Source organism: Argiope bruennichi, chromosome 6, assembly GCF_947563725.1.
Source record: "Argiope bruennichi chromosome 6, qqArgBrue1.1, whole genome shotgun sequence".
Classification (NCBI taxonomy): domain Eukaryota; kingdom Metazoa; phylum Arthropoda; class Arachnida; order Araneae; family Araneidae; genus Argiope; species Argiope bruennichi.
Window position 1 is genome coordinate 129,905,711 of NC_079156.1, and position 72,089 is coordinate 129,977,799.

The 72,089-nt window shown below is 31.0% G+C and overlaps 4 protein-coding genes across 4 annotated transcripts in view; 1 reads left to right on the plus strand and 3 right to left on the minus strand.

The window, feature by feature from the left end:
• Positions 1-14,405: 14,405 nt before the first annotated feature.
• Positions 14,406-24,431, minus strand: LOC129972895 (uncharacterized). Its single transcript, XM_056087202.1, has 4 exons — positions 24,362-24,431; positions 17,888-18,535; positions 16,124-16,280; positions 14,406-14,495 (listed from the first exon to the last, which is right to left on the minus strand). Exons 1-3 carry the CDS (start codon positions 24,371-24,373, stop codon positions 16,254-16,256), a joined length of 687 nt encoding a protein of 228 aa, XP_055943177.1. The 5' UTR covers positions 24,374-24,431; the 3' UTR covers positions 14,406-14,495; positions 16,124-16,253.
• Positions 24,432-27,916: 3,485 nt separating this feature from the next.
• Positions 27,917-38,764, plus strand: LOC129972960 (uncharacterized). Its single transcript, XM_056087287.1, has 4 exons — positions 27,917-28,002; positions 34,687-35,262; positions 36,905-37,061; positions 38,682-38,764. Exons 1-3 carry the CDS (start codon positions 27,991-27,993, stop codon positions 36,929-36,931), a joined length of 615 nt encoding a protein of 204 aa, XP_055943262.1. The 5' UTR covers positions 27,917-27,990; the 3' UTR covers positions 36,932-37,061; positions 38,682-38,764.
• An 8,926-nt stretch (positions 38,765-47,690) lies between these two features.
• On the minus strand, positions 47,691-56,030 carry LOC129972963 (uncharacterized). Its single transcript, XM_056087291.1, has 4 exons — positions 56,002-56,030; positions 51,252-51,596; positions 49,547-49,703; positions 47,691-47,788 (listed from the first exon to the last, which is right to left on the minus strand). Exons 1-3 carry the CDS (start codon positions 56,011-56,013, stop codon positions 49,677-49,679), a joined length of 384 nt encoding a protein of 127 aa, XP_055943266.1. The 5' UTR covers positions 56,014-56,030; the 3' UTR covers positions 47,691-47,788; positions 49,547-49,676.
• Positions 56,031-69,687: 13,657 nt separating this feature from the next.
• LOC129973099 (WW domain-binding protein 2-like) overlaps positions 69,688-72,089 on the minus strand; it is an 11,556-nt gene continuing 9,154 nt past the window's right edge. The window contains exon 4 of the mRNA XM_056087482.1: positions 69,688-69,793. The gene's annotated coding sequence lies outside the window, so the exon portion shown is untranslated. The remainder of the gene's footprint in view (positions 69,794-72,089) is intronic.

Genomic DNA, 72,089 nt, shown 5'->3' on the forward strand with positions numbered 1-72,089 from the left:
GTTAAGTTTACATTTAATAAGATCTAGAATAATACATTTAGTGTACGAATTTTTAAACTCTAATTCCCCGAATTTATTATTTAAAAACCATTTCATTTTATTATTTCTAAGACCAAAAATGTATTTCCTAATTCTGTGAATGTTTTCACTATTGTGTTCCAGATTACAGTAATTTTGAAATTCCTCAAATATAATTTGAAAATTGCCTCCTTTCCCTTTACCTCTTTTAAATCTTTTAGAAAAGTTATCTTTATTTAGAAAATTTTTAAAAATGTTAAATTTGTTATAAATGCAATTATTGTTTAAATCTGCATAACCTTCCCCATTTAATTTACTATTGAGACCATAAGGAAATAAAGTTTTCAGGTTGCAAATATAAATGTTTTCCAGATCTAATCTTTTGTTTAATTCGTTAATATTGTCTTCTAGAATGTAGATATTAATATTGTTAAAGTTATGGTTTTGAAAATGCTCCAGTTCGAAGTCAGTGGTCCTATTTTTTATGAAGTTTTTTAATAATAAAAATAATGTTTACAAAGAATACTGTGTGATTAAATTCTTGGATATTTACTTCGAATATCTAAAATTACCCAAAATTATACATAATAATAATATATTTTTTCCTCTTGCAGATAAAACTAATGTATCAATAGCGTTTAGTTACACTTCAACTTTAAAGAAAAAAATTTGTAATTATAATTACTATAGCAAAAATTTAGATAAAATAAATAAAACAGATTGTTACTGTAACAAGGAAAAATATAAAGATTTTATAGATATTGATAAAGGTCATATTATTACAGGTAATTTAAAAATTATTGAATCCAACTCTTTAAGAGATTTGATGGGAAGAGGAACAAAATTTAGATTAAGAGAAAAAATAAACCATAACAAAATTTTGATTTCTATTGGTAATGATTTGGATGTTTTTATTGCCAAATTAGCTAGAAAATACCACTGGCCTGCGGAAGGTTTCGGGGAATGGAAAGTGAGAATTTTAAAGGAAATTAAAATAAAATTGAATACTGATTTTGACAGATCTAAAGAACGTGGGATTTATTTTAGTAAAACATTAAAAAATGAAATAAAAAATTTAAAAGAAAAATTTGTTATTACAGTAATAGATAAATCAGCAAATAATTTCTGTTTAATTTGTAAATATTATTATAAAGAACTTTTAATTAATGAATATAACTCTAATGCAACTTATATGTTAAAGAACACCGGAAAAAAGGAATTAGATAAAAGAATGCTAGCTTTTGCAAAAAAAACCAAAACTAAGACTTGCTCTCTTAACTATCCTTATTTATTCCCAACAGTTAAATTTCATAAAAATCCATTAAAATTCAGATTCGTAACCTGTAGCACTGGTAGTTATAATTACTATACGGGTAAACATTTCTTTAAATACTTAAAAATTATCCTGGACAAAATAAAAAATGAAGACAACTTTATTATTTCTAGTAACAAAGAAGTATTGGATTTTCTTAAAGATAACAACATTAATAAACTTAATACTTTTGATTTCGAAAATTTATACACTAATCTACCTCATGAAAAATTAATAAAGGTCTGCACTTTTATATATGACGAATATTTAAATGAAAATATCATTCCTAAAAATAACTGGCTTGAGTTATGTAATTTTAATATTACTGAAAATTACGTGTTTAATGGTATTAATTTTTATAAACAAGTCAAGGGCATTCCAATGGGGACAGCTTTCTCAAGTGCTTTAGCTAATATTTTCCTGCATTACTATGAGAAAAAAATAATTAAATATAATTTAATAAACGGGTGGAGATATATTGATGACCTACTTTTGATTAACTTCGACAATACTAATATTATTACTAATTGCTATCCAAAAGATTTAATTCTAAAAGATACAAATATAAATCAACTTGAGGCTACCTTTCTGGATTTAAAAATCGAAATTGCTAATGATAAAACAATAGTTGGTATATACGATAAAAGGGATGATTTCAACTTTAAAATAACAAAACTATGTAACTACCATTCCAATCTAAACTCTAAAATTTTCAAAAATCTAATTTTCTCACAAGTTAACAGGATCAAAAGGGTTTGCAATAATAAAAATTCTTATATTGAAGCATCAAATATCCTCCTTAAAAATTTAATTAAAAATGATTTTCCTAGAAATTACTGTAATGTCAATTTTTTAATTAAACAAGGTATGGTTTGGGATTAATCTTTTGGCTTAAATAAAAATAGAAATTTACTTGCATATTGGATCACTCAATAGATGGCGCTGGGTGCCTACCTCTGTTTACATAATTTAACCGTTAACTTTCAAAAACAGGAAATCACAATCGATTGTTTAAAGTTTCATTCACTGTTGGAAGGTATGTTCTGGCCTTTTTGTTTTTAATTTTAATTTTAATTTTAATGCTGTTTTTGTTTTTATTGTTATTGTTTTCATTGTATTTTTACTTTGTGGTTTTTTTCTAATTTGTTATTTTGTATTTCCTTTCTGTTAAAATGGTATATCTCTTGAGCATAATTTCGGGGGATTTTCGGGTCACGAGGAATCATTATTAGACTTAATGTCTGTATGTCCTCACAGAAAAAATCCCTTTATTTGAATCCCTGCCTGAGGGTGACCCTTGAAAAAGTCTTCAGGCCGGATTCTTTTTTAATATTTTTTAATAATTTTTTTGGTTTAATTTTTATTTGATTTTGTTTTTCCTATTAACTTGATTCTAATACTTTTGTATAAATTCATCTGTGTTTTAGAAGTAGCTGCAATTGCGCTCTCTAAATACTATGAAGTTCCTTTTTGGTTTTAGTTTAAATAGATAATAAATTTTAGTTGCGATTTCGAAACTGTTTTGTTTCGTTTTCATTTTAGTTTCGTTTTCAAACTTTTTCTTACTTTAGATTGGTTACTTATATATATATATATATATATATATATATATATATATATATATATATATATATATATATATATATATATATATATATATATATATATATATGAAGCAAAATGCAGGTTCGAAGACGTTGAAGAGACATGCTATATTTTTAAATTAATTTTAACATCCATTTCGTGAAAGCACAATTTTTTACAAGCAGAGACGCGGACAAGGCACGTCCGCCACAGCGGGGCACAAAATTAGAAGTAAGAAAAAGTGCGAAACAAATGATCACTAGTCTTATATAACAGGATTTCCGGCCACGTGCCGATGGAATACATGTGTTGACCTTTGACAAGGGCAACGGATGTATCACTTTCATTTAATGCGTAGTACTGATGGCGCATTATTTTTGCGAAGGAATGAATTATACCGAAAGTGGAATTAGATCAGGAAATAAGAGAATATTTTACTATGGGCTAAATTAAGATAAAGTTTAAAAAATTAATTTGGATAAATTAAGAGTTTAAATATGATTACTATCTCCCCCCCCCCGCAAAACATGGAAGTGCGTCGAGGCCCTCGACACTCAGCCATACCTTTCAGTGGTGTTCAAGTAAGAAAAATTAAAATTTATAGGTATATTAAAATTGATACCCAAGTTTCCATTGCCTTTACATTAATATAAAAATAATTTTAAACGAGATGATGTAAAGCACAAAAAAGTTAAAAATATATCTGTGAAAATATTCGATAAACTTAAATATCCAAAATAATAATATTAAAATGTATAATATAAAAAATGGTTTTCTGCAGAAATTCAGTTTATTGTCTCTTACTCTGTAAAAGTGTCAGTTTTTCGTGAGAAATTTCTCTAAAAAATGCTTGCATTCAGCGTCCTTTTTAATAGTAGAAGGCTCACCAAAATCATCAAATGGGATATAAAATAAAGGAATAATAAATTGAACTTATATAATAATAATAAAATATCAACATAGTTCTGATATGTAACACTTAAATCTGAAAATAATACATACGAAATTCAAATACTCATTAAAACATTAATACTCAAAACAAATAAAAATGTGTCATTTTAAAAGAAAAACTTTAACCCACTTGTTAAACTTAACCAATTAGTGGTGCCTAGTTAAACCTTGTCCACTAAGTTCTAGTCGTGGGTGAAACTTAATGACCTAAAACTAAGACATCAAGAAGGGGCGAACATAATTCTTATTCCCTTTCTACTCTCATCTAGGAATATTTATTTCCAAAGTGGAGAACAACATATCCGGGATAAAAATAGAAAGAGAGAAATTAATTGTGAGGTTGTCCCTTTACTCGCATCTCAATAAGACTGCTGTATTTGAATTTATGTTGTGATCACATCATCATCATGAAGAAAAGAAAAACTAACTCTTACGAGTGGAGACAACGGGCCAACCTATTTTGGGGTTTATGCAGAAGATACATGGAAAATACTTTTATTTAAATCTAAATTATTATTCATGACTTAATTTTAATTTTTCTGTGGGTAAATGTTTTTAATTTTGATACATGTACAATATCAGTAGCTTTGTTTGTTAATGCATTTGGTTTAGCTATTTCATAATTTACATCTGAAATTTTAGTTACTATTTCATATGGACCTGAAAATACTGGAGATAATTTTCTACGATTTGGGTAATTAAATTCCTCATACATTACAATGTCACCAGGTTTGAATGGAGAATCTATAAATCTAGCATCATATCTTATTTTATTTTTATCATGATATTTTATTGTATTATCTTTAGCTAATTTTCTGGATTCTTCTACTGGAGGATACAAATGTTTATGAGTAAAGGGAAGAGAATAAGGTGAAGTGACAAATAACAAATATGCAGGAGGAAATTTTGAAATTGAATGGTGTTAAATTATATTCATTGATTACTTGTTCTAAAAATTTAGTCCAAGGAATTTTGGTAGGAGAAGAATTGACCTTACACTTTAATTTAGTTACTATTGTCTGGTTAACTCTTTCATATTTCCCATTAGTTTGAGGATGATGTGAAGATGTTAACAGATGCTTGACACTATAATTTCTGAGGGAATGTTTGAATTTAGATGAGGTGAAAGCACCGTTTCTATCAGTTAATAATTTGGAAGAGACTCGAATTTGAAAAAGTTGTTTTAATATATTAATATAAGTTTCAGAATTTACATTTTTGGAAGGAAAAGCCAAAACATATCTAGTTGCATGATCAATTGCCATATGAAGAAATGTTTTTGTTGAATTGTAGTAATTAAATCCACCAACAGTATCGACAGAAAGAGATTCAAGAGGACGAACTATGGGAGGCACAGCTTGTAACAGGCCAAATCTTTTTATCTTCTTTTTATTTAATTGACAAACATCACAATGCTTAACAAAAAGTGCAATATCTTGAGTGATATGGGGCCAATAATATTGAGGAGTAATTAAATTTATCATTTTTTGAGTGCCTGGATGCCTAAATTGTTCGTTTTGCAAAACCTTTCTCCTAAGAGAAAACGGTACAACTGTTTTAAACAGATTTTTCTTTTTAACTACAAGTACATCATTAAAATTTTTATATTTAGTATTATCTAAATTATCTAAATTTTGATAGTGTTTTATCTCATCAAATTCCAATAAATGCACAGAATGTTGGACATGCTGAGTAGTAGGATGCCTTGATAACATATCAGCTTCAACATTAGCTGTTCCTTTTAAATATTTAACTTCATTATCAAACATGCTTAGTTTTAAAGACCAACGAAATAATCTTCCCCTTAAATTTTTTACATTTTTAAGCCAAACAAGAGCAGCATTATCAGTATGAATTACGAATTTTTCCCATGTAAATAGTAATAAAATTTATCAAGAGCATCTACTATTGCTAAACATTCCAACTCAGTTACACAATTATTTTTTTCATAAGAACGTAAAGTTCTTGATAAGATACAGGATGTAATTTACCAGAACAGTCAGGCTGTTTTAGAACAGCTCCAATGGCTACCTGAGATGCATCACAAAAACATGAAGAGGTAAATTAGGTTTATATAGTTGTAACACTGATTTAGTTATCAATTTATTCTTTAATATTTAAAAAGCGTTTTGACAGTCTTTTGTCCATTGCCATGGTGTATCTTTTTTAAGAAGATTATTTAAGGCTTCTCTAATTTTAGCATAAGAATCTATAAACGTATTATAAACATTTACAGAGCCAAGAAAACCTTGAAGTTTTTTAACATTTTTTTGGAGGTTGTAATTTTTTAATACTTTCAATATTATGATTATCAGGAGAAATGCATCCTTCTTTGACTTCATATCCCAAGAAATTAATTTTATCTAGAACAAACACACATTCAGAAAATTTTAATTTAATGTTTCCTTTTTCACACATTTGAAAAATCTGTTTTAAATTATCATAGTGTTCCTCTAATGAGTTGAAGAAAACTACTATGTCATCAAAATAGTGACATGCAAAATTCGAAAATTTATGTTTATTTAAAATTCTACGAATAGTTCTATTGAACATTGCAGGTGCATTTTTAAAGCCAAAAGTTAAGACTTGAAATTCATATAAACCTTCAGTAGTTACAAATGCTAATTTATGTTTATTTTGTTCATGCAAGGGTATGGGCCAATATCCAGATGCAAGATCAAAAGTTGAAAAAACTTCAGCAGTACTTAATTTATCTAGTAAAGTATCTATTCTAAGTAGAGGCTCTGTCTCAGATATACAAAGGGAATGAATTTTACTATAACCAATACAAAGACGACTTTTTCTATTTTCATCTCTTTTATATGCTAATGTTACAGGGGAGAAATAATTACTAGTAGATTCTTTTATTAAACCTGCATCTGAAATTTTTTTAATTTACTTATTTATTTCAATTTCATAAGTAGCAGAGGTTCTATAAGCCCTCTGTGAAACTGGTAAATCAGATGTTAAATTTATTGTAGGAGGTTCCATTCTTATTCTGCCACCATCATATTTATTTTTTTCAAACACATGAGAATATTCTGACACCAGAGATAACACAGGTTCAGATAGTTTGTTTACAGTCAGAGGTGGAAACATTTCCTCTGAGGTATTCACTAACTTGACCTTATTATCACCAGTGTTATTATTTTCAACAATATGTAAAGACATAGAATTATTATTGGTATGCAAGTTGGAGATAATTTTGTCATTTTCAAATATTTTATTTTTATCACAATCTATAATTAATTTATATAAACTAAATTAATATATATACAATAATATTATATGTAATTAATATATAATTAATATATATGTAATGATATTTAAAAATCTTAATTTAACCAAATTAATTTCCAAAACTTTATCATTTTTTAGCCCATAGTAAAATATTCTATTATTTCCTGATTTCATTTCACGTATGAAGCTGTGTAAAATTTACTGCGCAATTAGTCTACGTATCAATAGAAAATGGTACTTTCGGTGCCCTTGTCAAAGGTCAACACATGTTTTCAATTTCCACGTGACTAGAAATCTCATGTTATATAAGACTAGTGATCATTTGTTTCGTCCCTTCTTTACTTCTGCTTTTGTGCCGAGCTGCGCCTTCTTGTATATATATATATATATATATATATATATATATATATATATATAAAGCTGTCTGTTTCTATAATACAATTGAAAGTCATTTGAAGGGAAAATTTTGTAATTTCGATTAATTTAATAAAAAATTGAATTACATTTTAAAAAAAAGTTCTTTCTTAATTAGCCTCTACTCACCCAGTTTCTATTCTTGATTTGAAAAGTTTTGCATCTCGTCAATCAGATATACCCTTGATCTATCAAAGTTTATTTTGCATGATTTATAATAATGTGTTTTAATGAAGCGAAATATAACTGTTAATGGAAAATTCAACATATTTTTGAAATGATTAACAGAAGTAAATAGTGGCATGTATGCCAATATGAAAAAAAAAAAAAAGAGAGATAATTTTGTTGGAGGAGAGGGAATTTCCTGAAAAATTTTAGCATATTCTTTGTAAAGTCTTGGTCCCCCTTTCTTATAAGAAACCGTCATCCTCGTACAAAGCAATGAAGCCGTCATCACTTCAGGTTTCCATTTTCTGAAATCTAAAAATAAACTTCTTATGCACTCAGCATAGTGGGTTTCTTGTACGCCTTTGTTTCTAACGAATAGAACTAAAACAGCACAAAACTGCAATTTCAGTTTCGGCATAGCATTTCATTGATATAACGAATTTGAGTACGGATCGATAGACAGACAATTCTTTTAGGCAAGGGTCGGAAACCTATTGAAACGAAAGAGCCAAAAGCAACAATTTACAAAATTTTCCAGTTTTTAAAGAGCCAGATAAAATTTTCGACTTAAAGTTATAGTATTTGCTTATATATATTTGATTTTTAATTTAAAATAAATGGTTTTAAATACAGAATATTCCTTATTCATATAAAAATGCAAATATAGATAGTTATATCAATGGGAGCATTAGCTTTGCATGCCTTTTGAAAGTTTGATTAAATCTGACTTATACTTTGTTGTTTTAAATTTCAAGCCCGATTATATATTTTTATTTGTTAATTGACTTCTAAATTTACTTTTTTATTATATTCATGCAAGAGAACGCTTCCTCACACGAATGTGTCGATTCGAAGATCGTCAGTACTCCATCCGCCAACTTCTTCACCTCACTGTTGCATTCTGGAAGACTATTCCATGCGTCGAATATGAGGGCCTCAACTCGCGGCATTTCTTTTAGAGCTCTCCAGTTGTGTTGATGGGTTTTGGTTTTAATTGCATTTGAAGTGATCAGCATCCATTCTAAATGGTTCAATGTTGATCTCATTTGTATTTGTGTTGAGAGGATTTACTATGAGCGTGAGAATGCTTCGAATGCTCGAATCTTTCAGCGAATCGATCCTTCATGTTTTTTAAAGTTATGCTGAAGTAATTCGTGTCAATAGCTGCCGAAATCAATTGGTCTCATCGCGAAATTGCTTCAGATTTTTAAAATGAAGTAATTCATCGCTCTCCGTGTATTCAACAAAGAGAAGTAATTTTTTTTTCGAAACAAACTACTTCTTCAAGCAAGGCGTAGGCTGGGTTGCCCTTTTCTTTCAGTTTTAGATTTAGTTAATTTAGTTTCATTATGGTATCATCCATGAAGTTGAATTTTTGCAGTCATATGTCTTGTTCCATTTCGGGATGTTGAATGTTTTTTTCATTGAGGAATGTTTTTATTTCATTCAAGCACAAAGCAAAACGTTGCAATACGTTACCTCTGGAAAGCCGTCGCACTTTATTGTGCAGAAATAGATCAGAAAACTGGCTATCTATTTCTTCAAGGAAATCTTTAAACTGGCGATGGTATAGCACTTTTGCCAAGATGCTGTTAATAATTTTAATTACCAAGTTCATGACCTCAACTATTTCGGAAAAAAATGGACATGGAGATGTTTGGGCACAAAGCGTTTCCTGAGGAATTATGCAGTGTAACGTTAGAATTTCGTAGTTTATTTTTTTTCTGAAGAATTGATATCACCCCATTGATATTCCCATCATACTTCTGGCTCCAGCAGTTGCTATAGAAATTATTTTATTTATATCGATTCCATTGTATTGTATCCCAGGCATTTTTGCACAGTATTTGCTATATCTTCTCTACGAGTTTGCCCTAAGAGTGGTAGCAATATTAGCAATTCCTCTTTTGGATCTTCAGACGACATATACCTGACGAAACGGGTGACTTGTGCAGTGTCTTTTATGTCTCAAAACTCATTTATAGCAAGTGATAAGGCAGAAGTCAGTTGAATGCCTTCCACTTGCATATGGGTTAAATTTGAAGACATTTTAGTAGTTCTATCTTGTACTGCTTTAGCAGATAATGGCAAATCTTTGTTTTTTTTCCCTAATTTCTACTTTTTAAGTCACGATACAGTTCTTCAGATGCACGTATAAAACAATCTTTGACGAACTCACCATGGTTTTCCTTTTTTTGCAATTTCTAATAATACTAAAAAGCTTGCCAGATTTACATTATTGGAAGATTGCGCTCAGTTACTTAGCATGGAACTTGACTGTTTTTTTTTATTTTTTATTTTTTTGAGCTCTTCAACAGCTTTGTTTTATGCTTCACCGGTTGAATATTTACCAGCAAACTGGATATGTTTTGTGGTGAAGAGTCTCTCCAATTTTGGCTTTTTATTGTGTACATGGCAAATAAGACAAATCGAAAGGCCATCTGTGTTGCATATGAATGCAAAAGACTCCATCCAGTCCTGACTGAAGTCTTGGTCTTCTTCTTCAGTTCTTCCCTTTTTTTACCAGATTCCATGCTGGGAATGAGTTGCAAAAGTGATTTTTAAAAAATTATACTTTTCTATCTAAAACGGCAAACAATTTACAGTACACTCCCGATTATCCGCGGAATCGGGTAGCGCGGCCGCCGCGGATAACAAAAATCGCGGATAAACCGAAAAAAGCTAAAAACGGGTATAGCAAAAGAGAAAACAGTCATTCCAACTTTGAAAAACGTTTTATGTGCAATAAAACGTAAAATAAGCAGCAGGAAATGTTTAACTAACGCTTAATATTTTAGTATATCTCTATAAACTAACCTAAAATGCATTTTGTAAATGAAAACAGAAAAGTGCTTTGTACTTACGAGAGGCGTCAAGGATACACAGAAAAATTAATACATATGTACTGTTTTAATACTGTATTGTATTATGTAATTACAAAAGCATAACTGTAAAACTACACCTTTTTGAAGAAATCAGTCATTTGTGTTTGCTTCTTGCTTTGGAAGCATTTTCTCTTTGCTTGGAAGCAAAAAAAAAAAAAAAAAAAAAAAAAAAAGAACTTAGTGCGGCAGGCGCGGATAATCGGGAGTCTACTGTATTTAACATTATTACTTCGTTAACACGATCCTCAGATATGTAAACCAATTCTGTTCCTGATTTTATTATGTTATACGCGTACATACCTTTGAGAAGATAATTCGCTTCTAAATCGTATTGTTCTTGAAACAACAAGCGAATAGACACGCAAAAGCCACAAACGATTAAATTAATATACATAAAATGTAAGGTTGATCGTGTTTTCCGAGGATAACTGACTGAGAACACGTCTAGAGTATAGACATATTGCCCATACTCTAGACGGTAACTGTTTGGATGAAACAGAAATGAAATGCTATTGGCTGAAAGATAAACATGGTCACGGAGTTTCATTTCTAAGAACAATACAATAGTTCAAATTTATCTCATTAAGGTCATATTAAGCATAGCGATTTGTAATTAACGATTATGTAAATAGAAGCTGTTGAGAGATTAGGTACTTAAAAATATTTTCTCTTATTTTTTAAGGATTTCGATAACAAATTATTAATTTTTCGTATTGAACTGGAGAGCCGCAACTTACATCAAAAGAGACGCAGGTTGCCGACTCTTGCATTAGGTTGATACGATCCTACAAGAGTTACCCAGTTAAAGTAATCATTTCTTTACTTAATCTACGAATTTCTCTATTTTATAAAAAACTGCTTTTTCAAACTAGTACCACGGAATTTTTCTCGCAATGAATTTAATACGGAAGATTTGTTAAAACATGTCACATATATTATGCTATCAAAGTAGCGAAATAGTATTCTTGCGGAGAAACGTTCAGAAATATTTACGGAAGTATTCCCATTCCAGCGTTTTCTGCACAGAAACGTACAAAAAAAACCATGAAAGATTAACCATTATATTCATTTTCCCAATTGTCTAATGGTTTTGGAGTGCATATCGTTGTAAACTGTATTGCTGTTCAAATATCATGTTTTTCTAATGGCATGGCGTTTACGTAAGGATATAGATTATTATATGTTATTTTCTTTTTCAAGGGTTCAGAATAAATTCATATATACCAAAATATCGATTGATTCAAGAATTATATCGTGTGGCAGCAGAAAAGATTACGGATAATCCGCAAAATGATTGAAAAGGCACTTGTATAAACAGGAAAGCAATTTTGTGTCATTTCTATTCAAAGTTAGATTAATTACGCATTGGGCCTGCAATTTCTTTATGGAAAATTTATTTTTTAATTAAAAAAAGACAAGAATTCGCTAAAAGGTAGAATGAAGAAAAAAATATTTAAATGTAGTTTTTAGCTATCAAAATTTTATTAAAATGCGATATCATCTCCTGCTACCAAATTGCCATCAGAAAGAACATATTTTGAGAAAACATTTTTTTGTTGACACGTTGTAAACAGGATACAAAGCATCAAATATATATTTCTGTGAAACCAAACAAAATTGTATGAATATTGTACATATTTAATCTTGAAAGGAGAAAGTTTACAAAACAGTTAGCTTCCTTATAAATTTTTAAATTACTCACATATTTTTTGTATTTCTGAATTTCAGCATGGCTAATCTAGATTAATCTTTATTTTTTCTTTTATGAATACTTCGTTCTCATATATGTTGCACAATGTACCAGAAGATTGCGTCATTTTTTAGAGAAATCCCTCAACAGCAGGTGTGCACAAGCAAATGTAGTTTAGCAAGTGTTACTTTTTAGAGAAGTCATTCAACAGCTTGTATGCGCATAGCAAATGCTGTCGGGAACTTCTCATTTTGGGTGAGTCCTTTCAATGAAAATACTGTAAGGATGCTTCAAATTTTACAATATGCATTTCAACAAGGAATGCATGTTCCTGATTGCTGTGGGCATTCAAAATTTTATGACCAACTGGAGCTCGGTTGCTCAGTGCTTAATGTTGTTGTAACCATTGTTATCAATAAATTTCTGGCTCCAGAGATATAACTATTTTTTTAATCATGGGAGTTTATATTTGCGTTTATTTCCTATTATCTACCAACCGAGGTGAGTCCACATTTCACTTCCGTTGGTAAGTTGGCAACATTCCATTTCTGTTTTATATATGTAAAAATCAAATATTAGTCCCAAACTCCCAAAAGATTTTCGACGCATTGACCAAACTTTGAAATAAAAATGTCTTTATTTTAATTTATTTTCTCTTAGATTGATTTTTGAAGATATAAAAGAGGATTCTTATTTCTATTTATAATTGTAATTAAAAATCATATAATGCTTATCCGAAAAACAATTTTTTTAATATATTGTGATTATTATTTATTTATCTGATGATTTGATTTATTTGCACTGAGATTTCGATATTTAACTTTTTTTTCTATATTCCTAGAGAAAGTTATAGAATTGGAATTTCGATTAGCGGTCACTTTATCTTGATTTTTAGAAGAGTCAAAAAGATTTACTTCCAAATAATCTGGAAATATATTTACCGATTTAATTGAACTTTAAGTAAGTATTCCAAATTTATTTTTGGGAAGTTTATGCGCAAACAAATATATTTTTATTGTTAAAATAAAATATTTATTGATATTCATTAAATAATTTTTACTGATTTGGATTTTTACTCAATTGGTCTTCAACATTAAAGGCCAATCTAATCTTATAAGGAATAAGTTTCAGGTATTAGGAAGCAAGGAAGTTGTTGCTTACTAATGGGTGCCACGTCATTTTGACCACGTCAATTCTTCTGGACTTGGATAATTATTCAAGGAATTTCCACAGTGCAGGATAATATGAAACTTTTGTAATAAATAAGAGTCTAATTTGCTTAGAAGAATGCTGAAATTGGCTCATTTGTGTCATAAAACAGAAATTCTGAATAATATTTCTAGGAGGAGCTACGAGGACGATATTATAAATGCTCTTGAAGCCAAAATGCAGATTTCTATCTTATTGCAGATGTTGAAAGAAAACTTGTTCCATCTATTCGATTAAAAGTGAACTCGATCCCATAAAACGTACAGTATTCGGATAGTAAAAAGGGGTTCATGGCTTTAGTGTGTGTGTGTGCGCGCGTATGAATAAATAAAAAAAATGAGAAAATTAGATAAATGAAATTTTTCACATGAGCTTACGAAAAAGTGACAGTCAAATTTCGTTTAATAAGTGCAATGAAGAACGGTCAGAAGACGATGACGTCAATTGAACAGGTAACCCCTATCGAAACTTTCGCACAAGAGTGGCAGGAGGATTCATGGATTGGTCGGAATTAACGCGCACCAAATCCCATTTATCCAAGGAAGCCCTTCGGGGCCGAAGCCGAGACCTTACCGCAAGGTAGCTGTGGCCATTCATTAAGGAACTAAATTCATATTGAGGGGGAGGGGTGCACCTCCTAGATCGCGCGATTAAATATCTTCTGTAGGGTGTCGCTCTGAAAAAGTTTTAACAAAAATTATTTCATTTTCTTTGGAATAAATAAAAGGGTTTCCTTTCCGATGTGCGATAATTGAAAACTGCTTCTCAAATGACTAAAAATAGTGTAGCAGGTCATTTAAAACTAGCCATGAGTTGCCATTAAGAGATAGGAAAAATGTTCGCTTGAAGTTTGCAGTATACAACATGGAGACATGTATTTGATACATACACAGCCACAAATACAACACAAATAAAAGAAAACAGATTAGTTTTTGCTGTTTATTAGACCAACACTATTTTATGCAGAGAGAAAACTAAATTATTTATTTTCATGCACATAATTTTTCTCTCTTCTTTTGATTGCCTGAAATGGAAAAGAAGTGTTAGAATGTTACTTTCATTGAAATTTTTTAAAAAAAAGGACAAAAAAAAAAACTAAATTTTTGAAAAATAAAATTTGTTTTAAATCTGATAAGTGATTTTTAAATCATACGTTAACCATATTTTTATGTTTATGAACTTATAATATATAACAGAAAAAAATTCGTTTTATAAGCCTGCTGTAATTTTTGTATAAAAAAACAATGGTTTCATTCAAAAATCTATTTTCCTGCCAGCAGTTCTCTAAAATTGGAAGAAGTGCAAAAACAAAAATAATAAATAAACTGTTGCTTATATAATGAAACCAAACTAAGTTGATTCAGGATTGCACCCGATGTCAGAAAACAAAGGGAGTTGATCACAGTTTTTTAATGATGTGGGTTGGCTACTTCTGTTGAAGAAAAGACAGAACATGTCCAACTTACGAAGACGAAGTTCAACGTAAAATGTCCCAATGTAGATGCACATAAAAACGCATTCATTGCATCATGCCTAAAGCTTTTAATATTTTAATCTTTTCCCACGAAATTTATGGAGACTAAAGATAAATTGTTTTCAATTCTGTTCAATTCCAGATATAACCACATGCGCGAATAAATCATTAAACTGAGAGCCTAAATTTTTAACTGATATTTAAAATTTAAAAGTTGGGAAAAGTTTTAAAAAAAAATTAAGTTCCAAACATAAAACTATAGCTATAGGATCATTTTTCTCTAATATTTTACAATCAAGCACTAAACGCATAGAGATTAGTCATTTTAGTCCACAAAGCAAATATTCTATTCTGAAATTCTAAATTAATTTATTTTCACTCAAATGTAAACCCGAATAGCAATTGAAAACTCCGAAATACCAAGAAAAAAGTTAAGAATCTATTTCGGTCTTTGCAAACACGAAAAATATTCAGGATATGGAAATAATTTTTTCTTCTGCTGGGAAGCATCTCAGAATGAGACTGTTTTACCTTTCCCTCCTTTTCGGATGCCTTTTTCTGAATGACAGAAAAGAAAATGCTATCTCGAATACTGTACTTGACATTCCTTCAGGGTTGAAACGCTTTCAAGTATTTACCCAGTAGACGTTGTTATGAATGGCCTTACAATAAATGCAACAATTATATTCTATTAAAATTCAGAATCAAATTTGAAACAAGATGGTTGCGACTTTGACTTGAAAATTAACTCTCTAAGACTTTACAAAGGTATTTTAATATTTACAATTACTGCCCAAAACTTTATTCATACGCAAAAACAATTTAATACTTTTTCGCTATAAATATGCTCTTACAACTCCTCATATTTCGATAAATTGTTTGTTTAAATTCTATTTAATATTCGGAAAACTTTATTTTACGTGTCTTTTAAATTTCTTTTCTTAAGTGTCATTGTCCAAGAGATAATTACATTGCTTTCATTTAAATATTGAGGTTTTAACTGTTTTGAACAAATTTTACATGATAAATTTATATCAGATTGGCAATTTTGTAACATATAAAAATATCATTTTTTGGATAATATTCAACCCTTAAATGCTTTCATACTCAATGCATTATGAAGTAAAAACATTAAAATTTAAGAAGCAAAATGAAATCATCGAAATAATGGAACTTACTTTAACGGTTTCCACAATTGCCCTTATAACGACGGCGTGCGAATTTCTTGAAACGGAAAGGGATTCGAAGCCGAATAGCAGGATAATTTTGGTTTCCACAGATTCAAACAACGCCGCCGCTACCACAACGTTAGTCATAAGTGCAAACACATCTCCTCTAAAGATGAACAATGAAATAATAAAAATCAAATATATAATTTTTGAAATTTCGTAGCTGTTTATTAGAGACATTGCAATTGTCGCCAAGCTGAAACGATTGTTCTCTACCCAAAATTTCATTTTGGCGACAACTCATTTTATGTCTGGTTATAAATGTTAAATCCTAACGGGAGAGCTGCGGATTAGATGTTATAATTGATATCGTATTTCTTTCGAGTTCTGTTAGAAAATAATGTTTTTGTTTTCAAACCTGCAGTTTTAAGAAATTAAAATTTACTGAAAGCTATATGTTTGAAGGCGATATATATCCAAATGTACAGTTTATTCTACTATCGTAGGATCCAACGGAATTTACCCCCAAAAGACACCTTGATAGATGAAAATATTGACCGTTTGCGGAATACATTATTTTTTCATCATAGAGATATAGATTGTTTAATTTATGAAATAGTTTATTATCAAGTCATCGACGCAAGCAAGGGGCTTAAAGTAGATCCTTTTATATGGGTATGTTGTTATGTCCGTGATAGTGACGATCGTATGAAATCAATAAACATTAGGCAAACGTAACCGTCATGTACCGGATGGCCGTATATTCATGTAGACATGTCTGGTTCCTTGTCTATGAAGAGACAAAAACATTTGGAGCAAATCACCAAATACGCTAATATGAGAAGCTAAAGGTATGATTCATTTTGGGTTCTGATTTAAAGGTTTTATGACGGAGGATAACGAAAATTTACAAAAAAGCTTTAAGGAACCAAAGCATTTACAAAGCTAGATGACGAATCACTTTTTAAACGAGCTTTATGTTCTTCTTGAATAGCATACGGAACTCATAATCAGAAAGAAGCATTATTCTTAAAAGTGGAACCGTTTTCAGAAATTTCCAGCAACAAATGAATTATTGATTTTTTTTTCTTTATCTATCTATTTTTTTTTATATATATTGTATCATTTAGAAAAAAAGCATAATTTTTTTAAATTTTTTTTTTTAACTTTCTGTGAATTTTGGAAAAGGTGACTAAAAAATTAGGTTTTGAAAAAAATAACCGCAATTTTTCATTAATGTATTCTTAGTTATATATAAAAATACTTAATTCTAAGAAATAAATATAAGAAAACAAATGATTTCAAAGAAACATATTAAAAATTAACAATTTGGAAGACCTATGAAGTGGAATACAATATAAAGTCATAAATAAAATATTAATATTCGAATATATTTACATTTCAACTTTAATTATGATTAATCTGATTGGAAATTATTCTTTCTTTTTTTTTCAGAGTAAACAAGCAGTGTGTTCCAAATATTTGAAAATTCCATGTAATTTGTGTTTTCCTCCTTTTTTGTAATATGGCAATTAGACCAGCACCATTTCTTCAAATGCCTGCCCGCGGCTCTCTCTAATTATTCAGAATTCCGCTTCACGAAAACCCGATGCAGATCTTTATTTATCACTCATGATCCCACGCAATGTTTTTCATAATGGCTGGCTCATTTCATTTTATTCTTGGATGCATTTCTTTTTCTATTACCACTTTCTGTAGATCGCTAAAAAAACAGTTTATCATGAAATGTATCTAAAATGAATATTTAATTACCCGACTGGGTGGAGGTGGAAGCGGATGCGGTTGTGGAACATTCGGATGTGGAATCGGATACACACTTTGTGGATGGGGATACCAATGAGGTGGTACAATGTAACCAGGGGGTGGAACCGGAATATGTCCTGGAGGAATAGGGTGACCAGGTGGAGGTGGAAGTGGATGCGGTTGTGGAACATTCGGATGTGGAATCGGATACACACTTTGTGGATGGGGATACCAATGAGGTGGTACAATGTAACCAGGGGGTGGAACTGGAATAGGGTGACCAGGAGGAATAGGGTGACCAGGAGGAATAGGGTGACCAGGAGGAATAGGGTGACCAGGTGGATGTGGTATCCATCCAGGAGGACATGGGACTGGTTGACTTGGGCCCGGTGGCATCTGACCTGGTGGTTTGGGGGATCGTTTTCCATTGCCAGGTCCGGGAATTGGAATAATCACTATGCCTTTAATACAACCACTTGGGCGCTTGCCGTTTCCCATCCGGTCTCCTGGATAGTCTGCATAATCATCATCTGGATAACCGTATCCGTCGTCGTCATCAGACCCTCTGCAGTTACATCGATACGTCAAAGACGAGCTGCCATCGTCTTTCACAGGAGCGGCTCTTGTCCACTGCGTCAAAACCAAGAGTAAAAATACCTGAAAAATAAACATAAAAAAGATACACTTTCAAATCTGAAATCAGTAAATTTACTAAAAGCAGTTCCGAAACCTTTATGACTACAGATTATGGATAAGTGTTGTATTTAAATAATACATTGCATTTCAAATTTGAGAATTTTTGCGAAATTTGAATTTTCTGTTATGAATTAGAAAACAAAACTATTAACGCAAAGAATAAAATTGTATCCGCTGTTTCCCATTGTAATTATAATATAAAAAATAAAGGATCGGAAGTTCGAGTAAACACTCAGTGTTCCGCAATATTGTAAACATTTACTGCTTGTATTCGCTCTCCATTTGACGATAATAGACATAAAACTATTCGCATTTTGTTAGACAATGGTAGCATGAGAAGTTTCTTTTCACGAGAAATTTCTCAACAACTAAAACTTCCTGTTATTAGAATGAAAACTCAATCGACGTATGGTTTCGGTGCTAAAGAAAGAACTGAACGAACATATAATGTTGTTAAGACTAAATTAGAGAAACGCAACGGACCGACTTTAAATATTGGAATTGAAGCATTAGAAACTGAAAAAATAACTGCAACTAATTTACCTGCTCCTAATGAAAATATTCCGAAGTTAAACAAACATCTAAAAGGATTACAGCTTGCTGATTGATATGAATTTAGAAATAACAAAATTGTGCTTTTAGTGGGTGCTGATTACTATTATGATATATTTACTAGTAGAATAAAAAGGTGAAATGATAAGCTTGTAGCCACTGAAACTTTATTTGGTCGTTGCCTCCAAGGAAAAATCGATATCACAAATCAAATATTGGAAATGAAAATTATAGTAGAAGAAAAAATGATATCGGATTAATTAAAAAAATTTGGGGTATTAGAAATCTTAAGCTTTGAGACTGATACCGATGAAAATATTTTTGACGTTGCAATTATGCAGGAATTTGAATCAGGAATTACTTTCTCTAAGGACAGATACAACGTAAAACTCCCGTGGAAACCTGGTTTGAAGGAACAGTTACACGATAATCGTGAAGTTGCTCAAAAAATGCTTTTAGGTTTAAAAACAAAATTTCTGAATGGCCCCTTGCTTTTCATTGAATACAAAACTGTTCTGGATGAGTATCTAAAGGAGAACCTTATTGAACGCGTGGGTGGAATAAAAAGACGAAGAACCAACATTTTATTTGCCTCATAGAGCAGTGATTCGTAAGGATAAGACGACAAGTAGATTACGTATCGTTACTGTTGCCTCTTCCCACGGTAAAGGAGAACTATCCTTAAACGATTGCTTAAATATTGCATTAAACTTAAACCCTGATATTTTTCTTCTTTTGATTAGATTTAGTGAAACCCCTATAGCCTTTACAGCTGACAAAGCAGGCATTCCTCCAAATAGAAATTAATGAAGAGGATCGTGATGCGACCAGATTTTTTTAACAGAAGGAACCACATGGCTCTGAAGAAGGATATAATTTGATGATACATAGAATGACCCATTTGTTTTTCGGGGTAAGTTCAAGTTCCTCCTCGCTGCAACAATCAAGCATCACTTGAAAAAGTATGTTGATAATTTTACTGAAACTTTTGCAATTTTAAAGAATTCTTTATATGTCGCTGATTAAATTAGTGGTCGACAAAATATAGAAGCATTAAAAACAAGTTTAGAAAATGTTAAGATTTTTAAGGACGCAAGTATTAAGAAAGTGGCAGACTTATTTATTTGAGTTGCGTGGTCGATGGATGGATATCGGAATGGACATTTGTCAATCCATTCAGCCTAAAGCGAGACTTGAATGCCTTCTGAGGCACTAGGAGTTGTATGTAATTCCGATCATGATTATTTCATTTTGATGATAAAAGTTTAATACAATTTCTCTCAAAACGAATGAACACTAAACGAAATATCTTGCAAGCTGCAGGGAGTATTTTTGACCCTGTAGATTGTATAGGACCATTTATATTTACATTAAAGATCTTAATAAAAGAACTGTGGTGTTTGGGTTTGGACATTTCCCAATGGAATTAGACACTGATTGCAATGAATGGTGTGAGGAAGTTCTAGAACTGAATACTTTCAATATACCCCGTTACTATTTTGGAGATTCTCATTCCACTGAAATGGATAACATTCAAACGCACTGTTTTTCTTATGCCTCTAAGAGAGCGTATGGAGCTGTTGTGTATTTTCGAGTAGCATTAAAGGGCGGAAAGGGTTTTACTAGTCTTTTAGCATCAAAGTGCAGAGTGTTTCCATTAAAAACTATTTCGAATCCTCGTTAAGACTTGAGTAAAATAGACTTGAGTTAATGAGTGCTGTCTTGGTAAAAAGATTGTGTAATAAAATCCCTAAAATATCCAATAACTCATTACTTCTGGAACGATTCGTCTATAACTTATTTTTGGATCACGGGCGCTCCTAGCAGATTTAAACCATTTGTGAAAAATAGAATTCAAGAGATCCAAAGATTTTCTCAACGCTTTGCAGTCTCGAGCTAATGGAAACTAACCTCAACTGAACATCAAACCTCGATAGTTGGTACTCCTAAATGATAATAGTAAGACCCCATGGAATGGAACTTGGCCCGAATTGAAAGGTTATATCCTGGAGCAGATGGACTAGTCTGTTTCGCAGACATCAGAATCCCTAAAAGAATTTTTCGGTGAAGTATCAACAGACTCTGTTCACTCCCTTTTGAAGAAGGTGTTGGACAACTCTTCAACGAAGGCCGGAATGTTCCATCTTAGAGATGCCTTCCCCCTATTCGAGCTGTAGTCATCAGGAAACCGGCGCATGCGCAGTTTCTGTAGAACTTTTATATGTTTAATTTTTTATACTTAGCGATTCAGAATTTGTAATGTCTAATTAGAGATGTAACATAGAACGATGTATCTTTGTGTTCGTGTTGGTTATTTCGTGTTCGTCAATAAATGGTATTCTGTGCTTTACGATATCTCCGACTCATTGAAAGCTAGAAATTGATTTCAGATGTTAGATCCTAGAAAATTAAAACCATATAATAGAATTAAAATGGCACGATTACATTTAGATTTATTTGATTGAAAGCATTGGCGCCATATACATCAACCACAGACGAAGGCACTGGCCCACCTGGGCTGTATAACCAAATATTATGATGATGATGAGTATATGCAAAACTGCAATAATGAATGTGTTTTCGTGACGAATGAGTTTTCATTCTGTCTAAACATCTTTTGTGAAGGTGCATGGATTCAGCAAGGATGCTACTGGAGTTTTATGACTTAGTAAGTTCCCTACTAAAGCTGAAATTCAAATTGCTATGCGATTAGTAAAAATGTTAAAGAGTCATAAAAAAACCTTAAAAGCAACTGCTTAAGGTCACAGAAATAGTATTTGTTACATGATAACTAAAATTTGAAAATGCGTTTTCGAAAATTCATCGAGATTAAGCAATTACAAACAACTCATTTGAAATATTACTACTCTATGTTTATTTTTACTCATAACAAAGACGGACCTGTAAGTATGTTGGCGTTCTACAGACCGGACTACTTGAAGTGCAGTTAATGAATTTCGTGCATTTTCTAATTATGGGAATGTAACTACAGATTTTTTTGCAAATATAAATTAAAATTTTTTATAAAAATATCAAAGCTGAAATGCGGCGATATTTCGCTATAACTTCCGATAATATTATGGTACAAAAATTCATTTACATTGATTTAACTTTTTAAAAATGAATTAAATAACGGTACAAATTTAATAGTTAACTACTAAATACTGAGTTTTAAATATTTAAATAATTTTTGCCTAAATATTCCAACAAAGGAAATTATATTTTGGTTCTCATTTCAATCATTTTCATTGCTTCTTTAATTGTACGTTTTGCGTGAATTCTTCCATTCACGAAGGTTAAAGAGGTTCGATCCTATGAAAGTGAAGTGCAACTTTCATGAAGCAACAGAAAGAGTGAAATTGCCTTAAAGCGCATGCAACGGGACAAACTATACTCTCATTTTCATTTTTACTAGGGTTATGACGTCTTGTTACTTGATCACTTTGGAATTAATTCTATACACAAAGGATGCAGAAAGCGTAAAGATGTTATTAATGATAAAGATAAAATATTGCTTTGACATATTTCAAATTTTGGACCTTATTCCAGATATAAATTTCCCCTTCCGTCTTCGTGTGCACAAATAGGAGAAGCGGTTTTTGTCAGAAAACAGGGAAATCTCGCGGAACACACTATAAGAAATATGAATCTAAACCTAAAAGATCATGCTCTGTTTCCTTCAAGTGATTGCAGCGTCTAAGTTGAAATTTTTGGATGGCATTCTTATTACAACTATACTTCTAAGAGGAACAATTTACAAGAAAAATGCGAGAAAAGATATTTCGACAATGTCCATCATAGCTGCCATGTTATGTGTATCGTTGCAATCTTCAGTGAAAATGGCAGGTCATGGGATCACGCAACTAAGCCTCTTGAATATAAAGAAAAATAGGACAGAAAGAGAAATAGATTGTGATTGACATACATTTCATAGTGAAGAAAACTTTTTACAAACAAAATTATTGAATATTGTCCAATTTCTGCTCAAGACTTTCTTTGATAATACTTCACAATTCTAATATGTTAATTTTTGCCTTCTGATGAAGGTAAATTTTGCGCTGCACGTTTAACAATGTCTTTCATATTTTGTGTCGTAAAAAAATATATATATTTTCGTTATTTTTCTGAAATTCTTAGAGAATTCATAATAGATTTTATTTTTATTTTTCCTTGGATCATGGTTATAAGAATTTCCAGTCAAACAAACATAAATCTAGAAAAGTCGTTTCATTGCACTTACATGTATTTTTAGTGAATTCAGTGGTCGTTTAGTTTTAGAATGAACTGTATTAGAAATTCAAGGTAAGAATGAAAGCGATTAAATTTAATTATTTTTTTTTCTTCATTAGTTATACTCTTTAAAATTATTACTGCTGCCGATAAATACCAAATAATTGTTGCTGAAGTGGCACGTATTCCTCGTTCTGCTGGTTCAAAACGCTAAAAAGACAACGCAAATGACTGCAGCAACTTTTCCCGCACATGACTATTAAAGTTTTATATCTTGGTTGAAATAGGATAGAAATGCATTTATAAATTAATGTCAATGAAATGTAATTATTTGAGTAATGTTCAATGAAACGAATTTCAAATCTGATAATAGAATAAAAATTACAAGAGTGAAATGAAATGTGCGTTATACTGTGAAGAATAATTATTTGAATAGTGAAGTCAACAATTCCGCAGAGTTATCCTAAAATGAAATAGTTTTCCGATTATCTGGCTTGAAAAAAAATTTATAAGGATGTGTATTTGCCTATTTCAATGTCAGTGTATGAATAGACTATAAAAAATAGTCACGCCTCTACGTCATTTAAAAGTACAAGTAACAGGCGTACAAAAAGGTATGCCATACAAAGTAGTATTATTGTATAAATAACATTTGTTCGAAGAAAGTTGCATATAAATACATCTCAGATGAATATCGTTATATTTGAAGGATTCACTACATAAATTTCACATGCGATTAACCCAATATTGAACTTAAGCCATTGGAATTTAAAAGTGAACCCGAACTCAAAAAGGCTGAATGATGCATAACATTATTATAAACAAAAAAGATGCATAAAATTTCTCTAAATGAAGTATTAAAAAAACTTTCCAGTAAAAATTTAAAGCAAATTATGAATATTTACGCAATTTTCGTGGATACGATTTTTAAGGAATATCGCTATTTAAACTAAAAAAATAATCAATATAATAAAAAGATCGATATTTTCAAAAAGAGCCACTTACCAGAGTCTTCATCCTCTCCTAGGTTTCAGAAGAGTACTGAAGAAACACTCTGTAAGCATGCCTTTTATACTGAGCAACATCCTCTTAAAATCATTGTAAAACTGTTTTCGCAAACCTGCAAGAGATGCGTCTTCTTTTTCTTGGCCTTCAAATAAATCTTTAATTGCCGAAAACTATTGTTAGAAAAAATCCTTATTTGTTTCTGAAAAATTAGCGCCATTGTGAATGCGAAAGAGTCACGATTAGGCTGGAAATTATTAATTGAGAATTTCTAAACAATCAAAAGTGAGCGAAATGTGGAAAACACTTTCCTCATTAATTGCTTTTCAGCGTTTTGAAAATGTATGGAATCGTTTGTTTTAAGAAGAATTGCTTATTAGACCCGACTAAAACATAAATTAAAAAATTCAGAAACGTTTTCTTCTGTTGTAAATCGCAGATAATTATTGGTGCATTTCGATATTGCGCCAATGTAATAATTAATGGAAATTCCAACCTCTGGTCGGGAACACCGTGAGTTATAATGAAGCATTATTCGTCTGTTTTTACATTTTTCTTAATTATAATAACAGTATTCTTAATAAAAAAATAATTAAAGGTCCTCTTAATAATAAATAAATAAAAACATTAATATTAATTGTATTTTTAATAAAAATATTTTATTTATTTGTATCGAATTAAAATACATGCAGAGTAATTAAATAAGTGAAAAGTAATACGAAAAATATACTTAAATTATTTTGGAAACTTCATTAAAGTAGAAAAAAAATTTATGTAGTGAAAAATTTTAATCATAAATACGTTGATATTTTTTTTAAATTTTCAAGTATGAAAAAGCTGTGGTTTCCTATAATACAGTTGAAAGTTAATTGAAGAGAAAATTTTGTAATTTAGATCAATTTTTAAAAAATTCTTTCTTCACTAGCATCTATTTACCCGGTTTCTAATCTTTACTTGATAAGTTTTGTACCTCTGATCTCCTGGATATTGATCTATATAAGGTGTTGCCGAATTCGATCGACAAATTCAGAGGCGTGATAGTAAGCATCAGGAGGATAAAAAATCAGCATACAACATGGGGTCCCAAACGACGGTTAATTGATGAAAATCGCAAAAATATATTATTTAGGGGGGTTGTAATCTACTGGAAACAGAAAAGTAGTTTAAACCACATATTTACAAAAATACTAAAACTTGAATGAAAATGCAAGCTCGAAAATATAACTAATTTTATATTCTATAATTAGATATATAAGTGCGTAGTGTGAGAACTGGGGAGTTTTAAAGATATTCAAGAAAAACTAAAATGGGAGCCAGAAAACATCGCTGTAACATCAGTACGGATGTTTTCGCAGAGAGCGGTTGTCAAATTCGAAAGACAATTCAGAGCAAGAATAATAGGCATTAAGTAGATGAAAATTTACCAGAAAACATAGGGTCGTAGGTAACATTTTTCAATGAAAATCACAAATCGGGTGGAGTTCGCAAGCTGGATGCTTGATGCCACATAGGAAGATGCACGCCTTTCTGCAAGAGTTTTATTCTCAGATGAAGCTTGCTTTTCGAGATAAGGTGTCTTCAACACGTACAGTGCGAATATTGGGTCAATCGAAAATCCCCACATCACTATCTCGTCGAACTTGCACCACAAGTTTGATATTAACATCTGGGCAGAGTTTTCTATTTGGACCGTATCTTCTGCCCGAACGCCTCAACGGCAAAAAATATCTTGTTTTTTTCCAGCACTTTCATCCGGATTTATTGCTGAGAACGCCGGCAATTTGATTAATGCATGATGGAGCACCAGCACATTTTAGTTCAATTCGTGAAATCTGACTTATTCTTTGCGAATGAAGTATAACAACGTCAATTCTACAATGCTTATTGATGAATACTTCCTAGCTGCTTTTATTTTTTTCAAACGTGTGAAAAATTTACACACTGGAAGGCTTCTTCTGGATTACCTTATTCCTAATCCTCGTATTCCTAGGGCCATTCTCTTCGCCAGACTCATTGTCTTTTCGACGTCTGATTTTGTGATTTTCACTCAATAAACGTTACCTGAGAACCAATATTTTCTGGTAAATTTTCATCTACTTAATGCCTATTATTCTTTCTCTGAATTTGTCTTTCGATTTTGACAACGATATCGGCGAACATCGACACTGGTGTTGCAGCGATGATTTCTGGTTCCCACTTTAATTTTTCTTCAATATCTTTAAAACTCCCCAGTTCCCACGCTACACACTTATATCAAATTATAGAATATAAAATTAATTATATTTTCGAGCTTTTACTTTTCTTCAAGTTTTAGTATTTTTGCAAATATGGGTTTCAAACTACTTTTTCGTTTTCAGCAATTTACAACCCCCTAGATCCTCAAATCCACATGTTACCAGCATGAAAATTACTTTTAAGAATGTGCTTTTACTTAAAAAAATTCATAGTTTAAATACCGTTTGCTATTTTTTTTTATTAATTTTTTACACTTTTCAACAGCTCACCGACTCTCTATATTTTTACGATTTTCACCAATTAAACGTAGTTTGGGACCCCATGTTTTATGATGATACTTTGTCCTCCTGATGATTACTATCACCCACCTGAATTTTTCGGTCAAATTTGGCAACACCCTGTATAGATAAATATCCAGGAGCTCAGGTACCAAACTTATCAAATAAAGAATAGAAACAGGGTAAATAGATGCTAGTTAAGAAAGAATTTTTTAAAAATTGAATTAAATTTTGTATAAAATTAATCGAAAATACAAAACTTTCTCTTCAAATAACTTTCAACTGTATTATAGGAAACTACAGCTTTTTCATACTTGAAAATTAAAAAAAAAATCAACGTATTTATGATTCCAATTTTCCACTACATAATTTTTTTTTCTACTTTAATGAAGTTTCCAAAATATTTTAAGCATATTATTCATATTACTTTTCACTTATATAATTACGTTGCATGTATTTTAACTCGATGCAAAGAAATAAAATATTTCTTATTGAAAATACAATTAATATTAATGTTTTTATTTATTTCATAAGCTTACCCATTAAGAGAACCTTTAATTATTTTTTCATTAAGAATACTGTTATTATAATTCAGAAAAATGTAAAGACAAACGAATAATGCATCATTATAACTCACGATGTTCCCGACCAGAGGTTGGAATTTCCATTAATTATTACATTGGAGCAATATTGAAATGCACCAATAATTATCTGCGATTTACAACAGAAGAAAACGTTTCTGAATTTTTTTAATGTACGTTTTCAGTCGGGTCTAATAAGCAATTCTCCTGAAAACAGATGATTAAAATGCATTTTCAAAACGCTGAAAGGCAATTAATGAGGAAATGGTTTTCCACACTCCGTTCACTTTTGATTGTTTAGAAATCTGCAGTTAATCATTTCAAGCTTAGTCGCGCCTCTTTCGAAAACTGATAAGGATTTTTGATAACAATAATCTTCGGCATTTAAAGATTTGTATGAAGGCCAAGAAAAAGAAATCGCATCTCTTGCAGGTTTGCGAAAACGGTTTTTCACTGAATTTAAGAGGATGTTGCTCAGTATAAAAGGCATGCTTACAGAGTGTTTCTTCGGTAATCTTCTGAAACTTAGGAGAGGATGAAGACTCTGGTAAGTGCATCTCTTTGTGAAGATATCGATCTTTTCACTGTACTGATCATTTTTTTAGTTTAAAGTTAATAGCGATATTCCTTGAAAATCGTATCCACGAAAATATAATTCTGTTATTGATAAATTTACTATGTAATTTGTTTTAAATTTTTACTGGAAAGTTTTTTTAATACTTCATTTAGGGAGATTTTATGCATCTTTTGTTTATAATAATGTTATGCATCATTCAGCTTTTATGAGTTCGGGTTTAAATTCGGGTTTTAAATTCCTATTTCAAATTATGTTCGGGGTCTATGTCATGTTCTTTTTTCGGGGTTTCAATTCCTATGGATTAAGTTCTATATTAGGTTAATCGCATGTGAAATTTATGTAGTGAATCCTTCAAATATAACGATATTTACTGTGATGCAATTATATGCAACTTTCTTCGAACAAATGTTATTTAAAAAATGATACTACTTTGTATCGCATACTTTTTTGCACGTCTGTTAACTGAATTTTTATATTACGTAGAGTCGTGACTATTTATTATAGTCTCTTCATACACTGACATTGAAATGGGCAAAAACACTTCCTTATAAATTTCTTTCAAGCCAGATAATCGAGAAACTTACTTCATTTTAAGAAAACTCAGCGGAATTGTTGACTTCACCATTCAAATAATTATTCTTCACAGTATAATGCACATTTCCTTTCACTCTTGTAATTTTTATTCTATTATCAGATTTGAAATTCGTTTCATTGAACATTACTCAAATAATTACATTTCATTGACATTAATTTATCAATGCATTTTTATCCTATTTCAACCAAGATATAAAACTTTAATAGTCATGTGCGGGAAAAGTTGCTGCAGTAATTTGCGTTGTCTTTTTAGCGTTTTCTACCAGCAGAACGAGGAATACGCGCCACTTCAGCAACAATTATTGGGTATTTATCGGCATCAGTAATAATTTTAAAGAGTATAACTAATGAAGAAAAAAATAATTAAATTTAATCGCTTTCATTTTTACCTTGAATTTTTAATACAGTTCATTCTAAAAGTAAACGACCACTGAATACACTAAAAATACATTAAGTGAAAAAAAAAAGACTTTTCTAGATTTATGTTTGACTGAGAAATGCTAATATAATAAATATAATTTCCTTTGTTCGAAAATTTAGGCAAAAGTTATTTAAATTTATAAAACTTAGTGTCCATTAGTTAATACTTAAATTTGTATCGTTATTTAATTCCTTTTTAAAAAGTTAAATGAATGTAAATGAATTTTTGTAACATAATATTTTCGGAAGTTATAGCGAAATATCGCCGCATTTCAGCTTTGATATTTTTATATTAAATTTTAATTTATATTTCAAAAAAAAATCTGTAGTTACATTTCCATAATTAGAAAAGGCACCAAATTCATTAACTGCACTTCAAGTAGTCCGGTTCTGTAGAACGCCAACATACTTCCAGGTCCGTCTTTGTTATGAGTAGAAATAAACATAGAGTAGTAATATTTCAAATGAGTCGTTTCTAGGTGCTTAATCTCGATGAATTTTCGAAAAAGCATTTTCAAATTTTAGTTATCATGTAACAAATACTATTTCTGTGACCTTAAGCAGTTACTTTTAAGGTTTTTTTATTACTCTTTAAAATTTTTACTAATCCAATAGCAATTTGAATTTCAGCTTTAGTAGGGAACTTACTAAGCCATAAAACTCCAGTAGCATCCTTGCTGAATTCATGCACCTTCACAAAAGATGTTTAGACATAATGAAAACTCCTTCATCACGAAAACACATTCGTTATTGCAGTTTTGTATATACTCAGCATCATCATCATATTTGGTTATACAGCCCAGGTGATCCAGTGCCTTCGTCTGTGGTTGATGTATATGGCGCCAATGCTTTCAATCAAATAAATCTAAATGTAATCGCGCCATTCTAATTCTATTATGTGGTTTTAATTTTCTAACATCTAACATCTGAAATCAATTTCTAGCTTTCAATGAGTCGGAGATATCATAAAGCGCAGAATAACATTTATTGACGAACACGAAATAACCAACACGAACACAAAGATACATCGTTCTATGTTACATCTCTAATTAGACATTACAAATTCTGAATCGCTAAGTATAAAAAATTAAACGTATAAAAGTTCTACTGGAACTGCGCATGCGCCGGTTTCCTGATGACTACAACTGGAATAGGGGCAAGGCATCTCTCAGATGGAACATTCCGGCCTTCGTTGGAGAGTTGTCCAACACCTTCTTCAAAAGGGAGTGGACAGAGTCTGTTGATACTTCGCCGAAAAATTCTTTTAAGGATTCTGATGTCTGCGAAACAGACTAGTCCATCTGCTCCAGGATGTAACCTTTCAATTCGGGCCAAGTTCCATTCCATGGGCTCTTACTATTATCATTCAGGAGTGCCAATTGTCGAGGTTTGATGTGCAGTTGAGGTTAGTTTCCATTTAGCTCGAGACTGCAAAGCGTTGAGCTATTCTTGGCTCCATCTTTCCCAAAATTTGGATCTAAGAGAAAGGATAAGAGACCATCTAGAAGATAAAGAATTGTTAGTCAAGGAATAACTAGGTTCTGGTATTGACAAGAGTGGTGCTTCCACCAAAAAATGGTCAGGAGTCAAATATTGAAAATCAGCTGGATCGGCAAATACAGGACACAATGCTCTTGAATTCAAAACTGCTTCAATCTGTGTCGCCAGCATAGTAAGCCCTTCAAAAGTCAACACTGCTGATTTAGTAACCTTGAACAGAATCCGTTTCATATTTCCAATTTCGGCCTTCCATAATCCACCCAAGTGAGGAGATGCTGGATGTATGAAGTTTCACACGATACCTTCTTTGGCACAAAATCTTTGCACGGAATCCGATTTGCATGCTTTCAGTACGGAATCGAAAATATTTTTTGCACCCTTAAAATTAGTGGCATTATCACTCCATATGATTGAGAGTTTCAACCGCCTAGCAATGAATCTCCTAAGACAAGCTAAAAAACTCTTAGTAGTCAAATCAGACACTACTTCAAAATGGATAGCCCTTCCATTAAAACATAGGAAAATTTCAATGTATGATTTTAAAATCACTTTAGATCTTTGCAGATTAGGTTTAGTAATTATGGGACCAACGAAATCGAGTCCCAGCTTTTCAAATGGTAGAGATGGGATGACTCGGTCCCTGGACAGGTAGCCATCATTTGGTTAATAGTTTGACTTCTAGCTTTAAAACAAGTGAAGCACCTATTTATCGTACCTCTGAATCGATCTTGTTCAGAAGGTATCCAGTATGATTGGCGAATAAGGAAAAGTGTCGTCTGCGTGCCTGAATGTAAAGATATTTTGTGAAAATGTTTCTTTGATCAAATCTGTGAAATGATGCGGCTTAGGTAAAAGCAATTGATGTTTCTGGTTATCTGACAGATTTGAAAATTTTAATCTCCCCCCCCCCAAGTCGTAGCAGCACATCTTTGTCAAGAAATGGATTTGGATATGAAATTTTACTATTCTTCAGAATTTGATGATTTAATTGTAAACACTTTATTTCAGACTAAAATTCAGATTGTTACTAACATCTTTCTAGCATTTTGTATTTCGATAGCACTTAAATAATCTTTATTTCTATTGGTCATATTAATTTTACTGTTATTAACAAATCTTAATCAACATGCAGTGATTCTAACTAATTTATCAAATGAAAAATATTTTTTAATTAAATCATTCTCTGATGGGCTCTCTACAGCTATTGAAGTTAAAGCAGCTCTTCTACAAAGCTTGTAATTTTCTATGTTTTCATTATCTAGCAGTTTTGACAGTTCCAAAGATATGGGCCAAGAGTGTTCATTCTGTGCTAACCAATCAAGACCATGCCACCAAAAATCACTATCTCGAAGTTTGGCTGCCGACATACCTCTCGGTATCAAATCGGCTGGATTATCTTTTCCAGGACAATGACGCCATTCTTTTGGGTCAGAAAATCTTTGGATCTCTTGAATTCTATTTTTCACAAATGGTTTAAATCTGCTAGGAGCGCCCGTGATCCAAAAATAAGTTATAGACGAATCGTTCCAGAAGTAATGAGTTATTGGATATTTTAGGGATTTTATTACACAATCTTTTTACCAAGACAGCACTCATTAACTCAAGTCTATTTTACTCAAGTCTTAACGAGGATTCGAAATAGTTTTTAATGGAAACACTCTGCACTTTGATGCTAAAAGACTAGTAAAACCCTTTCCGCCCTTTAATGCTACTCGAAAATGCACAACAGCTCCATAAGCTTTCTTAGAGGCATAAGAAAAACAGTGCATTTGAATGTTATCCATTTCAGTGGAATGAGCATCTCCAAAATAGTAACGGGGTATATTGAAAGTATTCAGTTCTAGAACTTCCTCACACCATTCATTGCAATCAGTGTCTAATTCCATTGGGAAAAGTCCAAACCCAAACACCACAGTTCTTTTATTAAGATCTTTAATGTAAATATAAATGGTCCTATACAATCTACAGGGTCAAAAATACTCCCTGCAGCTTGCAAGATGTTTCGTTTAGTGTTCATTCGTTTTGAGAGAAATTGTATTAAACTTTCATCATCAAAATGAAATAATCATGATCAGAATTACATACAACTCCTAGTGCCTCAGAAGGCATTCAAGTCTCGCTTTAGGCTGAATGGATTGACCAATGTCCATTCCGATATCTATCCATCGACCACGCAACTCAAATGAATAAGTCTGCCACTTTCTTAATACTTGCGTCCTTAAAAATCTTAACATTTTCTAAACTTGTTTTTAATGCTTCTATATTTTGTCGACCACTAATTTAATCAGCGACATATAAAGAATTCTTTAAAATTGCAAAAGTTTCAGTAAAGTTATCAACATACTTTTTCAAGTGTTGCTTGATTGTTGCAGTGAGGAGGAATATACTTGAACTTACCCCGAAAAAAAATGGGTCATTCTATGTATCATCAAATTATATCCTTCTTCAGAGCCATCTGGTTCCTTCTGCCAAAAAAATCTGGTCGCATCACGATCCTCTTCATTAATTTCTATTTGGAGGAATGCCTGCTTTATGTCAGCAGTAAATTCTATAGGAATTTCACTAAATCTAATCAAAAGAAGAAAATTCTCAGTGTTTAAATTTAATAAAATATGTAAACAATCGTTCAAGAATGGTTCTCCTTTACCATGTCAAGAGGCAACAGCAACGGTACGTCATCTACTTGTCGTCTTATCCTTACGAATCACTGTACTATGAGGCAAATAAAATGTTGGTTCGTTCGTCTTTTTGTTCAACCCACGCGTAACTTTTTCAAAAAGGTCCTCCTTTAGATACTCATCCAGAATAGTTTTGTATTCAATGAAAAGCAAGGGGCCATTGAGAAATTTTGTTTTTAAACCTAAAAGCATTTTTTGAGCAACTTCACGATTATCGTGTAACTGTTCCTTCAAACCAGGTTTCCACGGGAGTTTTACGTTGTATCTGTCCTTAGAGAAAGTAATTCCTGATTCAAATTCCTGCATAATTGCAACGTCAAAAATATTTTCATCGGTATCAGTCTCAAAGCTTAAGATTTCTAATACCCCAAATTTTTTTAATTAATCCGATATCATTTTTTCTTCTGCTATAATTTTCATTTCCAATATTTGATTTGTGATGTCGATTTTTCCTTGGAGGCATCGACCAAATAAAGTTTCAGTGGCTACAAGCTTATCATTTTACCTTTTTATTCTACTAGTAAATATATCATAATAGTAATCAGCACCCACTAAAAGCACAATTTTGTTATTTCTAAATTCATATCAATCAGCAAGCTGTAATCCTTTTAGATGTTTGTTTAACTTCGGAATATTTTCATTAGGAGCAGGTAAATAAGTTGCAGTTATTTGTTCAGTTTCTAATGCTTCAATTTCAATATTTAAACTCGACATTCCGGTTCATTATTCTTTTTATATTATAATTGCAATGGGAAACTGCGGATACAATTTTATTCTCTGCGTTAATAGTTTTGTTTTCCAATTGATAACAGAGCGATCGGTTATGCTTCTTGTTAAAATTTTCACACATATCTCTTTTTCTACAGAATTTAATTCGATGATTTTGTTTTAGACATACGACACGGCGACCCTGCTTTCTTAAAATATCCTTTTTTTTTTCATCTATTGTTAAACCCTCACAAAATTCTAAAATATGTTTACCATTGCAATCTTCACATTTTTTTCTCGACAACTTTTGCTAAATATTCATGAGTTTTTGACGAATTATGATTCCACAGAATGCGATTTCTATTATATTGCCGGTCATTTGTAAAGTTTTGTCTATCGCATGAATTATTTTGATCGTGTCTAGGATTTTTAAAATCAACGTTATAAGTGATGGGTTCTTTTTTCTTTCACCTTTCGAGCCACTTAGAAAAATAGATAATTCTGTACATTCTATTTTAATTTTTTAATGCGATATTCCATGAAAATCTATATATTTTATGAAAATATAGAAAATACATTACATTGGGGCAGTTGGGAATAAATACTTTAAACATTTCAAATTTCGCAAAAATTCTGAAATTTGAAATGTAATGTATTATTTAAATACATCATTTATCCATAATCTTCAATCATAAAAGTTTTGGAATTACTGATTTCAAATTTGAAAATGTATCTTTTGATGTTTATTTTTCAGGTATTTTTACTCTTGGTTTTGACGCAGTGGACAAGAGCCGCTCCTGTGAAAGAAGATGGCGGCTCGTCCTTGACGTATCGATGTAACTGCAGAGGGTATGATGACGACGACGGTTACGGTTACGGTTACGGTTACGGTTATCCAGATGATGATTATGCAGACTATCCAGGGGACCGGATGGGAAACGGCAAGCGCCCAAGTGGTTGTATTAAAGGCATAGTGATTATTCCTATCCCCGGACCTGGAACTGGAAGGCCCTCCCCAAAACCACCAGGTCAGATACCACCAGCCCCTAAGCCACCAGGCCCGAGTCCACCGGGCCCGACTATACCAATCCCGTGGCCTTCGTTCCCGAGACTACCAGTCCCGTGGCCACATGCCATTCCCCCTATTATGACGCCACCAATCATCACATGTCCTCCTGGATGGATACCACATCCACCTGGTCACCCTATTCCAGTTCCACCCCCTGCTTACATTGTACCACCTAATTGGTATCCCCATCCACAAAGTGTGTATCCGATTCCACATCCGAATGTTCCGCAACCGCATCCGCTTCCTCCTCCACCCAGTCGGGTAAATATATATTTATTCTAGATTCATTTCATGATAAACTGTTTTTTTTAGCGTACTACAGAAAGTGGTAACAGAAAAAGAAATGCATCCAAGAATAAAATGAAATGAGCCAGCCATTATGAAAAACCTGGCGTGGAGTCATGACAGAAAAATGAAAATCTGCATCGTGTTTCCGTGAAGCGGAATTCTGAATAATCAGAGAGAGCCGCGGGCAGGCATTTGAAGAAATGGCGCTGGTCTAATTGCCATATAACAAAAAAGGAGGAAAACACAAATTACATGGAATTTTCAAATATTTGGAACACACTGCGTGTTTACTCTGAAAAAAAAAGACTAATTTCCAATCAGATTAATCATAATTAAAGTTGAAATGTAAATATATTCGAATATTAATATTTTATTTATGACTTTATATTGTATTCCACTTCTTAGGTCTTCCAAATTATTAATTTTTGATATGTTTCTTTGAAATCATTTGTTTTCTTATATTTATTTCTTAGAATTAAGTATTTTTATATATAATTAAGAATACATCAATGAAAAATTACGGTTAATTTTTTCAAAACATAATTTCTTAGTCATCTTTTCCAAAAAACACAGAAAGTTAAAAAAAAATTTTTAAAAAATTATGCTTTTTTTCTAAATGATACAATATCAAAAGAAAAAAAAAGAAAGAAAGAAAGAAAAATCAACAATTCATTTGTTGCAGGAAATTTCTGAAAACGGTTCCACTTTTAAGAATAATGCTTGTTTCTGATTATGAGTTCCGTATGCTATTCAAGACGAACATAAAGCTCGTTTAAAGAGTGATTCGTCATCTAGCTTTGTAAATGCTTTGGTTCCTTAAAGCTTTTTTGTAAATTTTCGTTATCCTCTGTCATAAAACCTATAAATCAGAACCCAAAATAAATCATACCTTTAGCTAAATAATCATATAAATCATATATATCATATAAATCATACGACTTCTCATATCAGCCTATTTTGTAATTTGCTCCAAATGTTTTTCTCTCTTCATGGACCATTAACCAGACATGTCTACATGAATATGCGGCCGTCCGGTACATGACGGCTACGTTTGCCTAATGGTTATTAATTTCATACGATCGTCACTATCACGGACATAACAACATACCCATATAAAAGGATCTACTTTAGCCCCTTGCTTGCGTAGATGACATGATAATAAAGTATTTCATAAATTCAACAATCTCTATCTCTATGAGCAAAAAATAATGTATTCCGCAAATGGTCATATTTTCATCTATCTTGGTGTCTTTAGGGTATAAATTCCGTTGGATCCTACGAAAGTAGAATAAACAGTACATTTGGATAGATATCGCCTCCAAAAATATAGTTTTCAGTAAATTTTAATTTCTTAAAACTACAGGTTTGAAAACAAAAACATTATTTTCTTACAGAACTCGAAAGAGATACGATATCAATTATAACATCTAATCCGCAGCTCTCCCGTTAGGATTTAACATTTATAACCAGACATAAAACTAATTGTCGCCAAAATGAAATTTTGTGTAGAGAACAATCGTTTCAGCTTGGCGACAATTGCAATGTCTCTAATAAACAGCTACGAAATTTCAAAAATTATATATTTGATTTTTATTATTTCATTGTTCATCTTTAGAGGAGATGTGTATGCACTTATGACTAACGTTGTGGTAGCGGCGGCGTTGTTTGAATCTGTGGAAACCAAAATTATCCTGCTATTCGGCTTCGAATCCCTTTCCGTTTCAAGAAATTCGCACGCCGTCGTTACAAGGGCAATTGTGGAAACCGCTAAAGTAAGTTCCATTATTTCGATGATTTCATTTTGCTTCTTAAATTTTAATGTTTTTACTTCGTAATGCATTGAGTATGAAAGCATTTAAGGGTTGAATATTATCCAAAAAATGATATTTTTATATGTTACAAAATTGCCAATCTGATATAAATTTATGTAAAATTTGTTCAAAACAGTTAAAATCACAATATTTAAATGAAAGCAATGTAATTATCTCTTGGACAATGACACTTAAGAAAAGAAACTTAAAAAACACGTAAAATAAAGTTTTCCGAATATTAAATAGAATTTAAACAAACAATTTATCGAAATATGAGGGGTTTTAAGAGCATATTTATAGCGAAAAAGTATTAAATTGTTTTTGTGTATGAATAAAGTTTTGGGCAGTAATTGTAAATATTAAAATACCGTTGTAAAGTTTTAGAAGGTTAATTTTTAAGTCACAGTCGCAACAATCTTGTTTCAAATTTGATTCTGAATTTTAACAGAATATAATTGTTTTGTTTATTATAAGGCCATTCATAGCAACGTCTACTGAGTTAATACTTGAAAGCGTTTCAACCCTGAAGGAATGTCAAGTACAGTATTCGAGATAGCATTTTCTTTTCTGTCATTCAAAAAAAGGCATCCGAAAAGGAGGGAAAGGTAAAACAATATCATTCTGAGATGCTTCCAGCAGAAGAAAAAATCGTTTCCATATCCTCAATATTTTTCGTGTCTGCAAAGGCCGAAATAGATTCCGAAATACCAAGAAAAAAGTTTAGAGTTTTCAATTGCTGTTCGGGTTTACATTTCAATGAAAATAAATTAATTTAGAATTTCAGAATAGAATACTTGCTTTGTGGACTAAAATAACTAATCTCTATCCATTTAGTGCTTGATTGTAAAATATTAGAGGAAAATGATCCTATAGCTATAGTTTTATGTTTGGAACTTAACATTTTTTTTTTCTTTTTACTTTTCCCAACTTTCCAATTTTAAATATCAGTTAAAAATTTAGGCTCTCAGTTTAATGATTTATTCGCGCATGTGGTTACATCTAGAATTGAACAGAATTGAAAACAATTCATCTTTAGTCTCCATAAATTTCGTGGTAAAAGATTAAAATATTAAAAGCTTTAGGCATGATGCAATGAATGCGTTTTTATGTGCATCTACATTGGGACATTTTACGTTGAACTTCATCTTCGTAAGTTGGACATGTTATGTCTTTTCTTCAACAGAAGTAGCCAACCCACATCATTAAAAAACTGTGATCAACTCCCTTTGTTTTCTGACATCGGGTGCAATCCTGAATCACCTTAGTTTGGTTTCATTATATAAACAACAGTTTATTTATTCTTTTTGTTTTTGCACTTTTTCCAACTTTATAGAATTGCTGGCAGGAAAACAGATTTTTGAATGAAACCATTGTTTTTTTATACAAAAATTACAGCAGGCTTATAAAACGAATTTTTTTTCGGTTAATGTGTATTATGAGTTCATAAACATGATAATATGGTTAACGTATGATTTGAAAATACTCTTATCAGCTTTGAAACGAATTTTATTTTTTAAATAATGAGTTTTTTTTTTCTTCTTTAAATTTCAATGAAACTAACATTCTTCCTTTCCATTTCAGGTAATTAAACGAAGAGAGAAAAATTATGTGCATGAAAATAAATAATATATTATCCTGCATAAAATAATGTTGGTCTAATAAACAGCAAAAACTAATCTGTTTTCTTTTATTTGTGTAGTAATTTCCTATGTATCAAATACATGTCTCCGTGTTCTATACTGCAAAATTCAAGCGAACAATATCCCTAACTCTTAATGGCAGCTCATGGCTAGTTTTAAATAAACCGCTATTTTTAATTATTAGAAAAGAAGTTTCCAGTTATCGCACATTGGAAATCAACCCTTTCATTTATTCCAAAGAGAATGGAATAATTTTTGTTAAAACTTTTACAGAGTGAACACCTTGCAGAAGATATTTAATCGTGCGATCTTGGTGGTGCACCCCTGAATATGTATTTAGCTCCTTAATGAATGGTCACAGCTACTTTGTGGTAAGGTCTCGGCTTCGGCCCCGAAGGGCTTTCTGGGAGAAAAGGGATTTGATGCAAGTTAATTCCGACCAATCCATGAATCCTCCTGCCACTCTGGTGCGAAAGTTTCGATAGGGGCTACCTGTTCAATTGACGCCATCGTCTTCTGACCGTGCTTCATTGCACCAAACCATGATTAGTTTTATTTTCAAAGTGGGTGTCGTTAGTTATAATTAATTCATATTCTTAATTTTACATTAAGAGTTTTGGATTCAAGAAAAGCGATCATTTATCTCTTACTGTACTTCTCGGACACATAATCCTACTACAGAGCATGCGTGGGCGAATTCATGCAACTTATTAAACGAAATTTGACTCATAACTCTCTCTTTGTTCACAAGATCATGTAAAAAATTTCATTTATCTAATTTTCTCACCTTTTTTTATTCATTTATATATATATATATATATATATATATATATATATATATATATATATATATATATATATATATATATATTAGATTGATGAACAGTAGATTAACTGACAGATTTGATTGAAAATTTGATATACTTCACACGCTAAAGCCATGAGACGCTAAAGCCATGAACCCCTTTTTACTATCCGAATACTGTACGTTTCAAGGGATCCAGTTTACTTGTAATCGAATAGGTGGAACAAGTTTTCTTTCAGCATCTTAGTTTACCTACAATCTACATTTTGGTTTAAAGAGCATTTATAATATCATCCTCGTAGCTCCTCCTGGAAATATTATTCAGAATTTCTGTTTTATGCCACAAATGAGCAAATTTTAGCATTCTCCTAAGGAAATTAGACATTTATTACAAAAGTTTCATATGATCCTGTACGTGGAAATTCCTTGAATAATTATCCAAGTCCAGAAGAATTGACGTGGTCAAAAATATGCACCCATTAGTAAGCAACAACGTCTTTGCTTCCTAATGCCTGAAACTTATTCCTTATTACATAGATTGGTCATTAATGTTGAAATTAATGTTGAAAACCAATTCAGTAAAAATCCTAATCGGTAAAAATTATTTAATGAATATCAATAAATATTTTATATTAAAAATAAAAATACATTTGTTTGCACATAAACTTCCCGAAATTAAATTATTTGGAAGTACATTTCTCTATAATTCTTTTGACTCTTTATAAAAATCAAGATAAAGTGGCTGATAATCGATATTCCAATTCTATAACTTTCTCTAGGAATATAGAAAAAAAAGTTAAAAATCGAAATCTTTGTGCAAATTTATCAAATCATTAGATAAATCAATAAAAATCATAATATATTAAAAAAATAATTTTTTGGATAAGCATTATATGATTTTTAATTATAGTTTTAAATAGAAATAAGAATACTCTTATAACTTCAAAAATCAATCCAAGAGAGAATAAATCAAAATGCAGACGTATTGATTTCAAATTCTGGTGAATGCGTCGAAAATCGTTTTGGAGATTGGGACTAAGAGTTTATTTTTTACATGAATAAAACAGAAATGGAAGGTTGCCGACTTACCAACGGAATTCAAATGCGGACTCTCCTAGGTTGAAGCGCCGGTCGTTAATAGGAAATAAACGCAAAAATAAACTCCCATTATTATAAAAAATAGTTATATCTCCCGATCCAGAGTTTTTGATAACAGTGGTGAGTGACACTGTAAAGCACTGAGCATCCAAGCTCTATTGGTCATAATAATTCTGAATACCCGCAGCAATCCAGAACATGCATTCCGTGTTGAAATGCATATTTATATTATTTTTATTGAAGGGCAGGAATACATATATGATTCATCAAAATTCATTGAAATCTATGCTCGAAAAAGAGATCTGATTGATTCCACCCAAAATGAGGAGAATTTCTTTATTACACTTGCTTGCGCATACAAGCTGATGAAGGATTTCTCTAAAAAGTGACGCAATCTTCTGGTACGTTGTGCAATATTAATTGAAATGCATGGTCGAAAAAGACATCCGATTGATTCCACGCAAAATAAGTAAAAGTTCTCGACTACATTTGCTATACGCACACAAGTTGTTGACTCATTTCACTAAGGAATGACGCAAACTTCTGGTACATTGTACGACATAAATAGAAATCTGTTGGAGTTTTTCAAAACAGAAATAACAGAGTATAAAAAACCAGGCATGTAGATTAAAATCAAATTCTTTCAATGAAAAAATAAAAATGTCTGCATCTTGCAGAGTATACAGCAACGGAGTCCGTTCTTTTAATTTAAAACATCCAATCACAGTTCATCCGGAAATACAACGTACTTCCGCTTACAAACTGATCTAACCAATATTACTTCTCCTCTGGGACCGACCTCTGCTTGTTTTGAATATGCAACATTCGGCCCCATCGGTCACAGAATCCATATTAAATATATGCTTTATTAAAGAATAAAGTTTCTCTTTCACAAGAAATTTTGTTAAGAAATCAGCCAAATTTCTCTTATAATTTAAATATTTAAGGTAAAATTCATTTTTAGATAATAATTTCCGAATAAATGTATATTTAATATCAATATGTTTCGTTTCATTAATCTCAACATTATTTTTAGAAAAATGAATGGCAGCTTGGTTGTCGCAATATACTTCAGGAATCTCAAAATCAATTAAATTAAGTTCCTTTAGAATTCTTGAATACCAAATAATACATTTTACACTCTCAGTTGAAACTATAAATTCTGCTTCCACTGAGCTTAAAACAATACATTTTTGTTTTTGAGACTTCCAAACTATAGCTACATTTCCAAAAAAACATTATATAGCCACTAGTTGAGTATATATCATTTAACTTGTATCCTCAATTAGAATTTGAATACATAGTTAATATATTACTTCTAGTATATGACAAATTTATCTTATAGTGTCTAGTTTCAAACACATAATTTAATATAGCAACTACGACATTCCATTGATGATAAGTATATCCAAAATTGTGACACAGTGTTTACAGCCAATTCAATGTCCGGCCTGGATCTATTCGCAATAAAGTATAAGCATCCACTTAGAGTTCTGTACGGAAATTGTCTCAACAGTTGCGTTTCCTCTATCTCATTTTCTTTTACACCTCTATCTGGTAAAATACAACCTACTTTCAAAGGTAATGAAACTCGCCTTTTATGTAAATGTTTTAATCTTATCATAAGTTTATTTTTATACGTATTTTGATGCAAATACACGCAATTCCCTGCTTGCTCAAAACTTACACCCAGAATGTATTTAACTGGTCTTAATTTGGTTATTTCTAATTTTCTTTTCAAATCTGAAATTAAATTTTCAAGAACTCTTCGCGATTTGCTGTAAACAACTCTATCATCTACATACACTAATAGAATACAATCAGTTTCAGTATATAAACCATTACGTAGCTCATTTTGCTGAAAACCAAGTTTTATTAAAATTTTATTTAATTCTATATTCCACTATCTTCCACTTTGATGTAAACCATAAATACTCTCATGCAGCCGGCCAACATGATCCTTGACATCCAAACATGATTTCGCATCCTTTCACAACAAATCCTTCTGGATGCTGCATATAAACAAGAGTATCAAGTTTTCCATATAGATAGGAGGCTTTGACATCTATTTGAGAGTGGTTCCAGGCTAAAATACATACTAACAAAACAAATAAAAATTTTACTACATCAAAATTCACAAGTGGTGCAAAAACTTCAGTAAAATCAGCACCAGGTCTTTGCTTCAACCCTTGTTCAACTAGTCTCGATTTTGTATTTCCTCACGTTATTTTTCTCGTCATGCTTAATATTAGATACCCACCTACTACTTAAATCTTTCATATTAGAATTTGGCTCGACTAGATCCCAGACCTTTCTACTGTGCATCATTTCAATTTCCTCCGATATAGCCCCATCCCATTTATTTTTATTTGGAGAATTTTGAGTTTCTGCATACGTTTTTGTAATTTCACATGTATATCTCATGTTGAAAAATATCATCTATACAGTTCACTTCATCTAGAGAATCCTAATTAGTTTCTTCCTCACTATCTGATTTTTGTTCAAAACGCGTATTTACTGTCTTTGGTTTAAACTCAAACTGATCTGGATCAAATGCTAAATTGTTTTTCTCGCAATATCTTTTAGCATCGTTTAATGATCCAAGTCGTTCTTTACGAGGTGGATAATAGTATACGTCTACTCTCTTGCTTTTATTTCTAGGTTTTTCTAATCTTTCCCAAGTTGAAATATCTAACAAGGGCAAAGTTTCCGGTAAAAAAGTTTTATCATCCTCTAACTTCGTATAACTATCGTGTTTCAAAGTTCGATTCAATTGATACCAAGCATTATCATACCTTTCAATTTTACCAAATAAAGTTTGAACCCCGTTTTTTGTTTCATCCATTTTAACATAATACTTTCTTCAATTTTTCCTTCTTTTGGTAAGCATACCCTATATCCTCTCCTACATACTGCATAACTCATAAATATTCCAATCTTAACTTTTGAGTTGCAATATATTCCTATAAAATTTTGGAACATACACAACTGAAGTTTTTGCAGTATCGAAGAATTCGGAGCAGTTCCTGGTAGATTCAGCTTCTACTTCTCATTTTTGTTGTGAGCGAGATTGGTTCAAGAACTTCAGAGAACTTTCCCCCAATAAAACATTATTGGCTGATGTGAAGCACACATGTGAAGTTAAAGGGGTAGGTGATATTGATTTTTGTATTAAAGATATTAAAGGTAATGTGCATATAACGATAAAGATGTTTTGTATGCTCCCAACATGAGGAGAAATCTAATTAGTGGAGCAAAAATGGATCTTGCCGGTTTAAAAATTAATTGGTGTAATGATGTTATGCGGGTATATCATTCTAATAATGAATATTTCTTTTCTGTATTTCGGCAAGAAATGTAGTATATGGTTATTCTTTATTAGAAAATGTAAGGCATACTAGTGTAGATTTAGATGTAATACATAGAAGATTATGTCATGTTAATGTTCCTATGATTAAGGATATGAGTAAAAATCATTCTGTTAAAGTGTTAGAGCACGTAAATGTTGAAACGAAATATGAGCCTTGCATTGCTTGTAATCTAAGCAAAGCAACTAGTACTTCACTAAAGAATGTTGTTTATAAAAGGGAAACAATATCTGTTTTGGAAAAGGTGCATATGGACTTACGGGAACCAGCACCTGTAAATTCTTTGGGAGGAAGTAATTATTTTTTATCGATAATTGATGATTTCTCTAAGAAAGTGGATATATTTACTTTTAAGAATAAAAACGAAGTCATTACAGTTTTTAGAAAATACTTATCTAGGGTAGAAAGAGAATTGGGTTTGAAACTTAAAAGTGTTAGAACAGATAACGGCATGGTGTTCTGCCATCAAGAATTTGAAAAATTCCTAAGAGAGCTTGGTATTAAAAGTGAACGAAGAACTATTTTTACACCAGAATTAAATGGTATCTCAGAATGATTTAATAGATCTAGTATAGATGCAGTCAGAACTTTGCTACAGGATAGTGGATACTAAAAGCTTATAGGAATAAATTGCAACACAAAGCTAAGATTGGAATATTTATGGGTTATACAGCAAGTAGAAGAGGATATAGGATATGGCTACCAAAAGGTCGGACCAAGAGGTGCAACATTATTGGTTAGATCAGTTTGTAAGCTAAAGTACATTGTATTTCCGGATGAACTGTGATTGGATGTTTTAAATAAAAACAACGGACACCGTCTGTTTATAAGCCATTGCTGGATACTCTGAAAGATGCAGACTTTTTTATTTTTTCATTAAAAGAATTTGATTTCAATCTAAATGCCTTGTTTTTTATACTTTGCTATTTTAGTTTTGTAAAAATCCAGATGATTTCGATTTATGGCGCATAATGTACCAGATGATTGCGTTACTTTTTAGAGAAATCCTTCATCAGCTTGTATGCGCAAGCAAGTGTAATAAAGACGTTCTCCTCATTTTGGGTGGAATCAATCAGATGTCTTTTTTGAGCATAGATTTCAATGAATTCTGATGAATCATATATGTATTCCTGCCCTTCATTGAAAATAATGCAATACTTATCTGAAAAACAATTGTTTTAATATATTGTGATTTTTGTTGATTCATCTGATGATTTGATAAATTTGCACTAAGATTTCTATTTTTAACTTTTTTTTTTTTTTTTTTTTGTATTTCGAGAGAAAGTTTTAGAATTGGCATTCGATTAATATAAAATATTTATTGATATTCATGAAATAAATTTTACTCCGTTGGATTTTTACTGAATTGGTCTTCAACATTAAAGGCCAATCTATGTAATCTATACTTATAATAAAGCTCAATGTGTGTGTGGGGGGGATGTTGGAGCTCAACAGGCCAGACCGTTTGACCTACAGCTACCAAATTTGGTACATGTATACCATGGAGCTCGGGAATGTGCACCTGGGGTCCCTTTTTTGGAATTTTTAATTAGAATTTTGATTATTAATTAAAAACTAACTTTCCCGCCAAAAAAAATCTTTTCATTTTCCCCACCGTCAATTGAGCAAGGCTTCGGTTTTTTTCCCCACACTAATGAGGCTAGGGTTAATATTTTTCGGCCGATTATTGCAAACGATTCGGTTTATTTTCTTAAAGTTTCATGCATTTAAAATTACACATTATTAATTTATCGATCTTTCAGTTTCATTCTGAAGTACTTTTGAATTAAAATAACACAGAATAAAGGAAATTAAAAACGTCTAATCTGCATAGCGTTACCCCAACTGGCGTAGAAAAATTCACGCATTTGCGTTACCGTAACTGGCGTTGAAAATTCACGCATGCGCATTATGTTCTGATTGTTGACAACGGATTCTGAACTTGATTTAAATTATTTTTATGTTAGTTGTGCGCTTTTGTAATTAAATTGTATTTATGTTAGTTATATGTTTTTGTATATGCTTATAGTTTTAAGTATATCGTTTTTAAGTAGTTTATTTTAACCTGTTTTCGACCGATTATTTTAAACGATTCTGATTATTTTCTTAGTGTTTGATGCATTTAAAATTAAACATTGTTATTTAATTGATCTGCTCATGATGACTCTGAGAAAATTTTGTTGACAAATTTTTGATATAATACATAAATTAAAAAAGATATTCTTTAGTGCCCATAAAGTTTAAAAGCTGAGTGACTCTGTTTTCAGTAGTCATATTATAAAAAAAAATGCCTTGTTTCAGTAAATATATTATATTAATAAGGAATAAGTTTCAGGTATTAGGAAGCAAAGTAGTTGTTGCTTACTAATGGGTGAATATCTATGATTACGTCAGTTCTTTTAGACTTGGATAATTATTCAAGAAATTTCCACGTGCATTATAATATGAAACTTTTGTAATAAATAAGAGTCTAATTTGTATAGAAGAATGCTAAAATTATCTCTTGAGGCATAAAAAAAATTCTGTATTATATTTCTAGGAAGAGCTACGAGGACGATATTATAAATGCTCTTTAAACCAATATGTAAATTTCTATGGTATTCCAAACGAAAGATATTCAAAGAAAACTTGTTCCGTCTATTCGATTACAAGTGAACTCGTACCCATAAAACGTTTAATAATTGGATAATAAAAACTGGTTCACGGCTTTAGCGTCTACGGTGTGAACTATATTAAATTTTCAATCAAATCTGCCAGTTAATCTACCGTTTATCAATCTGTATATATATATATATATATATATATATATATATATATATATATATATATATATATATATATATATATATATATATATATATATATATATATATATATATATATATATATATATATATATATATATATATATATTATATGAATAAATAAAAAAAAAATGAGAAAATTAGACAAATGAAATTTTTTACATGATCTTGCGAAAAAAGTGGCAGTGGCGTGATCGGAATTAACGTGCATCAATTCCCTTTTCTCCCAGAAAGCCCTTCGGCCTTACCACAAAGTAGCTGTGGCCATTCATTAAGGAACTAAATACATATTCAGGGGTGCACCACCAAGATCGCACGATTAAATATCTTCTGCAAGGTGTTAACTGTGTAAAAGTTTTAATAAAAATTATTCTATTCTCTTTGGAATAAATGAAAGGGTTGATTTCCAATGTGCGACTGCCCCTATCGAAACTTCCGCACCAGAGCGGCAGGAGGATTCATGGCTGATCGGAATTAACGTACACCAGCGTTCTCCCAGGAAACCCTTCGGGGCCGAAGTCGAGACTTTGCCGCAAGGTAGCTGTGGCCATTCATTAAGGAACTAAATACATATTGGGGGGGGTGCACCTCCTAGATCGCACGATTGAATATCTTCTGTAAGGTGTCTCTTTGAAAAAGTTTTATCAAAAATTATTCCATTTTCTTTCGAAAAAATGAAAGGGTTTCTTTTCAATATGCCATAACTGATAACTGCTTTTCAAATGACTAAAAATAGTGTAGCAGGTTATTTAAAACTAGCCATGAGTTGCCATTAAGATATATGGGAATTGTTTGCTTGAAGTTTGTAGTATATAACATGGTGACATATATTTGATATATAGGAGGAGAGTACAACACAAATAAAAGAAAACAGGTAAATTTTTGCTGTTTATTGGACCAACATTATGTTATATATAGAGAGAAAATGGTATTTATTTTCATATGCATAATTTTTCTCTCTTCTTTTGATTACCTGAAAAGGAAAAGAAGTGTTAGAATATTACTTTCATTGAAATTTCTAAAAAAAAAATTTAAAAAAAAAGAGAGAGGGGGGGGGTGAAAATGAAAAGTCAATGAATAATATTTTAAAATAAAATTCGTTTTAATGCTGGTAAGAGATTTAATTAATCATACCGGAACTATTTTATCTTGTTTATGAATGTATAACCTATATTCACAGAAAAAAGAATCGTTTCGTAAGTGTGGTCTAATTTTTGTATAAAAAAACTATCTTTTCCTTCAAAAAGCTATTTTCCTGCCGTTGCAGTTCTCTACAATTGAAAGAAGTGCAGATAAATAAATAAAAAATAAACTGTTGTTTATATAATGAAACAAAACTAAGGTGATTCAGGATTGCACCCGATGTCAGAAATCAAAGGCAGTTAATGACAGTTTTTTAATGATGTGGGTTGGCTACTTCTGTTGAAGAAAAGACATAACATGTCCAACTTACGAAGATGAAGTTCAACGTAAAATGTCCCAATGTAGATGCACATAAAAACGCATTCATTGCATCATGCCTAAAGCTTTTAATATTTTAACCTTTTGCCATGAAATTTATGGAGACTAAAGATGAATGTTTTCAATTCTGTTCAATTCTAGATGTAACCACATGCTCGAATAAATCATTAAACTGCGAGCTTAATTGACTTTTACTAATGTTTTTTACTAATTACTAATGTTTAAAATTTGAAAGTTGGGAAAAGTAAAGAAAAATTAAGACAGACAAACAAGATTCAAGCATCATCCTGTCACGAATTTTTCATCTAACTAATTATAATGTCCTTCTGACATTCCCTGAAATAATAAAAAATTAAGTTCCAAACCTAAAACTATAGCTATGGGATCATTTTTCTCTAATATTTTACAGTCAAACACTAAATGCATAAAGATTAGTTATTTTAGTTCACAAACCAACCCTTGTATTATGAAATTCTAAATTAATTTATTTTTATTGAAATATAAACCCTAACCGCAATTAAAAACTCCGAAATACCAAGAAGAAAGTTAAGAATCTATTTCGATCTTGAGGATAAGAAAACGATTCTATCTTCTGCTGGGAAACATCTCAGAATGATATTGTTTTAAATTTTCTTTTCGACTGACATTTTCTGAATGACAGAAAAGACAATGCTATATCCAATACTGTACTTGACGTTCCTTCAGGGTTGGAACGCTTTCAAGTATTAACCCACTAGACGTTGCTATGAATGGCCTTACAATAAATAAAATAATTATATTCTGTTAAAATTCAGAATCAAATTTGAAACAAGATTGTTGCGACTGTGACTTGAAAATTAACTTTCTGAATCTTTACAACGGTATTTTAATAGTTACAATTACTGCCTAAACTTTATTCATACACGAAAACAATTTAATACTTTTTCGCTATAAATATGCTCTTAAGTGATTCTTAAAACCCCTCCTGTTTTGATAAATTGTTTGTTTAAATTCTATTTAATATTTGGAAAACTTTCTTTTACTGTTGTTTCATTGTCCAAGAGATAATTACGTTCTTAATAACTTGTCCTTCAGTTAAATATTTAGATTGAAACTGTTTTTGAACAAATTGTACATGATCAATTTCTATCAGATTTTCAATTTTGTATCATATAAATATATCATTTTTGGATAATATCCAACCCATAAATGCTTACATACTCAGAAATGATGAAATAAAAACATTAAAATTTAAGAAGAAAAATTAAATAATCGAAATAGTCAAACTTACTTTAGCGGTTTCAGCAATTGCCCTTGTAACGACGGCGTACGAATTTCTTGAAACGGAAAGGGATTCGATGGCGAATAGGCTAATTTTGGTTTCCACAATTTCAAACGCCGCCGCCGTCGCCGCCACAACGTTAGTCATAAGTGCAAACACATCTAGTCTAAAGATGAACAATGAAATTATAAAAATCAAATATATAATTTTTGAAATTTCGTAGCTGTTTGTTAGATACATTGCAATTGTCGCCAAGCTCAAACGATTGTTCTCTAGCCAAAGTTTCTTCTTGGCGACAATTCGTTTTATGTAAGGTTATATACGTTAAATCCTGACGGTAGATCTGCGGATTAGATGTTATTCTTGATATCGTATCTCTTTCGAGTTCTGTTTGAAAATAATGTTTTTGTTTTCAAACCTGTAGGTGTAAGAAATGTAAATTTACTGAAAGCTATTGTTTTGAGGCGATATTTATCCAAGTGTACAGATTGTTCCGCTATCGAAGGATCAAACGGAATTTACCCCCTAAAGACACCTTGATAGATAAAAACATGACTGGTTGCGGAATCCCTTATTTTTTGCTCATAGCGATGGAGATTGTTGATTTAATGAAACAGTTTATTGTCAAGTTATCGACCCAAGCAAGGTGCTAAACGTAGATCCTTTTATATAGGTAAGTTTTTATGTCCGTGATAGTGACGATTGTATGGAATCAATAACCATTAGGCAAGCGTAGCCATTATGTACCGGAAGGCCGTATATACTTGCAGACATGTCCGGTTTCTTGTTCATGAAGAGAGAAAAACATTTGGAGCTAATCACCAAAGAGGCGATCACAAGTAGCTAAAGGCAAGATTTATTTTGGATTCTGATTTATGTTTTGCTGACGGAGGATAACGAAAATTTAAAGAAAAGCTTTAAGGAACCAAAGCATTTACGTAGCTAGAGGACGAATCACTTTTTAAATGAGCTTCATGCTCTTCTTGAATGGGACGGACATACGGAACGCATAACCAGAAAGAAGCATTATAGTTGAAAGTGGAACCATCTTCAGAAATGTCCTGCAACAAATGAATTATTGACTTTTTTTTCTTTTTCTTTTTTTTTACTGTCTGTGTATTTTGTAAAAGATGACTAAGAAATTATGCTTTGAAAAAATTAACCGCAATTTTTCATTAATGTATTCTTAGTTATATATAAAAATACTTAATTCTAAGAAATAAATATAAGAAAACATATGATTTCAAAGAAGCATATTATTAAAAATTAATAATTTACAAAACCTATGAAGTGGAATATAATATAAAGTCATAGATAAACTATTTAATATTCAAACATATTTTAATTTCAATTTAAATTATGATTAATCTGATTAGAAATTATTCTTTTATTTCAGAGTAAACAAGCAGTGTGTTCGAAATATTTGAAAATTCCATGTAATTTGTTTTTTCCACCTTTTTTGTTATATGGCAATTAGACCAGCACCATTTCTTCAAATGCCTGCCCGCGGCTCTCTCTGATTATTCAGAATTCCCCTTCACGAAAACACGATGCAGATCTTTATTTATCACTCATGATCCCACGCCAGGTTTTTCATAATGGCTGGCTCATTTCATTTTATTTTTGGATGCATTTCTTTTTCTATTACCACTTTCTGTAGTATGCTAAAAAAACAGTTTATCATAAAATGTATCTAAAATGATTATTTATTTACCCGACTGGGTGGGGGTGGGGGTGGAGGTGGAAGTGGATGCGGTAGCGGAACAGGAGCAATTACAGGCGGATGTGGATGCGGAAGTGGATGCGGTAGCGGAACAGGAGCAATTACAGGCGGATGTGGAATCGGAAGCAAACTGTGTGGATGGGGATACCAAAAAGAGGGACCCGGATGCCAATTAGGTGGAATGTCAATGTGACTAGGGTGTGGAACTGGAATTACTGCTGGAGGAATAGGCTGAACAGGTGATCCGCAGTTACATCGATACATCAAGGACGAGTCGCCATCGTCTTTCACAGGAGCGGCTCTTGTCCACTGCGTCAAAACCAAGAGTAAAAATACCTGAAAAATAAACATAAAAAAGATACACTTTCAAATCGGAAATCAGTAAATTTACTAAAAGTAGTTCCGAAACCTTTATGACTACAGATGATGGATAAGTCATATATTTCAATATTAGATTGCACATTTCAAATTACAGAATTTTTAGAAATTTTGAAATGATTAAAATAGTTATTCTCCACTGCCCCTATGAAATGCATTGTTACAATTTCTAATAAAATATATAATTTTTCATGGAATATCGCATATAAGCTATCGCAGATGTTAAATCAATTTAAATTAATTTATAATCATTATACTAATAATACTTTCGGCAAAATTCATGAAATGAATCATAAGCATTTCTGAGTACTTAGGCGATGTGAGCTATTAAATCAAATCTGTCCCTCGAAATCACAAACTGTCGACAACAACAAAAACAGAAGACAAATTTGAGGTTGTCTAAGTAGTGCGCTTCAAGCCTATCGTATTCTTATAACCATTGTCAGCTCTAACAAAATTCCTCAGATTTAGAAATAATGTACCTTCATCTTGGTAGCTTCAACATAACAAATCACACATAACTGTTTTTTGAAAAGTCAACTGACAATAAATTGGAACTTCGTCCATTCATTCCGTCCATCGTCTCAACTTTGGTTTCTTATGAAAGAAGAAGAACATTTTCATTTTCAGGTGCCCCCACACCTCCAATAAAGTTAATTATTTTTCGATATTAAATTTCTTTCTTCCATACTTGCAATGAACCATAAATAATCTCGATATTAACAACCAACTTTCATTCTTTATTGGAAGTATACATAGTATATGTAAATGATATGATACATTATTTAAAAATATCGGTTTTTATTATGACAAAAAACAATGAATATTATTGATGCATGGGGCGATACTTTTTTCTGAGGATCCTATTTTAATTCTGAGGATCCTATTATAATCATATTATAATTTGTGTCAAATGTGTGGAAAATATACGTGTTGAATGATGTAAACGCTTGTTTCTAATTTTCCCACAAAAAAATTGTAAAGGATAATTAAAAGCACAATTCTCTTTCATGGGAAGAATTCCAAAAATGAGAATTTATTTCTTACAGATTTAAAAAATATATATAATTTTGCAACTGATAACAGAAATGGTGTGAAAGTAATAATGACATTAAGGCTACTGTGGGTTTTGCACGTTTCGAACATTGTAACATTTAACGTAAATAAGTTAAGAATTTATAAATTATGTTCCATAGTTCATACAAAACTGCAATGACGAATGAGTTTTCATTCTATCTTTACTTATTTTGTAAAGGCGCATCCATTCAGCAAGGATCAGGTCATCAGGAAACCGGTGCATGCGCAGTTTCTGTAGAAATTTTATACGTTTAATTTTTTATACTTAGCGATTCAGAATTTGTAATGTCTAATTAGAGATGTAACATAGACCGATGTATCTTTGTGTTCGTGTTGGTTATTTCGTGTTCGTCAATAAATGTTATTCTGTGTTTTACGATATCTCCGACTCATTGAAAGCTAGAAATTGATTTCAGATGTTAGATCCTATAAAATTAAAACCACATAATAGAATTAGAATGGCGCGATTACATTTAGATTTATTTGATTGAAAGCATTGGCGCCATATACATCAACCACAGACGAAGGCACTGGACCACCTGGGCTGTATAACCAAATATTATGATGATGAGTACATACAAAACTGCAATAATGAATGTGTTTTCGTGACGAATGAGTTTTCATTCTGTCTAAAAATCTTTTGTGAAGGTGCATGAATTCAGCAAGGATGCTACTGGAGTTTTATGGCTCAGTAAGTTTCCTATCAAAACTAAAAGTCACATTTCTGGGGGAAAAGTAAAAATTTCAAAGAGTCATAACCAACATTAAAAGTAACTGATTTAGGTCACCAAAATAGTATTAGTTGCATGAATATTAAAATTTGAAAATGCTTTTTCGTGAATGCATCGAGATTAAGCTGCCTACAAACAGGGAATTTAAATATTGCAAATCATTGCTTATTTCTACTCATAAGAAAGATGGACGTGTGCGTGTGTTGGCATTCTACAGGCCGAACCACTTGAAGTAAAGTTAATGTATTTGACGCATTTTCTCATTGTGAAAATGTAATCATATATCTTTTTTTTTCAAACAGAAATTAAAATTTTATATAAAAATTACAAAGCTGAAATTCGGCGATATGTGGCGATAGCTTCCGAAAATATTATGGTACAAAAACTCATTTATATTGAATTAACGTTTTAAAAAGGAATTAAATAACGGTAAAAACTTAATAGTTAACAAATAAATAGTGAATTTTAAAAATTTAACTAACATTTGCCTAAATTTTCCAACAAAGGAAATTATATTTTGGTGCTGACATTTAAATCATTTTCATTGCTTCTTTAATTGTATGTTTTGGGTGATTTTTTCTTTTCATTCACGAAGGTTAAAGAAGTTTGATTCTATGAAAGTTTTGCGCAACTTTCATGAAGAAACAGAAAGAGTGAAATTGCCTTAAAGCGTATGCAACGAGACAAGCTATACTCTCATTTTCATTTTTACTAGCGCCATGACATCTTGTTACTTGATCACTTTGGAATTGATTCTATACACAACGAATACAGAAAGCGTAAAGATGTTATTGATGATGAAGATAAAATATTGCTTTGACATATTGCAAATTTTGGACCTTTTTCCAGATATAAATGTCCTCTTCCGTCTTTAAGTACACAAATATGAGAATCTGTTTTTGTCAGGAAACGGGGAAATCACTCGGAACACACTATAAGAAATATGAATCTAAACCTAAAAGATCATACTCTGTTTTCTTCAAGTGATATCAACGTCTAAGTTGAAATTTTTGGTGGAATTCTTACCACAACTATACTTCTAAGAGGAACAATTTTCATGAAAATTGTGAGGAGAGATATCTCGACTATGTCCATCATAGCTATTATGTAACAAAGATCACCGCAAACTAGAGTGGAATGGCAGGGCATGGTATTACGCAACTGAGCCTCTTGGACACAAAGAAAATTAGAAGAGAGAGATAACGATTCAAATATAATTCGTAGTGAAGAAAGCTTTATTATAAACAGAATGTTTGAGCTCTGTCCTTTTCCTGCTCAAGACGTTCTCTGATAATCATTCAGAATTCATTTGTGTTAAATTTTGCATTCTCATGAAAGTAAATTTTGCTCTGAACGTTTAGCTATATCTTTCACATTTTGTATCGTGAAAGAAATAGTATTTTCGTCATTTTTTTGAAATTCGTAGAGAATTTAAAACAGATTTTATTTTTCTTGTTCCTTGGACCATTTTCCAGTCAAACAAACATAAACCTAGAAAAGGAGTTTTTTTTTTCTCACTTACACGTATTTTTAAAGTATTCAGAGGCCATTTAGTTTTTGAATGAACTGTATTCGAAAAACAAGGTGAAAATGAAAACGATTAAATTTAATTATTTTTATTCCTCTTTAGTTCTACGCTTTAAAATTAACACTGATGCCGATAAATTCCAATCACATGTTGTTGAAGTGGCATGTGTTCCCCGCGCTGCTGGTTCAGAAAGATAAACAGTCAACGCAAATTATTACTGCACATGACTATTAAAGTCATATGTCTTGGTTGGAAAAAGGATAAAAATAATTTCATAATTGAAATCTGTTTGATGTCAAGGAAACGAGTTTGAAATCAGATTTATAATAATAATCACAAGAGTGAAACCAAACTCAAGTTTCACCGTGAAGCAATCATTTTTTGAATGATCAAATAAACCATTCCGCAGAGCTATCCTAAGATGAAGACAGTTTCTTTATTATCTGACTTGAAAAAAATTAATACAGTACCTAAGAAAGTGTATTGGCACATTTGAATACCAGTGTATGAATAGGTTATAAGAGATACTCATGATCTACATGTGTAAGAAATCGAGTAACACACGTAAGAAAATATATGCGAAACAAAGAAGTATCATTTTAAAAGTAAAAATGTATGCGAAGAAATAAATACATCACAGATAAATATTGTTATATTTGAAAGATTCACTGCATAAATTTCACATGCGACTCACCTAATATTGAACTTAATACATAGGAATTTAAAAGTAAACGCGAACTCATAAAAGCTGGATGATGGATAACATTTTTATAAATAAAAAGATGCATAAAATCTCCCTAAATGAAGTATTAAAAAAAGCTTTCAAGTAAAAAAATTAAACAAATTATACATTAAAAAATTAAACTAAAAAATTTAAAAGTCTATAAAACACCGCATCATATTTTGATATCACAGTGTTTGCAATTTCAGCGGATACGGTTTGCAACGAATATCACCATAAACTTTAAACTAAAAAAATAATCAATATAATGAAAAGATCGATATCTTCACAAAGAGATGCACTTACCAGAGTCTTCATCCTCTCCTAGGTTTCAGAAGAGTGCTGAAAAAACACTCTGAAAGCATGCCTTTTATACTAAGCAACATCCTCTTAAAATCGTTGAAAAGCTGTTTTCGTAAACCTGCAAGAAATGCGGGGTTTTTTTTTTTTTTTTTCGACTTCATAGAAATCTTTAATTGCCCTATACTATTGTGATAAAAAAAATCCTTATTTGTTTTCGAAAAATTAGCGACTTTGTGAAACGGATGAGCCGCGACTAAGCTTGAAATGATTAATTGCAAATTTCTAAACAATCAAAAGTGTGCGCAATGTGGAAAACCATTTCCTCATTAGTTGCTTTTGGGCGTGTTGAAAATGCATTTTAATGATCTGTTTTAAGGAGAAGAATTGCTTATTAGAAGTGACTGAAAACATACATTAAAAAATCCAGAAACTTTTTCTGCTTTTGTAAATCGGTGTTAATTATTAGTGCATTTCGATATTGCGCAAATGCAATAAATAATGGAAATTTCATCCTCTTGTCGGGAATTCTGGGAGTTATAATGAAGCATTATTCGTCTGTTTTTACATTTTTCTCAATTATAATAACAGTATTCTTAATAAAAAAATAATTTAAGGTCTTCTTAATGGGTAAGCTTATGAAATAAATAACAAAATTATAATTAATAATATTTTTAATAATAGTATTTAATTTCTTTGCATCGAGTTAAAATACATGCAGAGTAATTAAATAAATGAAAAGTAATACTAAAAATATGCATAAAGCATTTTGAAAACTTCATTAAAATTTATATATATATAGTGGAAAATTAAAACCAGAAAAATGTTGATGTTTTTTTTTTTTTTTTTGAAAAAATTCTGTGTTTTTCCTGTAAAACAGTTGAAAGTTATTTGGATGGAAAATTTTGTAATTTCGATCAATTCTTTTAAAAATTCAATTATTTTTTAAAAATTTCTTTCTTAATTAACCTCGACTCACCCAGTTTCTATTCTTTACTTGATAAGTTTTTTTTAGCTTCGCACTCTGATATACTCTTGATCTATCAAAGTGCATTTTGCATTATTTTTTAATAATGTGTTATGAAGCAAAATATTTGTTAATGAAAAAAAATTCAAATATATTTTTGAAATAATTAACAAAGGTGAAATACTTACACGTATGCCAATATGCGAAAACAGATAAGGATTGAATGGAAGGGAGGGATTTTCCTGAAAAATTTTAGCATATTCTTTGTAAAGCTTCTATTACGCTTTCTCATAAGAAACTGTCAACCTCAAACGTAGCAATGAAGCCGTGATCGGTTCCGGTTTTCATTTTCCGAAATCTGTAAATACGCCTCTTATGCTCTCGGCATATTATGTTTCTTGTAGGTCTTGATTACAGATCGATTGACAGACAGTCCTTCAGGGGATACGATCCTGCAAGTGTTGCGCCCTTACAATAATCATTTCTCAACTTATTCTAGGAATTTCTTTACTTTAAAAAAAACTGATTTTCCTAACTAGTACTACGGAAATTTCCTCGTAATGAATATAATAAGGAAGATTTGCTGCAACATGTCGTATACATTATGCCATAAAAGTAGCGAATAAATATTCTTGCGAAGACACGTTCTGCAATATTTACTGCAGTATTCCCATTCCAGCTTTTTATGCACAGAAACATACAAAAGAAAACCATGAAAGATTAACCATTATATTCATTTTCCCATTTGTCTAATGGTTTTGGAGTGCATATCGTTATAAACTGTATTTCTGTTCAAATATCATGTTTTCGTAATGGCATGGCGTTTAAGTAAGGATATAGATTATTATATGCTATTTTCCTTTTCTAGGGTTCAAAAGAAATGCATATATACCAATATATCGATATTTCGCGTATTATGTCTTGTAAGTAGCAGTAAGGACCGTGGATAATCCACAGAATGACCGAAAAGTCACATGTGTAAACAGGAAAGCAATTTTGAGTAATTTTTATTCACATTTATATTGCGCATTGGAGGTGTAATTACTTTTTGGAGATTTTATTTTTTTAATTAAACAAAAGGCCAGAATGAGCTAAAATGAAGAATGAAGAAAAAGTATCTGAATGTCGTTTTTAGCTACCATAAAAATGTTATTAAAATGGGATATCGTCTTCTGCTACGAAATTGAAATCAGATAGTACATATTTTGAGAAAACATTTTTTTTGTTGACAGGTTGTAAGAAGGATACAAAGCATCAAATATATATTTCTGTGAAGCCAGTGAAAATTGTATAAATATTGCACAGATTTAATCTTGCAGGAGAAAGTTTACAAAACTGTTAGCTATGTTATTATAAATTATTAAATAACTCGCATATTCTTCCTCGCATAATTATTCAGTATGGATATTGCAGTTTTTTTTTTCTTTTATGAAGACTTCGTTCTCAGATATGTTGCACAATGTTCATGAAGACTGCATTTTTTTTAGTGAAATCATTCAACAATTTGTGTGCGCATAGTAAGTGTAGTCGAGAACTCCTCCTCATTTTGTGTAGAGCCAATCATATGTCTTTTTGAGCATAGATTTCAATGAATGTTGATGCATCATATATGTATTCCTGCCATTCAATGAAAATAATGAAAGGATGCTTCAAATTTTACAATATGAATTTCAACACGGAATACAGGTTCCTGATTGCTGCAGGCATTCAAAATGTTATAGCCAAATCCCAAGCAGCAAAAGATCGTTGGCCAACCATTGGCCAAGCATCGCCCCACGGAATGAGCGAGATTGGGGCGAGATCTCCTCCGATCTCGCCCCGACATTGATCATGTCCCCCGGCGGTTCGCCGCGCGATGGTCGCCCCGACTTGTTTTCGACGAATTCGCCGATCCTTTGGCGACTTGTTACTATCGCGGGCGACGTTATACCAAGCATTTCGCGACCTGTTTTATCAATGGGCGACCCAATCAATACCAATCATTTCCCCATGTGTTTTAACAATCGGCGACCCAATACCAATCATTTCCCCATGTGTTTTAGCAATCGGCGACCCAATACCAATCATTTCCCCATGTGTTTTAGCAATGGGCGACCAATACCAATCATTTCCCCATGTATTTTAGCAATGGGCAACCAAATACCAATCATTAGGCAATTTATTTCTGAACACTTGCTGGTGTCAAATTGAAATATTAGTTTAATGGTTATTCAATTTTCTCAAACTCTAGAAACTAGTGTCATAATATTTAAAACTATCATACTTTCAAAATTTTGTCAAAAGACTGAAAATACGAGATATTTTGAATAGTTTACTTTCCTTTTTTACCTATTAATAATAGTGTTTGTTACTTATTTTGATAAATTTAAAATTCCATAAAATACTTGCTTTTGATAAAAAATTCATGGAAAATGTCATTCTAACAATTCTTCCAACTTTTTTTTAACTATTATTATAGCATAGATTTTACCACAATCTTACCCTATAAAATGTTTAAATGACATTTTTTTACTGCTCTTTAAAAAAATAAACAACTGTTAAAATTATCTGAAATAATTTTAAATTTGATCCCCTGAACATCGATCTACATATAAGATTTATTTCCTTCATTCCTATTTGTTTTCATTGTTTAATGCATGGGAAGAAATAACATAATCATAGTTTCAATTATATAATTAATCAGTATGATTTTAACTGATATTAGAAATTTAAAAGTAGATGTATTATATATATTGCCTATATCATCTGTTTTTAAAAGCTATTTTATAAAAATTCGAAACAGAAAAATATATAATTCTTATTAAAAAAATATTTTTTTTTACTATACACACTTTTATATTGCTTAATGTGAGTAATAAACAAATAATTCCTAAAGAATAATGAATAAAACACAAATTCCTATTTTAACACCCTAAAATTTAATGCATTGGTTAAAAATAGTTTAAAACACTAAATTATATAATTCCTATTATATGTTTCTTCAATAGAAAATATTTTACAAGCACAAATTAATAAGTTACTTCAAATTTCTAATATTTTCATAATTTATGTTTAGTGAGGTTTAGATTCGTAGCAAAATAACCAAATTTGACACCCGAATATTTCACAAATATGTTTCATAAAAATTCCATATACAAAAATGTAATGCTTCTTTCAATTTTACTGATTCTATTTACTATTGACTTTACAAAATTACTTCATGAAGAAATTTTATACCTCATTATAAATGTTAGTGTTAGCTAATGTCCAATAAATAACATTTTACAAGCACAAAATAATAATTTACTTCAAATTTCTAATATTTTTTTTATTATCTATGATTAGTTTGGTTTTATGGCACAAGAATTAAATTTGAGTGTCAGTTGATGTCCAACATATAACATTTTACAAGCACAAATTAATAATTACTTCAAATTTCTAATATTTTCTTGATTTATATTTAGTTGTTTGGTTTTGTAGCACAAGAACCAAATTTAATTAATGATTAACACTGAATATTTCACAAAAATTCCATACCCAAACATGGAACACTTCTTCCCATTATAGGAAATTTTATTTACTATTAATTTACAGAGTTACTTCATATTGCTTTAATTTTAAATCTCATTATAAATGTTAGTGTATTCAATAAACAACAATTTACAAGCACAAACTTACTTCTTATTTAATAACTTACTTCAAATTTCTAATATTTTCATAATTTATGTTTAGTGAGGTTTAGATTTGTGGCAAAATAACCAAATTTGATCTATGATTAACTCTGAATATTTGAAAAATATGTTTCACAAAAATTCCATGCACAAAAATACAACACTTTTTTCACTTATACGAAATCTTATTTATTATTAACTTACAAAGTTACTTTATAGTGTAGAAATTTTATACCTCATTACAAATGTTAGTGTTAGCTAATGTCCAATTGATAACATTTTACAAGCACAAATTAACAATTTACTTCAAATTTCTAATTTTTTTAAATCTATGATTAGTTTGGTTTTGTTTCATGGCACAAGAACCAAATTTGATCTATGATTCTCTGAATATTTCACAAAAACTCCATACCTAAAAATGTAAACACTACTTTCAATTATACAAAATTTCTTTAGACAAATATTTTTTTAATTATTATTTTCCCCTCTTTATTTTTAGGAGAAAAGAAAAACAACTATGCAAAACAATTTATTTACAAAGACCTTCATTAAATAATATTTTAGAAATACAAAGTAAAATAATAACTTACTTGAAATTTTTTACTGAATTTTCTGTAATGACTTATACACCCAAGCAAAATCCTGAAACTATGACTTATAATTTACAAGAATAAATAATATTGACACAAAGTCATTTATAAAAAATTTATTTAAACTTTATTTATTATGTAATACTAGAAGAGTTTGAAATTTCTATAAATCCACACACATTTATATAAATATTATATATATGTATAACTGAATCTTCAGCTACATATAAAGAATTATACATTTATTTATACATTTCATTTTTCCTTTTTGATTACATTTGATGAACCTAGAAAACAATTATAATAGTAATTGAGATTTCGCTTCATTTAAAAGTACAAATAAAACATTTGTTGACAATTGGAGATGAGTAATTAACAAGCGAAAGTCTTATAGAACTTCATAAGCATAATATTTTTGTTCTGATACTGGACTGTGTAAGCAAACTTTATAATAATGTTTAGGATAAGAAAGAAAGAAAAAAAAACTCAAACTAATGGGAGTAAAATTTATGTTACTGTTTTATGAAATGTGAAATAATTTGAAACTATTCATATAAGAGTACTCAAAAGTGCCTGCATAATCTCAAGTTTTAAAGATTTTTTTTTATTTTTTGAAGTTTAAAATAAATACATTCTGCTTAACTTTTTTTTTAGCCTCATGTCAAAATAAAAATAATTACACAAATGTTATTTCAATACCAAAATATAAAAATGTTATTTAATACTTTATTAAACTTCTTTCATAGAAAAATTGTAAATGAAAAGGAAAATTAACTAAGCTAAATAGAATTAAAATAACTTGAATTGTCAGTCTGAAAAAATAATGAGGTTGCCATTAAAAAAATGTATTCAAATTATATAGAAAAATAAAAGTTGTACAAAACAAAATTTATGCCTTTCTAATTAAGGCAAATAAGTTTTCAGATAAAAAAATCAGAAATTAAAATTTACCTACTTGTCATTCAAGCCTATCACATTGCAACATTTTGAAGTTTTACTACATTTTTCACGAAAAGACATTAGATATTTTGGCACTTTAACACATACATCTGATAAATCCTTGATTGCTTCCACTGCTCTGAGTAATTGCAACTGACCAGAGAGAAATTTTGTGATTTGGAATATCTTCAATTCTAAACAAGTTCTTAGGATATAAAGTGAATTGGGACATATAATTGTCTCACATATAATTGTTTTAAATTTCCTTCTGATGTTCCAAGTAGGTAGAAACCATACTCCGTCACATTAATTATAACTTCCAATATTTTGCTCTTTTTTGAAGTCAGGAATAGAAACTTGCACAGTAGTTTCCAAAAAAATAGTGAGAAATTTATTTTTTTTTGTTTATAGATCAATTTTAAAATTTATTTTATCTTTAATTGCATTTTCAGTTTTGAAACAAAGGTTGCACAAAATTTTTATTTCATTGAATGAGAGATGTATTTCATACTTTGCCAGGTTGTCATTTGGCATTCTATAGAATGCTTAGAAAATGTATGAAATACAAATTGTTTCATACATTACTGGCTTGTTTTAGGCATTATATACAATGCTTGGGCATTCTATAGAATACTGGATTTCATATTTTGCTGGTAATACATATAAAGAATTATACATATACTTTTCTTCAAGTTCACTCTTCTTTTTGCAGATTTGATGAACCTAAAAAACATATTCCTTAATTAGAATAATGATTGAGCTTTCACTTCTTTTAAAAGTACAAATAAAATATTTGTTGACAATTGGAGATATGTAATTAAGGAGTAAAAGTCTTATAGAACTTCATAAGCTTGATAATGTTTTCAATCTGATAATGAACTATATAGGCAAATATTATAATAATGTTTAGGACAATAGAAAAAAATAATATAAACTAATGGGTGTAAAATTTATGTTACTATTTCATGAAAGGTGAAATAATTATAAACTATTCACATAAGAGTATTGAAATATAACTGCATAATTGCAAGTTTTAAAGATTTTTTTTTTTGAAATTTACAATAAATATATTCTGCTAATCTATTTTTTTAGCCTTATGTCGAAATAAAAATAATAACACAAATGTTATTGCAAAGCCAAAACATAAGAACGCAATTTAATATTTTTTTAAAACTTTTTTCATTAGAAATTGTTGTTAACAAAAGGAAAGGCATTGTAAATGAAATGGAAAAATATCTGCAATAATTTAAGAACACACACACAAAAAAAGATAAGAAATAAAATCACTTGAAAAGAATACAAACAAGAAAAGAAATGATAATGGTCGCTTACGCCTAACGCTAATAATATCACGTGCAACTCCATGTTTCAGGTAAGCAACAAGTTCGAACGGCTTCAACAAAAATAAAATTTTTTATTCACTATTTAGAATAAATAATATATTATTTACAAATATATAATAATAAATACTTTACATTTACCAAGTTTCTTGAAATGACAGTACGTTGCTGATTGAATTTCAAAATCCAATACACGCCAGGTGATTCATGGGAAATTTCTAAAATATGTTCGCATAGCGCCGCCTAAGAAAAACAACTTTTCCGACATCGAGGCGACTATGGGCCGATTGCTTTGAGCCGGTCTTTTTCACTAAGTCGCCGTAGGAGTTCGCCCCGATGAAAAAGCGATCTTCAGAGGCGACAGAAAAAAATATGGTCAGAATCCGATGTCGCGCCAATGCAAAGGTGACATTGGCAAAATACGGGCAGTGTATATCAGATGGATGCGATGCTTGGCCAATCGTTTAGCGACTTCTCTTGCTGCTTGGGATAGCGCTTGGTCATAACATTGGTTATGACTAAGGTTAAGGTGGGTTCAGACGAGGCTTATTATTGCGCGCAATAGGTCACGCCTACTTCAAGAAAATCACGTGACTGCAACGGGACAATGGCAAATGGTTGTCCCGTCGGGACAACTATTAGCCATTGTCCCATCAACGTTGTCTCAACTGTTCACACGGGGACAATAGAGGGACAACAGTAGAGAGACAACGATTGCGCGCAATAAAAAGCCTCGTGTGAACCCAACTTTAGCTAATACTTGGATGCTCAGTGCTCTTCAGAATCAGTCACCATTGGTACCATAAAATTTCGGCTGTAAACATAACTATTTTTGTAATCATGGGTGTTTATTTTTGGGTGCATTTCTTTGACCGAGTATCTTGTTTCAGTTATGATTTTGAAAAAGATTCATGCTCCATCTTAGAGGAAAAGATTTGCTTTGATTGTAAACAAGTTTTAATGCAAGCATGTAGATATACTGTTCAAGAATTCCAAAATTTTCAATAGAAGATTGCAAGGAAACATGCGCTTCATTGAAACTATATGAGAACGATTTAATTTTATCGTATGTGGCTTTCCGGCCGGCAATTTGTATATTACAGTACATTCCAGAATATCCGGTTCATGACTATCCGTAAACTAGGCCGTACTATACGGCCTAGTTTTCTTTTATCGTAATTAAATGAGGAAGGCAATGCGTTGCATTAGCAACATTACCAAGGCCTTGAAAATGTTGCCAAAAAATTTTAGCCTAATGCTTGGGCTAAAATGTAGAAGCAGTCATATATTAAGAACCTTTTCAAAAACTAAAAACGGTAAGTTTTGACTCTTCTCTTAGGGTTGCCTCTTCATATCAGCATAATCATTTATCGGTGAAAAACAATATCAATTTGAGTCCATTTTCTTAGGAACTAGGCCGACGATTTACGTTAATGTTTTATGTTTCCTGCATTTAAGTGAGGTATTACGGAATTTATATTAAAATGTGAACAGTTTATACCCTTTATCTTATATTTTCTACAATAAATTCTTGAAACGTCCAGAGCAGTATATAAACTATCAGTACAGAGCTTTCTATTTTAAGTCGACACTTTACCGGTAATTTCGTCTATGATTCATCGGCAACGATCACATCCTACTGATTTAAGATAAATGGATGGTTTAGTAATCAACAAGAAATGTGAAAATACGTATTATAACAATGAGTTTTTGTATGTCTTGGAGGGCAAAGAAATGAGTTCATATACCGGACTCCTGCCTATCCGATTTTTTTGTTTTCCGATATACCTAGGGATTGCAATACCGGACCAAAATTTCAATACCGGTATTCGGTATTTTTTAAATCTTAATACCGGGATACCGGTTTTAATACCGGTTTTAGAAATTTTAGAAAAAGAAAGAAAACACAGGTGTTTCTTTGTTTTATTTGCCAGTTTTGGTAGAGAGTGTAAATATCCCAAAAAATAATTTGTAACTTATAAATTATAACAGTATATAATCACAAAAAAGTAAAGAAACATCTTACTTATTTAAATCACAAAAAAAGTGTAAATATCACTATTCAGTCTGCGGTACTATTACAAATTTTTGAAATGTGATCTTAAAAAAACATAATGCATCAATTGTACTGTCATTAAGCCTGAAAAGTAATTTTGTGTAAAAATTACCAGCTGTCGAAAACGCTCTTTCGGCATCTACGCTAGTTGGTGGTACACATAGCAATGCTTTTTCCAAGTATTTACCTCTAAATCCCTCATCTTCAAATAAATCAATTTCTCGTCGGATGGTTTTGGATATTTTTTATTTCTGTATTGTATTTTGGTTCGTTGAAATTTTTTTATTTATCGCTAATTCTAAATTTTGTTCAAGAGACAATTCCTTTTCACTATCGGCAGTAGTGACATCATAATCTTCGATAATTGAACCGAATTCTTCTGAATGTGGATAGGTTTGTGGATAAAAAATTTTAAGAAAATTTACTCTAAAATTAATCAGATTTGAATGGGTTATTTTCTTTTCTTCTTTTTCATTTTCATTTTTAAAATCCTTATAATTATGTAAATACCATAAGATATTTTCTATTTCGGTATACCTTTCTTCTGTGCGATTTTTCAATGTAATATATAATTCTTTAGATAGTGATGTGTGCTGTTCTTTCAGTTACTGCAACATGAAATTTATTGTTGCATTAGCTGTTAATAAATTAGAATCTCCCCGAGATAATGCCTCAATAGTCAGTTTTATTGGAAGTATAGCTGATATAGTTCTGGATATTAAGTCGAATTCACTATCTGAAAAATTAATTTGCATGTATAAGTCGATTATTGCTTTTTGGATTGGATTTCTCTGTTTCAAAAATCGTTCCATCATTAGGACTGTTCCAACGTGTTTTAGAATCTAATATTAACATATATTTTCTTGTATTTTCAGTTAGTATATATTTTAGTAATATATCCTTTTTATAGGGGAACGTTTAAATATCTTAACAATTTTTCGAACTTATAAATTATAGGAAGCAATTCTTGATAGGTTAATATTTCATCCTCATTAGCAATATCTTCTTCAACAATTACATTGTCATTATCTTCATTGTCAATATCACTCTCACTCTTACTCTCTTCAAAGTTGGAATCCGAAGTTTCTATATCCACAGTATTTGGATTCTTCTGTTCTTTATTTTTTTGGTATAATACATCTATTATTCCTAATTGAATTCCATGTGCATAGCACAACTGCTGATTTGCACCAATCAACTTTCCAACTTTTTTCATAATTGTTGCTCCATTAGTCGTTAAGGATACAATATTTTCTTTCAGGGATAATCCATGTTTCGCTAATTTGGATTTAAGCAATTAATTAAGCCATTAATTAGCTAATTCATTTCGCCCGTTAGGGAGACATAAAAACAAAAACGTATACTATTTTGCTATGTTGGCGATCTCTGAACACATAGTGGAGACAATTTTAAAAATTTCTAGTAAATACCGAAAAACCGGTATTTAAACTTGTGAATACCGGTATTACAAAATTGTACAAATGGCTCAAAATATCGGTATTCGGTATCCCGGTATACCGGTATTGCAATCCCTAGATATACCCTTCCGCCACATTTAGCCGGATACTCGGGAGTGTACTGGATATACTTAAGTAATATATCAGCGGAAGTCTCTGAAAATGTTTACAAATTTGTTTGGTATACGCTAATGCCTTGAATAGAAAATTCCTTCGAAATACTTTGTCATTATTATTATCTACCATAACGATTTCTGACTAAAACCCAGGGGTAGTGGTTTACTTCACGTTTTACTAGTGTATGTATGACACCTCCCGATTTATCCATGTTCGCTATTGTCAATTCACATATAATTTCAACCAAAAAAATTTTAGACTCGGGAAGAAATTGTTCATTGTTGCTCTATGTATTCATATTTGTCAAGAGCTGACTATATATAATACAATCTCACTAATTCAGGATATAGGGTCTTGATCTACCCCACTACGAATTGCCTACCCGAAAGAGTGCAAGACCTTGAAAGTTGCCGGGGAGAGAACCATTATTTATGTATTGAAAGGTTTACAGTCGTCGCCAGAATATAGGTGGTAAATAGGGATTGCAATATCGGACCAAAAGTTCAATACCGGTATTCGGTATCTTTTAGATCTTAATACCGGTATAAGAAATTTTAGGAAAAGAAAGAAAACAAAGGTGTTTCTTTGTTTTATTTACCAGTTTTATTAGAGAATGTAAATATCACAAAAATAATTTGTAACTTATAAATTATAACAGTATATAAAGAATCACAAAAAAGTAAAGAAACATCTTCTTTATTTAAATAGCAAAAAAATAAAGGAACATCTTCTTCATTTAAATCACAAAAAAGTGTTGTTGTTGTTTCTGATCCAAGGTGGTACAGCTGCGCTATACCACCTCCATGAAACCAAAGATCTCTAAAAAGTCCAAAAACAATAGCGGATCCCTTAAAATCTCAAAAATAGTAAAATTTAAACATTTAAGAATATGATTGCGGAAGGCTTGATTTGCCCTGCACCAAGGACATTCAGCAAAGATCCTCCTTCCGTGTTGGAAGATGAGGAATTTGGTGTGTTCACTTAAAAAACGAGAAAGAGCCATTTGCTGTTTTCTAGAGATATCCAGACGGTGATACCAACCGGGACTCTCCAAAGTGCACTCGACTCCATCTTTTAGATAGAGGAGATTTCAGAATAAGTTAATGTTGCATCACCATGAAATATGTCAGCTGAGACAGGCTTGGCTAAATTATCCGCTATCTCATTACCATTTAAACCAATATGTGAGGGGACCCACTGAAAGTGTATAGAGTGTTCAGCGGAGAGCCTGGAAATAATAAGATAAACATTTAGATAAACAAAAAAGGGGTTAACATCACTATTCAGTCTGTGGTATTATTACAAATTTTTGAAATGTGATCTTAAAAAACATAATGCTTCAATTGTACTGTCATTCAGCCTGGAATGTAATTTTGTGCAAAAGTTATCAGCTGTCGAAAACGCTCTTTCGGCATCTACGCTAGTTGGTGGTACTGTTAGCAATTTGCGATATACTTTTTCCAAGTATTTACCTCTAAATCCCTCATCTTCAAATAAATCGATTACTCGTCGGATGGTGTTGGATACAACTGATTTCTGTATTGTATTTTGGTTTGTCGAATTTTTTTTTATCGCTAATTTCAATTTTTGTTCAAGAGACAATTCCTTTCACATTGGTGCCATCATAATCTCCGATAACTGTACCGAATTCTTCTGAATATGGATAGGTTTGTAGGTAAAAAAATTTAAAGAAAATTTACTATCAACTTAATCAGATTTGAATTGGTTAGTCTCTTTTCTTCTTTTTCATTTTTAAAATCATTATAATTATGTAAATACCGTAAGACATTTTCTATTTCGGTATGCCTTTCTTCTGTGCAATTTTTCAATGTAATATATAATTCTTCAGATAGTGATGTGTGCTGTTCTTTCAGTGACTGCAACATGAAATTTATTGTTGCATTAGCTGTTAATAGATTAGAATCTCTCCGACATAATGCCTCAACAGCCAGTTTTAATATTAAGTTTATATTAAATTATAACAACCTGTTCTGGATATTAAGTCGAATTCACTATCTGAAAAATTAATTTGCTGGTTTAAGTCGATTATTGCTTTTTGAATTGGATTTCTCAGTTTCAAAAATCGTTCCATCATTAGGAGTAAACTGTTCCAACGTATTTTAGAATCTCCTCCTAAACATCTCCTTTCATCTTTCCTCTCACTCCTATTTTGTCAACGTAAACCTATACTAACGCATGCGCAAAAGGTGGAGGGTTTGTCATACCGTATTGTCATACAGTATTTTATCACTTCTCTTCATTGTACGATGCAACTTTGTATTCACAGTCTAATTAATTTCGTCCGTTAGGGAGACATAAATACAAAAACTTATACTATTTTGCTATGTTGACGATCCCTGAACAATTTAAACAATTACAAGACAATTTTAAAGAAACTCTAGTAAAAACCGAAAAATCGGTATTCAAACTTGTGAATACTGGTATTACAAAGTTGTACAAATGGTTAAAATACCGGTATTTAGTATTATGGTATACCGGTATATGGTATACCAAAGATATACAAAGAAAATTACAACACAAATAAATGAAAACGGTTTTCTTTTTTTGCTGTGTATTAAAATGCTATAATCATATATAGTTACATAACAATCTGTTCAATTTTGTGCACACACACATATATTTATTCGCATCAGTTTTCCGGTAAAATCGTCATCAGTCATTCTGTGAAAGAAAAAAAGAATATTTAAAGAGTTATTTTCATTCAAATTTCCAAACAAATGTGAATAATAATAATTCCAAGCATCATACTCGTTTCAAAGATATTATTTTACAATTTATTTGTTTATTAGTCATCAGTGCAACAAATTACCACATTTCCAAATTTATAAACTGAAATATATTTATAAAAACAATTTTTACATATGCGATTTTATTTGGGTACTAAAAAAATAGTAATTTTTTAAAAACTATTTTCTAATAGCAGTTTTAAGTAAGTGAAAGAGTTACAAGAAAAAAAAAAGGATAAATAAATTGCTGTTTTATAAAAAAAAAAAAAGAAGAAGAAGAAGAAGAAGAAGAATTAATGCGATATAGGTGTTCATGATAAGTACGGAAATTGTCGAATATAGGGACATTTTCCTAACGAAGTATTTCTGTACAGTTCGTGAGCACATATCCTGTGATCTCGTTTGCAAAAACTAGAAGATTCTAAGCAAGAAAAATCAGGAAAAAGTTTTCTTGACTAGTCATCCATTTATTCACATCCAGCAACTCCTTATTTTTATACAGTTTACAATAAGCAATTCCATATCATGGTTACGAATATTTCTTAAAGACAATAAAAAGTATTTTCTTCATAAATTACTAATTTCACAAGAAATTCGTCGGGTTTCAGCGTGATCGTTAAAATAAATTTCTCTGCTTTTCCTCGCTAGCTACTGATCGCTCACACGCCACCTGAACGTCTACTTTTCTTTAATGCCAATCAAACAAGAAATCTTTTTCTGCATAACTTTCAAGACAAAGGGACAAGGGGACACTGCCATCTCCGGATTGGAAGGAGAACTAATTCCGACAGAAACAAAAGAATATGAACAAATAATATGTATCATAAAATGGTATAGTTGGACACACTCATTGTTTCCTGGTGTAAATTTGGGACCGAATACAATTGAACAGAATTTCAGATGACTAGCAATCAGGAATTGAGAGATTAATGGATTACAATATCCACCCTTTGAAAATATGAAATCAGGCAAAATAAATAATTAGTTCTTAATAAAGTAAACCTTTTAAAAATCTTTTTATTCGTACACCAAAAATAAATATTTTTTATTAACATGATAATGATCTCAGGAATGAGATAATTTCTGTAGATTGCGCGATGCAAATATCATTCTAAAAGCTTCGTAGTATAAACATCTAAATCTAGAGATGCCAAATTTGGCATGTAATTATTTAATAGATCTTGAATGCTGTGAGAAAAAGGAAGTTTCAGAAGTTTGATTAGTTAAAAATAATTCGAAATTCGAGTTTATAGCTAGCCATCAAATGTCGAAGCACAATAACCATTTATGGCACAATTGTTATTTTCAGTTCGTACTAAAATCTACAAAAAATAGGCTTCTATTAAAGGTATTTTAAATTCTTGCTGTTTGTTTCCCACTATATAACCGCGTGTAACAAAAGAATTAGTTATGAGTCATTATTGTTTAAATATTAAAAACTATCTTGAGATTGATCTAAAATAAGTATTTGATTTTTTTATTATTTACTAGCTGATACCCGGCTCATTGCTGCCGCAGAAGGAATGATTTTGGGAATATCCTTTGAAATTTGAAATAGCTCTCTTGTTTAATTAGGAATGACAGAAAGAATGATATTTATTTTCTTGTCGACAAAGAATACATTCACTGAAATTGAATAATGTGTAAGGAGAAACATAAATAATATTTATTCTATTTTTTTACGTTATTATTCAAGTATACTTTAGGGTAGATAATATTTTTTTTTTTTTTTTCCATCTTGAACAAAAACAAATAAAGTTCGTGGCTGTTTCACTCGTGAGCAGTTAACATACAACTGGCCATGTGAAAAACATGGATTTTCTAGGTTCAAAGAAATCAGTTTTATCGTACGGCAGCGCATAAAATACGAACAAACAAACATTCATTTTTTTAAATATTATATATATATAATAATTGTACTATGCCTATAACCTTTGTGCAAGTGCAAGCAATAAATTGGTAAAGTTTTATCGCAAATGGATGAACAGTACGGCAGTGCATTAAATACGAACAAACAAAAATTCATTTTTATAAATTAGATATCGACTATGCCTAAATCTTCGCGCAAGTGCTAACAATAAGTTTTATTGCAATCGGATATACGGTACGGCAGCGCATTAAATGCGAATTTTTATATAATAGATTAACACTTTAACATATTTGAAAACATCGGCCTTTTTTATTATCTTTATAATTAATGCTTTAAAAAGATATACTTATTAAAATTCTCA

Excerpts from the sequence above, each read along its gene's own strand:
- LOC129972960 (XM_056087287.1), top strand. Across the intron at positions 35,263-36,904 it reads TTCCTCCTCCACCCAGTCGG|AGGAGATGTGTATGCACTTA; the intron begins GTAAATATATAT and ends GTTCATCTTTAG.
- LOC129972895 (XM_056087202.1), bottom strand. Across the intron at positions 16,281-17,887 it reads TTCCACCTCCACCCAGTCGG|AGGAGATGTGTTTGCACTTA; the intron begins GTAATTAAATAT and ends GTTCATCTTTAG.
- LOC129972963 (XM_056087291.1), bottom strand. Across the intron at positions 49,704-51,251 it reads CCCCACCCCCACCCAGTCGG|ACTAGATGTGTTTGCACTTA; the intron begins GTAAATAAATAA and ends GTTCATCTTTAG.